The sequence below is a fragment of the Musca vetustissima genome, unplaced genomic scaffold, assembly GCF_032173495.1.
Source record: "Musca vetustissima isolate MV318-11 ecotype Yass unplaced genomic scaffold, APGP_CSIRO_Mvet_v1 utg48367, whole genome shotgun sequence".
In the NCBI taxonomy this organism is placed as follows: domain Eukaryota; kingdom Metazoa; phylum Arthropoda; class Insecta; order Diptera; family Muscidae; genus Musca; species Musca vetustissima.
Genome location: NW_026882453.1, coordinates 339,017 through 401,213, shown reverse-complemented (window position 1 = coordinate 401,213; position 62,197 = coordinate 339,017). Strand labels below are relative to the sequence as shown.

The 62,197-nt window shown below is 35.9% G+C and overlaps 2 protein-coding genes across 2 annotated transcripts; one reads left to right on the top strand and one right to left on the bottom strand.

The window, feature by feature from the left end:
• Positions 1-1,618: 1,618 nt before the first annotated feature.
• LOC133328875 (sodium-coupled monocarboxylate transporter 1-like) lies at positions 1,619-3,449 on the top strand. Its single transcript, XM_061537385.1, has 4 exons — positions 1,619-1,654; positions 2,413-2,793; positions 2,929-3,098; positions 3,167-3,449. Exons 1-4 carry the CDS (start codon positions 1,619-1,621, stop codon positions 3,447-3,449), a joined length of 870 nt encoding a protein of 289 aa, XP_061393369.1.
• A 7,110-nt stretch (positions 3,450-10,559) lies between these two features.
• Positions 10,560-55,549, bottom strand: LOC133328874 (sodium-coupled monocarboxylate transporter 1-like; the record flags this gene model as incomplete). The annotated part of the gene is made up of 9 exons (XM_061537384.1): positions 10,560-10,794; positions 10,858-11,027; positions 11,089-11,469; positions 11,528-11,777; positions 11,856-12,010; positions 12,089-12,156; positions 14,157-14,208; positions 14,274-14,339; positions 55,370-55,549. Coding segments are annotated over 9 exons (1,557 nt in total), but the record flags the coding sequence as incomplete, so codon positions are not given.
• Positions 55,550-62,197: the final 6,648 nt, after the last annotated feature.

The following is a 62,197-nucleotide window of genomic DNA, read 5'->3' as shown; positions in this document are numbered from 1 at the left end:
ATAACCTATCCTGTGACAAGTTTATTTGAAATCGATTAATCCATATATATTTTCGCCCGATTTCAAGTAAATTGGGCATCAAACTCCTCATGTTAGTCAGTTTGACATCAAATTTTGCACAACGTAAAAAATTGAGCCCAACGGATGACCCATTTATATTTGTTTGAAGTCGATTTACATACTTTATGGATAGATCTACGTAGATTCACATTTAGATAAATATCACATATTTTATTTCATCCAATTTCATGCTAATAGTCCTGTTTAATATACCCATAGTGGTGAAGGGTATCATATAGTCGGCCCCGTCCGACTTTACTACTTTCCTTACTGGTTTTATATTAACTATAGGACTTTATTAATATGCTTCGGAATGTCCGATTAGGGCCACACAGGATTATCGTATGTGATCCATTTCTCATATCCAGTCACCATCCGTTTAAGAAATGGGTTTATCTCATTCCGTTTGGCCAAGGCTTCGCAGATGGAAATTCGATCCATCCTATATTTTTATGTTAATTGGTGTGGTACCCAAACACCGAGCTTCTTTTTAAATCCAGCTTTGAGTAAATGGTTTAAAACAGGTTTAAGGCCGATTTTTAGCTCCTGGGCGATGTTATGCCGGTCAATTTCGATTATTTCTTCGATTTTATCGACATTTTCGACTACCGGCCTAATGAATTTCTTTCCTAATATATCATCAAGTTCGGCCAGAACGAACTATGGAGTACATGTCTGTTGGTACTATTGGTGGTCGGTACAGGTGGCATTTATAATCCGATTTGGATGAAATTTGGTACAGCTCGTTTATTTGGCCCAAGGACCAACCCTATTAAAATTGGGAAAAATCGGTTCAGATTTAGATATAGCTCTCATATACATTTTCGTCCGATTTAATGCAAATGTTGTACCAAAGTCCCTGAAAATGATTCGATTTGCACGAATTTTGGTATTTAGTACAAAACTATGTCTAGAATGATGTGTGCTAAGTTTTGCGAAAATCGGTTCCGATTTGGATATAGCTCTCATATACAGTTTCGCCCGATTTTATGTTAATGTAGCACCAAAGATTTACAGATTTACATATACTTCCTATATATATTTTCGTCCGATTTTAAGTAAATGGTGCACTAACGATCCATAGCCGATTGACACAACGTACTGAAGTAAATATAGATTAAGTACTGAAGATAATATAATGAACTTAAATTAATCACAAATTTCCTTGAAATCGGCTCAGATATAGATATAGCATAGCTTCCATATATAATTTCGACCTATTCATGTTAATTGTACCCAAATAATCAATAGGTGTATGATTGAGATAAAATTTTAAAAAGTGCAGAATACCAAATAGCGTGTGTCAAGTTAGCTTTAAATCGATTTACAAAATTTAACATAGGTTGCAGATTGACATGTGTAGGGATTGATGTTAGTCGGTTTACATATAGATAAAAATCACATCAGTGGTAGGCTATGCGGCAAACTACCCCAAGATATTGGGTATAACGTTCGATGGCCTTTTAAAGTCGTATGCGATAAGCTGAGAAGCAGGAACCACAACCGGCAGCACTTGGGGCGCTGACAAAGAAACCTTATTGATCTCTTGAGAAGCAATATGCCGGTCAGTGGTAAGCTATGCAGCAGCAGTGTGGTTTGTGAATATAAGTTATACGCAGCGGAAGTGTATTATTACCAGCCATAATGCCTCCTTGAGAACTGCATGATGAGACGGAGATCTTAGGCGTCCATCGACATTACTATATGTTGTCGATGCAGAAAGTCCAGCGGTTCGCTACTTCAGTGAGGAAAAGTGTAATACTTATTCATCTTTTCTTGTGAAGTTAATGAGAATTATTTTCACACAATAATAAATAATTCCACGCCCTAACGCTGTAAAATGAAAATTGTAGTTAGGTTAAAAATAAAATGGAAACAGAATGGTTTATGGGAAGTGTCAATTGTACGTTATTAGGTTGCAATAAATAAATGTTGTATTGAGGTAGAAATATGATGATCCATACCAGCTACAAGTTAGGGATACGTAGTCGAGCGGAAGAGTAAACTTTTAGACTTTTCGATGTTAGCCTCTGACCAAAAATTCGATTTCGATCTTTCGATTTCATGTTCAAAATCGATCTTTGACTTTTTCAACAGATGTGATAAGAAACTAAACCGATCTTAGAAAGTCGCCTTCGACGATTAGACTTTTCAATATAAGAAATATATTTATCGATTAATTGAAAGTCGATTTACTTATCCCTATTACAAGTTTAAACAAATTAAGTTTTAAGACTGAGTTGGTTTGAATTCTGTACTTTGCAAGAAGTGGTGTAGAACATAATAAAGCCGGATCCACCGACGTAAAAAGTATATTTGTATATTGTATTTAAAAAAATTCTATTCCTACAGCTCGCTCAAGCCAAGGATCAAATCGTCCCGCTGTACGTCATGCAAATTGCTGCCAGTTATCCAGGTTTGGCGGGACTCTTTGTTGCTGGTGTTTTCAGTGCTGCACTGAGTTCTCTTTCCACCGCATTGAATTCGCTTTCCGGTGTGTTATTGAAAGATTTCATTGAACCTTATCGCAAACAACCGTTGACGGAACGTCAAACCGCCTTTGGTTTGAGAGCAGTTGTTGTTGTATTTGGTTTATCATCAATGGCCATGGTAAAAGTGGTACAAAAACTCGGTATGGTAATGCAGTTGTCGACGACTATCGGTTCTATGACCGCTGGGCCGCTGTTTGGCATGTTTACGGTGGGCATGACAATGCCCTTCGTTAAGACGGAGGTAAACAGAGATTTTCAATTTTATTTTTAAAATTTCCAAGGGTAATGTTTTAAAGTTCTTTGAGAAGTTTTGAGAAATCTTGATGTACGTTTTAAATTTTAATAAACATGTTTTTATTTCTTCCTTTTTGCCCAGAGCGTCCTTACTGGTTGCATTTCAGCCTTTGCCCTAATGGGCTATGTTGCTGTACGTTCCCAAATTGATGCCGCCCTGGGCATATTGCGTTTCCCCACTAAACCTTTCTCAGTAGAAGGCTGTACATATAGCTTTGATGCATCCCACATTATGAACTCTACACTGACTGGGTAAATATATATTGACAATATATAACGAAATACATAATAAAAATTATGTGTCCACCTTTCCATTGCAGTATTCCGCCACCAGGAACCGAACCTCATGCCTTCCATCATTTGTCATTTTTATGGTATACCGGTTTGGGCGCCGCAACCACAGTTATTGTCTCTCTGTTGACCACCTTTTATTTCGGCAGACAGGATAGCAGTGAAGTTAATCCAAATTTGATAATTCCCAAGCTGAGGAAATATTTGAAACCCTATAAATATAGCAGTGTTCCTGTGGATATGGACAAGTTGAACGGAGAGGCTAAAGAAATGGAGGCGTTGAATCAGAAGGATGAGTCATGTCACGAATAGTATAACAGTTTTTTTTTAATTTTAATTAGTTTTATCGAAATTTAGTAAAATTTTTTTAAATTAAAATTTTATATATTTGTAAGTTTTGTTGTTTTTTGGCTAAGATAATAAATGTTTAGATGAAAAAAAGGCGATTTGTTGTTTTTATTTTCTGCTCAGACTAGACTTCTTTAAAACAAAGATAGGCGGATTTTTTGGAAATGAAAGCGTCGATTTATTTAAATAATACTTGTAAGGGCTCGCGGAAATATAAGCTTAAATTTTTAAAGATTATTTTTGAAGACCTGAACAATAATCCTGGATTTTTTAAGAATATTTTCCAAGGTACTGTGTTAGAACTTTCAGAGCAATAAGAGTAGGATTCTTAAGAATATTCCTTCAAGGACTATACATGGCGTGGATTTTTAAATATATATAATTTTCAATTATGTTTAATATTGATCCATGTTATGGGGGCTACTCCGACCCCCATAATATGGTAGCCCCAATATGGAAATTTTTGACACGTTTCTCAAATTGGGTTAATTTGGTATTTTGGGTTCTCATAACGGTATCCAATTTTGCATAGTTTTGTCTGCAGGCAGGTCAAGTTCGAAGATGGGCTTTATCGGTCCACGTTTAGGTATAGCCCCAATATAAGGGTACCCTCAATTTTCGGTATTTTGGGGTTCTTGAGCGCGTTTTTCAACCGAATACGCTGAAAATTATAAATATAGGTCCACTTTTTCCGGTAGCCCCCATACCTCCAAATTTTCAGTATTTTGGGGATTTGATAGTATTTTTCCACCGATTTATCTGTAATTTAGTATTTTGAGTTCTTAATAGGTACCAAATTTCTCCACAAAAAATTATGAATATAGGTCAATTTTTTCGGATAGCCCCCATATAAGGGTACCCTCAATTTTCGGTATTTTGGGGTTCTTGAGCGCGTTTTTAACCCGAATTTGCTGCAATTTGCCCCCTTTTTGAGGAAGTCCCCATATAACCCCCTTTTTATACCCTTCACCACACTGTGGTACAGGGTGTTATGTCTTTGTGCATATGTTTGTAACAGGCAAAAGGAAACGAGATAGACACATGGTTCCTTTTGAGAATATGCATAGAATCACTTTCTGAGTCGATTTATGCATGTCCGTCCGATAGCGTGTATCAAATTTTTCCATAAATTTTCCCATTTTACGCAGACGGCTCTAAATCTGCTCGAATGAAATTAAAGCTAGGATAGGTTGGAGAAAGAGGGAACATAGACATGCAATTGCTAGGATACATATGTAGAATATACCCAAAATGGTGAAGGGTATCATATAGTCGGCCCAGTCCGACTTTACTACTTTCCTTACTGGTTTGGAATAACAGTTGTAAAACGGGCTCCATAAAATACATTCATATTCTAATGTAGTGGGAACCAGACTACGATATAAACGTTTTGTCACTTAAGGGTCGACAAACTCCTTACACCATCGTTTTGTGAATCTTAGTAAAAATTTCGTTTTATTAACGCAAGACTCGATATGTAAGTTAAATCGCAATTTCGCATCTAAGTTGACACCAAAATCCACTAAGAAAGCAAATTTTTGTAAGAACTAATAAAATAATGGGCAGAAATTGACCGAGATCTAAATAGGTTCAGGTGTCAATCAAATTGGGGATTGAAACTCATGGGAGTAGAAAATCTCCCTACCCGAATGTATAATTAACTCCATTTTTCAACCGAATTGATTCTAATCTATTTTTTACGTACTCAGGGGATGTCAAATCTTCCTACCAAAAATTATCAATATCACTTTAAATTTTGGTATAACTCCCATACAGCAATTCATGTTTCTATATAGATCCATATTTTGGTATATCCCCCCATATAAGGGTATCCCACCATTCTTGCATTCCGGGATATTGAAGTGCAAACACATTTTTTCCAGAGGACATCCACTTTCAGTATTATTAAGTTTTTAACCACATTTTGTCATCAAAGTGACTATATTTGAAACATTATTTATTCGGAGCATGAACAACTTCATACTACCACATAATGCAATAACATAATCCCATTGATTTAAGGAAATTGTGGTGGAATAATGGTAAGGACTGGTGGTAAGGTCCGATTTTAACGACATTTTTATTTCGTTCAATTTCTTTCTTTGCTAGTATTTAAGAAAACAAAACAAAATTATTTTTCTTCATATTGATAAAAAAAACACCCTCATAATTTTTTATATTTTTTTTATTTTTGTCACCCACTTTTTGATTATAGATATTTGCAAAACTTTTTTGTTGTTGCTTTTTCTAATTTAACAACTTCAATGCAACAACTTCTTTATACAGAGTGTTTTAACTTGTTTAACTTTCAATTCATATTTTTTAATCAACCTACAGTTCACAATTTGTTTCTAGTATTTCACTATTTCCGATCACTTTTCAAATGTCATCGCACAAATTTTCCGTCAGTATAGCGTTTAAAAAAACACCGGCTAATAATTCCAATAACGCAGTCAATACTGACTGACTGCATTCGTGTGCTATGATCACGAATAACGAAAAACATCATTAGAAAATCATGCGGGTATTTGAATATATTATATTTATGATTCTATTATTATAGTGGAAATTTTGAGGTGGCCAGAAAGAAATATGGAGCATAATATAAAAAATATATTAAAATAAAAAATATAAACAAAATTCCCTTGTTTCTTAGATAACGGTAATAGAAAATCGGCACAGCTCAAATGTAGTAAATATTTTTTTTTTTTTTTTTTTGCATTTTATATTGTTTTCAAATAAATGAGAAAATATTAAAGTATTCAAAATTAAAATTGGTGTACCATGCATGCATAAATATAAAACAAAATCTGAATTGTATTTTCGTTTTGGAATGATGACAAACCCTTAATAATTTCAACACCCGCCCCGCTTTGGTATTTATATGTACATATATATTAAAAAAAAAAAACACAAAATCATAAATTTGCTAAAAATAACAAAACATAGCACAACACGCGTTTGTTGTTGTTGTTCTATTTATCATTTCAAAATATTTTTATTACTGTAGTATAAACATATACTTGCTCGGTTTATTCGTTTCATATCTCAAATATTTATATATAATTTACTTTTGAATCCTATAGAAACTAATTTAAATAAAAATTAAGTGTTGCTAATTTTTGGGAAATATTCCCGCCATAAATGCAACAAAATATCTTGCCAAAGTTGTTGCTAATGTATACGCAATACACCATTTCCATAAAATCGCCCGAACATATCGCTCATTTACTGCAATACCGGCATAAATAAAACCAGTAAGGAAAGTAGTAAAGTCGGACTGGGCCGACTATATTATACCCTTCACCACTTTATGTATGTTGAACATATGTATCCTAACAATTTCATGTCAATGTTCCCTCGAAGCGACATACACTTTTCTGCAACCTATGCTAAATTTAGTTTCAATTGGGCAGATACACGTTACTCAGTATATCGCACTGTTAAAAATATAGCCTCAATCAGACAACCATTCGAAATATATATGATACGTTGTGCAAAATTTCGAGTCAATCCGACAAACATTAAGAGTTTGGTGCACCATTTACCTAAAATCGGACGAAAATATATATATATATATATATATATCTAAATCTGAACCGATATTCACGAAACTAAACAAACCTCATACTAGTTTTGTTTAGTTTCGTAGAAATCGAAAGACGCATACGAATTTTGGTGCAACATTTACATTAAATCGGACGATAAGATATATGGGAGCTATATCTAAATCTGAACCGATTTTCTCGGAACTTAATACATATCATTCTAGACTTAATATAGTAGGTCATGCCAAATTTCGTGAAAATCGAAGAATATATAGAGACTTTGGAGCACTATTTACATAAAATCGGACGAAAATATATACGGGAGCTATATCTAAATTTGAACCGATTTTCACGAAACATAGCATATATAATTCTAGACTCAATTCAATGCCCTATATCAAATTACGTGCAAATCGAAAGATATATAGGGACTATGGTGCGCCATTTACACAAAATCGGACGAAAATATATATGGGAGCTATATCTAAATCTGAACCGATTTTCTCGAAACTTGGCACACATCATTCTAGACCTAATTCAGTACTCTATGCAAAATTTCGTGCAAATCGAAAGATTTGTAGGAACTTTGGTGCCCCATTTACCTTAAATCGGACGAAAATATATATGGGAGCTATATATAAATTTGACCAGATTTTCTCGAACCCTGGCACACATCATTCTAGACTCAATTCAGTACTCTATGCCAAATTTCGTGCAAATCGAAATATATATAGGGACTTTGGTACACCATTTACGTTAAATCGGACGAAACTTTATATAGGAGCTATATCTAAATCTGAACCGATTTTCTCGAAATTTGGCACACATCATTCTGGACCTCATTCAGTACGCTATGCCAAATTTCGTGCAAATCGAAAGATATATAGGGACTTTGGTGCCTATATCGGACGAATATATATATATATATATATGGGAGCTATATCTATATGGGAGCTATATCTATATATATGGGAGCTATATCTATATATATGGGAGCTATATCTAAATCTGAGCCGATTTTCATCAATTTCAATTGAGTTCGTCCTTGGGCCAAATAAGTGACTTGTGCCAAATTTCATCCAAATCGGATCATAAATGCGACCTGTACTTTGTTTACATTTTAACATCTACAGACGGACAGACGGACGGACCACAGTGTGGTGAAGGGTATAAAACTCGATTTTGCAGAAAATACGTTTTAAGATTTTAATTGACTCACACTTTACAAGGAAGAAAGGAAATTCTACAGTTTTTAAATAGTTCTTCATCAGATTATAGAGGAGCTATATTCAATTCTCAATCGATTTAAAAAAAAAAAAAAAAAAAAATACACGCACTTCCTTATTGACATCGCAGCTGCATCGATCGGTCAGTGTAAATGATGACTATTAATTGATAGTCGATTCGTCGCCGTTCGCAGCAATTGGGCTTCTGTTACTCAAGAACGTGAACAATGTGGCGGAAGTATTTAGGTGTGAAGCGTTTCAAAATTCAACTGGTGTAAAAATTTATGCAGAACAACCTACCACAACCCAGATTTCTTGATGAATGGGCTCCTTTTATCGAAAAATTGTGTTCAGATACGAAACTCATTTTTTTCAATCTTTGTGACGATAAACCTGGCCTACTAGATCGTGTGATTTAAAATTCTTAAAGTCCGCTTCAATAGACGCATTGAAAGACAGCATTGATTTCTCAGATACCGACCCAAAAGTTTGGAAAGAGAATGCCAAGATTGGACTAAGATGATGAAACATTTCAGGTGCATTTCTTCAAACATAATATTATATCCACTGTACTATCGATTCAGCTTAAAATTTCATGCATTTTTATACCGTTCACGACACTGTGGTACAGGGTATTATGTCTTGGGGCATATGTTTGTAACTGGCAAAAGGAAACGAAATAGACACATGGTTCCTTTTGAGAATATGCATAGAATCACTTTCTGAGTCGATTTATGCATGTCCGTCCGTCTGTCTGTCCACGTTAAATTGTAAACAAAGTACAGGTCGCATTTTTGATTAGAATTGGATGAAATTTGTCACAGAGCATTTATTTGGCCCATGGTCGAACCCTATTGAAATTGGTTCAGATTTAAATATAGCTCCCATATAAATTTTTGTCCGATTTCGTGTAAATGGTGCACCAAAGTACCTATATATCTTTCGATCTCCACGAACTTTGGCAAAGCGTACTAAATTAAGTCAGGAATGATGTGTGTTAAATTTCGTGAAAATCGGCTGAGATTTAAATATAGCTCTCATATATATTTTCGTCTGATTTTAGGTAAATAGTGCACCAAAGTCCCTATATATCTTTCGATTTGCACGACATTTGGCATAGCGTACTGAATTGAGTCTAGAATGATGTGTTGTAAGTTTCGTGAAAATCGGTTCAGATTCAAATATAGCTCCCAAATATATTTTCCACCGATTTTAGGTAGGTAGATAGTGCAAGTCCCTAAATATCCTTCGATTTGTCATATCGTACCGAATTGTGTTTAGAACGATGTGTGGTAAGTTTAGGGTAGGTTCAGATTCCTATATAGCTCTCACATATTTGTCCGATTTTACATCAATGGCTATCCAAGCTCCGAATGTCTGTCCGATTAACACGAAATTTTGAAAAATGTATCAAATTGAGACTTGAATGATATTATTGCGTTTGTTGAAATTGGTGCAGATGTAGCCATAGCTTCCATATGTATTTCGAACGGGTGTCTGATTGAAATAAAATTTTTAACAGTGCGGAAAACCGAATAGCGTGTATCAATTTTGCTATAAAACGTTTTCCATAAATTTGTCCTATGGTACGCAGACGACCCTAAATCTGCCCGAATAAAATTAAATTTATCATAGGTTGCAGAAAGACATGAGTATGTTTCGACGAGGGAACATTGACATGCAATTGTAAGGATACATATGTACAATATACCCAAAGTGGTGAAGGGTATCATATAATCAGCCCAGTCCGACTTTACTACTTTCCTTACTGGTTTAATATAGCTCCATATTAAGGACTCGTTTCATTTTCAGATTTTTTTAGGTTTTATCAGCATTTCCCTCCGAATTTTCGAAATTCATTCTAGTGTTGATATAAACTTTGTATCAAGGTCACGGTATTTGAAGGTTTTTGCCGAATTTTTCACTGAAGTTGCTATAATGTGGCAAACAGGATTCTTTCAGATATTCTTTTCCAAACTGAGTGTCTGGTATTTGGAACATTATTTTTTTCATAGTATGGCCAACCTATATCTACAAAATGCAATAAGATACTCCCCATATTAAAAGGTCCCGACCGATATAAGAAAGTTTTTACTTTTTATGCACAATATACTTTATATCTATTAGACTTACGCTTAGTTCAGAAATCCTATTAGCCAGATATATCGATTGTTTCATGAAAATAAAAAAACCGTATATCTTCGACTGTTTGAGTCCATCTGCTTTATTGCAGTTGCTATTTATTTTTACTTGATAATTACTATACCCAATATACATACATAACTTAATCTATAATACATTCACTTGATATTTTTAAATGGCAAATCTTTTTCCAATTTCACTTCAGCGTAGGCATATTTCTTTGGCAGATATTTAACAATAAATGGCGATACAAGTCTGTGATCCAACTTCGAAACGTCATTCAAGCCAAAGAACAAACAGGCGACATTTGAGGCCACCATAACTAAACAGGCGCCCAAGCCGGTGTACCACAAAAAGGAAATGTGATAAATATTAGTGCCATGGGATGGTAAACTGAAACGGAAAGAGTTTTCATTAAATAATGAAATTAATTCAGTCAATTTAAACAAAACTTACTATTCCGCTGTGGAATTCAAATATTTGGTCATATCAAAATCATAACTGCAACCCTCAACGGAAACTGGTAACTTGGGATGGCGAAAAGATCCTGTGACATTGGCAATTTGGGCATTAACACATATCCAGGCCATGCTTAGGAAGGAGAAAATGCTGCCAGCCAGGACACTCTGTTAAAAAAATGAAACTATAAATTCAAAAATTGTTTTTATATTTTACCCACCCCTTTACCTTCTCATTTAACCATGGCATCAGCATACCCACGGTAAATATACCCAACATCGGCCCGTAGACAATAGATTGCAGTGTTGCGGATAACTGCAATACCATACCCAATTTTTCGACCACATACACCAAACCAATCGAGCTAAGGCCACAAACCACAACCACGGTACGCATAATCAATCCCGTTGTCCTTTCACTTATCGGCTTCTTAGAAAATGGTTTAATAAAATCTTCCAAAACCACAGCAGCCAAGGAATTCAAATAGGTTGACAGTGAACTCAACGCAGCACTAAAGACTCCCGAAACAAAGACACCCGGCATACCAGGAAATTTACCCAAGACATTCATTACTAATACGGGGACCAATTGATCACGGGAATGGCATAGCTGTGAAGATAAATTTGGAATTATGTTTTTTTTATAATATTTTCTAAAAAATACTTACCCCTGTCGAAATCGGATCACAATCATGAAATGTGGCAAAGGCCAACAGGCCCACATAAATACAAAGGCTATACAGTAAAGTCAGACCAATGGAAAAGGTCCACAAAGTTTGCTTGATTTTCTTTAGATTCGGTAGGGACATAAAGCGTTGTATGGTTGGCTGATTAATCGAGGTATTCTGCAGCTTAAAGAATGTGCCACCAATAAAAACTGGTAGTATACCCATGCGAACGGTTGGGTCCAATGTTAATCTGCATATCATATTATTTTTTTATTTATTCGGAATAAATAATATATATATGTATATATATATATAATTTTTTACTTACTCTGGGAAATTTAATCGTCCTCCTTCCATATTCCTTTGCCACAGTACTCCGAGTCCGCCAATATCGATGGTGCCTTTAATGATCAAAACAAACATGGAACCAAACATAACAAAACTCTGAATGACATCGGTCCAGACGACACCACGTATGCCACCCTAGAAGGAAGAAGATTTGAAGTACGACAAAAATATGTATTTTGTATTTTTTTTTCTTTTGGTGGGTACAGTACTTACCACGGTGGTATAAAAGGTACAGATGACAATAACAATCGGTACAATTGTGTGTAATTCAATGCCACTAACTGAAAGAAATTCAAATCAATATTCAGATGACACGTAAACTATAGAGATTACCATTATAGCCATCTACCGTATATTAAATTAAAACCAGTAAGGAAAGTAGTAAAGTCGGACGGGGCCGACTATATGATACCCTTCACCACTACGGGTATATTAAACAGGACTATTAACATGAAATTGGATGAAAAACATATGTGATATTTATCTACATGTGAATCTACCTAGATCTATCTATAAAGTATGTCAATCGACTTCAAACAAGTATAAATAGGTAATCCGTTGGGCTATGTCTGTACTTCTAGAAAATGCAACTAAGTAATTTTATGCTCAATTTTGTACGTTGTGCAAAATTTGATGTCAATCTGACTAACATGAGGAGTTTGATGCCCAATTTACTTGAAATCGGGCGAAAATATATATGGAAGCTCTATCCAAATATTAAGCGATTTCAAACAAACTTGTCACAGGTTAGGTTATACTAATTTCAGAACGTTTTGTTCCTATTGGTTCCTTAGTACGTCAATTACTTAAAATCAATCAATCTGGACCGATTTTCACGAAATTGGCACACATCATTCTAGGCTCAATTAAGTACGGTATGCCAAATTTCATGCAAATGGAAAGATATATAGGGTCTTTGGGGCACCATTTACATGAAATCGGACGAAACTATATACGGGAGCTATATCTAAATCTTGACCTTTTTTCACGAAACTTGCCAAATTTCATGCAAATGGAAAGATATATAGGGTCTTTGGGGCACCATTTACATGAAATCGGACGAAACTGTATACGGGAGCTATATCTAAATCTGGACCGATTTTCTCCAAACTTGGCAGACATCACGCTAGGCTTAATTCAGTACGTTATGCCAAATTTCGTGCAAATCAAAAATATATAGGGACTTTGGGGCACCATTTACATGAAATCGGACGAAACTATATATGGGAGCTATATCTAAATCTGGACCGATTTTCTCCAAACTTGACAGACAACACTCTAGGCTTAATTCAGTACGTTATACCAAATTTTGTGCAAATCGAAAGATATTTAAGGACTTTGGTGCACCATTTACATGAAATCGGACGAAACTATATATGGGAACTATATCTAAATCTGGACCGATTTTTACGAAACTTGGCAGAAATCATTCTAGACCTAAATGATTAGGCTGTACCAAATTTCGTGCAAATCGAAAGATATTTAGGGGCCGTTTACATTAAATCTGTTAATTATATATATGGGAGCTATATCTAAATCTGGACCGATTTTCTCCAAACTTGACAGACAACACTCTAGGCTTAATTCAGTACGTTATACCAAATTTCGTGCAAATCAAAAGATATATAGGGACATTGGGGCACCATTTACATGAAATCGGACGGAACTATATATGGGAACTATATCTAAATCTGGACCGATTTTTACGAAACTTGGCAGAAATCATTCTAGACCTAAATGATTAGGCTGTACCAAATTTCGTGGAAATCGAAAGATATTTAGGGGCCGTTTACATTAAATCTGTTAATTATATATATGGGAGCTATATCTAAATCTGAACCGATTTTTCCCAATTTCAATAGGGTTCGTCCTTGCGCCGAATACGTGACCCATGCCAAATTTCATCCAATTCGGATCATAAATGCGACCTGTACTTTGTTTAAAATTCAGCATGGACAGACAGACGGACGGACATGCATAAATCGACTTAGAAAGTGATTCTATGCATATTCTCAAAAGGAACCATGTGTCTATCTCGTTTCCTTTTGCCCCTTACAAACATACGCACAAAGACATAATACCCTGTACCACAGTGTGGTGAAGGGTATAAAGATGTATAATCTGCAAATGATATACATCGATGATGATCGAAAGCTATCTAATTTTATAATTCTTGTATTCTATGGCAGAGAATTTCTTAGGCAAACGACCTCATCTACCCTACAGTATATGCAATGTCAGAATATAAAAAGTATATGAAATTATATTTTTGTATACATACCTTGACTCAATGTTAAGGCCGGAACATAGACAGCAATTGGTAGCCATAAAAGCTTTAGTATAAAACAAGGATATTTTGTATTCTAAAAATATTGTACAGATTTTCATTTATACTTACAGTTTTAATATTGAATAGTACAGCACCAAATAGACGCATACGACGACTAAATCGTTTATCGAAGTACTGAAAAAATATATCAATAAAATTTGAAATTAATAACTTGTCATAACGGATATGGATAACACAGACAAAGGCCTGGTGTACTGTCTAGTTAATTGGCATCAATTTGGAAAAATATGTTTACAAAAAATTTGGAAAAAATGTTCTTACGAGTGCAACGCATGTCAGAAGAGCTCCAGTACTTCTTCTTCTTCATTCGATTTCCGATATTTGATGATATATCTTCGTTTAAGAAGGAATATTCGTATTTTTAAAATAAACAACCATCTTATTTATCTATATATATATATATATATATAAAATAGAAAAAAAATTGTTTGTTTGTTTGTGTGTATGTTCCCGATAGACGCAAAAACCGCTGAACAGATGTTAATGACATTTACACTGTATGTCATGACATGCCCAGAAAGTAACATATACTAGCTAAACTTCTAAAATTCCGCGTGGATGCAGAGTTATGGCGTCAATAGTAAACATACCTCAAAATTTCGGAACATGTAATATGCGTTTATCTTAAGAACGGTTACAGATACCGTTTTCAAAATTTGTGAGAATAACGTATACAAAAACGGGCTTGGTACGATCAACGGAAAATAAAATTTCTGCTGCATTTTCAAAATCTGCATATTGAAAACAGAAAACATTTCTTTAGTTGACTCAAAAATCGCTGGGCAGATTTTACTGAGACTTTCGCAGAACGTCGTGACATGTCCTGGGAATAACATAGGTTATATAAACCTCTAAGATTCGGCGTGGATGCGGAGTTATAGCATCGAACGTACTCATGCCTCAGAAATTATGAACATGTAATTTGTGTATATCTTAAGAAAGGTTACAGATACCGACTTCAAAATATGTCTGAGTAACGAGGGCGTAAGTACGCATCATCCATATTACAGGATCGCGGACTACCAAGGGAAAATGCACGCCTTATTGCATTTCTATCTATACATACAAATGTACATATATAGAAAATCGAAAGCATATTGTTTGTAGACTTAAGAACAACTGAACAAATTTTACCAAGAGTGCACCAAGCGATGGAAGTAACATAGGTTAGATAAACTTCTAAAAATCCGCGTGGGTGCGGTGTAATATCATCAAAAATAATCATACTTCTGAATGAATATATGTATGTATGTTTGTTAGTAGCATGTAGCTACTTTAAAATTTGGTTCAGAAAGATGGCTGCAATTGTGCATCATCCGAAGATTTTGGAATAGTTTGAAATACATAAAATACAAAATATGTACAAATGTATGTATGTGTATTGAAATAAAAATGATTGACATTAAAATTTTTTCATTTTTGTTTCCTTTTACTACATTTACTATTAAAAAGTACTGGAATGCCTGATATCGAATATTAGGGTTGGTAATATATAAAAACTTGTTATTTACCCTATTAAGTGTACTTATCAGTAGTGACAATAACGACCAGTTAAGTAATTCTACTAACATTGTTCTCTTCATTTTCATGCACATACATACTTATAACGAAATAAAATTTGTGTAAAATTTATAAAATGTATCAATTTTGAATTTTTTTTTCAGTATATGAAAAACATTTTTTTTTAGTCACACATTTCTGTATTGTTAATACGAGCATATAAAAATTCAGGATTCAGGGCAGCGAAGCGCCACGGATCCAGCTAGTTATGGTATAAAACAAAAAAATGTATCTAAATATGTCAATATATAAAATAGAGAGTCCTAAACAGAACCGAATGTTGTTGAAAACCGAGTCCAAATACCGAAAATTGGACGGCTCCGTTAGATGGGAGCTATGAAGAAACGTGGCCCTATATACCTCATTTGTAATACAAAATATATTCAACATACATAAAGACGGACATGGCTATATCGACTTAGAATTCTATCTAATAAGCGGAATGCGGAAGCGGAATGACAAATTTAATATAGGCTTCAGCTTATGGTGGGTATAAACACAATATTAGGCAAATGACTACAACGGTCGCGCTTACAGGACTATATCATCGTTAAGAAATTCTAGCTCGTAAAATTACTGCCCTATACTCTCAATATTCTCACGAATTCCACATTTGAGATACTTAATGGATGTAGGCCTTATTTTCCCCGAGGCCTCACTTTCTTCAAGATATAGCATGCCACTATATTTTCTAGACTACAAAAATTTGCAGAGGGTTTAAGAAACACCTAAATTAGATGTATATAAAAATAATTAAAACAGCTTATTCATTATTAAAAATTTTACAGAAATTTTAATCCAAACAAGTGAAAAAGCGTTAAGTTCGACCGGGCCGAACTTTGGATACCCTCCACCATAGATATACTGACAGGTACTAGAAATGAAAATATAGGGAACATATCAAAAAGTGGACCTATACCGACATTTCTCAAAACGGTTTATGTAAACCATAATACAAATTGCAGAATTTTTTAAGGAAGGAGGGTGTATACACTCTAACAGGGTGAAAATGTGCCTCATCGAAATATTGGTTCTAGACCCAATGTTTTATTGGACCAAATCCATTTCAGAAAATTTATATTTCATCCAAACTTTGCCCATCTTATTATATCTTCCAAACTTAGTTCGAATTCGAAGATGGAGAATATCGGTCCACTCCTTCTGGAACCTCCACACAGGGGCTAGGTGTAAATGCGGCTATAGTTCATTATCGAACCTTACGTTATAATTATTTATCTCGCTATCCTCCGCGGGTGAAATGACCTAGACCTACATCAATACTCTGTGCAAAATGTCTCAATCGGACCAGCATTGTTAGTTTGGTGGACCATTTACTTAAAATCGGAAGAAACTATATATGGGAGCTATATCTAAATCTGAATCGATTTTCACGAAACTTAACACACGTCATTCTAGACTTAATTCATTACGCTGTGCCAAATTTCCTCGGTGCGCCATTTACATAAAATCGGACGAAACTATATATGGGAGCTATATCTATCCATTCAAAATTTACCTAAAATCGACCAAAATTATACATGGGAGCTATATCTAAATCTGAACGGATTTCAACCAAACTTGGCATACATCAACCCATACCTACATCAATACTCTGTTCAAAATTTTGTATCAATCGGACCAATATTGGGAGTTTGGTGCACTACTTACCTAAAATCGGACGAAACTATATATGGGAGCTATATCTAAACCCGAACCGATTTTCTCCAATTTCAATAGGGTTCGTCCTTGGGCCAAATAAGTGGCCATATCGGATCATAAATGCGACCTGTACTTTGTTCACAAAAATACATGGACGAATGGACAGACGGACGGACAGACAGACGGACATGCATAAATCGACTCGCAAAGTGATTCTATGCATATTCTTAAAATGAACCATGTGTCTATCTCGTTTCCTTTTGCCTGTTACAAACATATGTACAAAGACATAACACCCTGCACCACAGTGTAGTGAAGGATATAAAAATCCACGCCTATTTTATGCCTTGAAAAAATATTCTTTTAAAATTCCACGCGTGGATTTATTAAAGAATATTTTAAAGGGCCAACTGAAGGCGTGGATTTATTAAAGAATATTTTAAAGGGCCAACTGAAGGCGTGGATTTATTAAAGAATATTTTAAAGGGCCAACTGAAGGCGTGGATTTATTAAAGAATATTTTAAAGGGCCAACTGAAGGCGTGGATTTATTAAAGAATATTTTAAAGGGCCAACTACCACAGTGTGGTGAAGGGTATAAAAAGGGGGTTATATGGGGACTTCCTCAAAAAGGGGGCAAATTGCAGCAAATTCGGGTTAAAAAACGCGCTCAAGAACCCCAAAATACCGAAAATTGAGGGTACCCTTATATGGGGGCTATCCGAAAAAATTGACCTATATTCACAATTTTTTTGTGGAGAAATTTGGTACCTATTAAGAACTCAAAATACTAAATTACAGATAAATCGGTGGAAAAATACTATCAAATCCCCAAAATACTGAAAATTTGGAGGTATGGGGGCTACCAGAAAAAGTGGACCTATATTTATAATTTTCAGCGTATTCGGTTGAAAAACGCGCTCAAGAACCCCAAAATACCGAAAATTGAGGGGTACCCTTATATTGGGGCTATACCTAAACGTGGACCGATAAAGCCCATCTTCGAACTTGACCTGCCTGCAGACAAAAGACAAAACTATGCAAAATTGGATACCGTTATGAGAACCCAAAATACCAAATTAACCCAATTTGAGAAACGTGTCAAAAATTCCCATATTGGGGCTACCATATTATGGGGGTCAGAGTAGCCCCCATAACATGGATCAATATTAAACATGATTGAAAATTATATATATTTAAAAATCCACGCCATGTATAGTCCTTGAAGGAATATTCTTAAGAATCCTACTCTTATTGCTCTGAAAGTTCTAACACAGTACCTTGGAAAATATTCTTAAAAAATCCAGGATTATTGTTCAGGTCTTCAAAAATAATCTTTAAAAATTTAAGCTTATATTTCCGCGAGCCCTTACAAGTATTATTTAAATAAATCGACGCTTTCATTTCCAAAAAAATCCGCCTATCTTTGTTTTAAAGAAGTCTAGTCTGAGCAGAAAATAAAAACAACAAATCGCCTTTTTTTTCATCTAAACATTTAATTTCTTAGCCGAAAAACAACAAAACTTACAATTGTATAAAATTTAAATTTAAAATATTGTACTAAATTTTCATAAAACGAATTAAAATTTAAAATTTTAAAACTCATCCTTCTGATTCAATGCCTCCATTTCCTTAGCCTCTCCGTTCAACTTGTCCATATCCACAGGAACACTGCTATATTTATAGGGTTTCAAATATTTCCTCAGCTTGGGAATTATCAAATTTGGATTAACTTCACTGCTATCCTGTCTGCCGAAATAAAAGGTGGTCAACAGAGAGACAATAACTGTGGTTGCGGCGCCCAAACCGGTATACCATAAAAATGACAAATGATGGAAGGCATGAGGTTCGGTTCCTGGTGGCGGAATACTGCAATGGAAAGGTGGACACATAATTTTTATTATGTATTTCGTTATATTATTAGTATGTATATATTCACCAGTCAGTTAATGTTATTAACATTTAAAAAGTGCACTCCAATATTCCCAATGATCTCCAAAGGTTTAAACTTGGAAATTTTTAAAAATAAAATTGAAAATCTCAGCTTACCTCCGTTTTCACGAAGGGCATTGTCATGCCCACCGTAAACATACCAAACAGCGGCCCAGCGGTCATTGAACCGATAGTCGTCGACAACTGCATTACCATACCGAGTTTTTGTACCACTTTTACCATGGCCATTGATGATAAACCAAATACAACAACAACTGCTCTCAAACCAAAGGCGGTTTGACGTTCCGTCAACGGTTGTTTGCGATAAGGTTCAATGAAATCTTTCAATAACACGCCGGAAAGCGAATTCAATGCGGTGGAAAGAGAACTCAGTGCAGCACTGAAGACACCAGCGACAAAGAGTCCCGCCAAACCTGGATAACTGGCAGCAATTTGCATGACATACAGCGGGACGATTTGATCTTTGGCTTGGGCGAGCTGTGGGAAGAGAATTTGTTTAAAAGAATATAATTATAAATTTTACATCAGTAGATCCAGTTCTATAATATTTTACACCACTTCCTTGTAATAGGGATAAGTAATTCAACTAATCAATTAATTGTATTGAAAAATCCAAAGGATGAAGTCGACTTTTCTAGATCGACTTCAGATTTTCTTCACAAATACTTGGTTGCAAAGCCCAAATTACCTAAAAATTAGCTATCCCAGAACTTTGTTTCATATGTTGAAAAGATTTTAATTTACCGGTAAAAATCAAAAATCGATTTTGAACATGTTTGACAAAATCGAATGATCCAAAAAGTGGGCATTTCAGTCAAAGGCAAAAATCGACTTTTTGGTCAAAAATCGAAATCGCGCTCGACTACGTATCCTTGTAGCTCGGATAGATCATCATATTTCTACAACAATAAAATATTTACTTCTCTCCGAACATAACATACTACTGCTACTGTTTTCTCTCATCATTTAGAACCCAGCAACAATTTTCATTTCAATGCGTCTAAATATTTATTATTATTGTGTGAAAATAATTCTCATTCACTTTACAACATCAAATTGATAAGTATTTCACTTTTCCTCCCTGAAGTAGCGAGCCGCTGGAGCATCCCATCAAAGGCATAGAAGGCGACAACAGAGTAATCGTCTTAGATTACTCTAAGAAGGCCAAGGTATTAGCCGATCCTATCGATGGCATCCACATATATGATGTTGCCATAGACAATTCCTTCCGCAGTCTTGTCATCACCGCAGTTGTTGTACCAAAAAAGGGCAAATTATTATTGGTTACGAATTGTCTGGTTTTGATTCCTCCATCTCCAAATTCAACCAGTAAGGAAAGTAGTAAAGTCGGAAAGGAAAGTAGTAAGGAAAGTAGTAAAGTAAGGAAAGTGGGTCGACTATATGATACCCTTCACCACTTTGGGTATATTTTACATATGTATCCTAACAGACGACGCGTTTTGTTATAAATCTATATCTGAACCGATTTCAGGGAAACTCAGGGAAACAGGGAAACATGGACAGACAGACGGACGGACGGACATGCATAAATCGAAACTGATTCTATGCATATCCTCAAAAGGAACCATGTGTCTATCTCGTTTCCTTTTGCCTGTTACAAACATATGCACAAAGACATAATACCCTGTACCACAGTGTGGTGAAGGGTATAAAAATGTTGCAACTGAATGGGTTGTGTCTATTTGGAATTTTGTGATAGGTGAGTCGGCTTAGCTAGGTAGTTGAAGAGGGGCAACGTGTCGTGTAGTCTTTGTCCACATTCAGGACATTTATTAGGTATCAAGCCGTCAATTCTTGTCCAATAGGAATTTAGGTGGTTGCTCCATCCTGATATACGTGTTTGTCGAGGCAGCTGCTTCTCCCCTGCTGCTATGGATGGCAGGTGATCTCCGAGTATGGTATTCGCTCTACTGCCTGAGCGATTGTGTAGTACGATAGTGGCGATTGCTAAACACGTATTCTCTTTTTTCTTCAGATATTTTTAGTTATGACCGCTCAGTGTTGCTCTCACACACTATTGATTTATAAGAGGTCAGCATGCCGCGGCACGAGCACGAAAGTGGAAAATTTATTCAACGACACACTGCACCGAAGATGGCATCGACAATTTTCCATGAAGAGCCCTGGGGATCCCATCATTCTTTTCCTGGTGGTACTATTTAACCACTACCTCAACGTGGTACCAATTCGAAAACATGGAGCGGATGATACTCTACACGGAAGCTACAGACTAAGCCTGGGGATACCATCATTCTTTTCCTGACAGTACTATTTAACCACTACCTCAACGTGTTACCAATTCGAAAACATGGAGCGGATTATACTCTACACGGAAGCTACAGATAATTACTGGAATATTTTATTCTGCGACTCATTAACCGCGATATTGAGAAGAGGAGAATCCTTAGAGCCTATCAGTTCGGATTTCGAGCAAAACACTCGCCAACTCATGCACTGGCAGCTTTCTCGACATATGTCACAAAAGATTTCAAACTGATGAAGGGAACCATTGCGGTTGGCTTGAAATTCGCCAAACCAAACACAGTACGACAGCATGATATTCTTCACAAAATGTGATTTTTCAGATTCGATCAACAAATTTGTCGCAATGGTGACAAGTTGTCTCAAGGATCGACGTTTTCGTGAGAGAGTTGAAGATATTTTCTCTGAAATGTAATCGATCAAAGCAGGAGTACAGGTTATATTTCGAATGTGACATACCAGGGCCATCGTAAAGCGGACGCTTCTGAAGCATTGTAGAAAGAAGGCTGAAAGTATACATGAGAACTTAAACTCAATGCACATCATCCTGTACGTGGATTATGTGCTCTAAATAAGACCAAAAGATAACTTTCTCCGGAGGTAAAGTTTCAGATTTGCAAGAAAAATATAGGCTTTCGGCTTTGATCAACTAATTCGTTGATCAATCAAAGCAAGGATGACTTAGGGATCACTGCTGCGCCCGGTAAGAACAGGTACCAGTGCTGGATTGCTGTAAACATACGCAGATGATGTGTCACCGGCACTGCGAGGCCGCTTTGAAAGCATTGTGGAACAAAGGCTGGATGTGTACATGGAAAATCTTCACAACTACTTCAAATAATTGGAACATCAACTCAATGTTGGAAAATGCCCATCTGAGGTGTTCACGGGACAAACCCAAGTCAACTTCGAGGAGCTTCCGGAAATACATCCCTAATACTATGACAGTTGGAAATGAATTCAAAAGTGTATTTGGAATAAGTATATTCGAATCGTCCTACACGATTAATTCGACTTCTTCCACAATGTGGATTATGTGCTATCGAAGGTCAAAAAGATGAACTTCGCCTACCAAAGGTCTTTCAAATGCGAGGATGTTTTTGTTTGAATGTAAAGTTACTGATGTACAAGTACACGACCCATTATCACCTACTTTTTGCTGCATGAACAGCCCAAATGAAAAGGATTAAAATATAGGAGAGGAATGAGGCCAACACTGGATATCAACGAAGTTAACCCAGCAGAAACATATAAAATACCATCGATTTCCAAATATATGTCTGCATGTGGAAAGGAACAATCATTGACTGGAACAAGCTTGTGGAACTATGACTGTGGAGCAATATCAGAATTTCAATGAGGAACGCCACTCTAACCTTAGAAGGAAACGTTTGTTCCCTGTACCTTTGCTGAACTTTCCTGCAACTTCGCCAGTAGTTACCAATCCTTTTTTGTGAGTGTTTCTATCCGTATTTCTGAGAGAATAATTCTCATTCAGTTTAAAGATATCCGGAACTCTACTGAAGTCGTGTAGGATGTATATTTAGAAGATAATCTGTCTTTCTATATATGACAAGAAGGCCTTTGATCCATAGAAGACCTCTAAAATGTCATCTGGCCAGAAGTCTCCTAAGAGATTTTTTGTTTACAGGAGATCTCTAGAAGATATGCTGCCTAGAAGTGTGGGCACATCTATAAAACTTATCTTATCAATTTCGAACGTCACATTCAAATCCTGGAGAGAAGTGAGTTTTTAAAAGCCTGGAAGTGAGTTCAATCTAATGAGTTTTCCTAAGGTAGTAGTAAGGCCTATATTTTACCACTAAAGATCATAATTGTCAACAATGAAAAAATCTGCGTATAAAAATGTAATGTAAGAAAATAAGTGGTGTAAAAAATAAAATATTTTTTTTACAATTACACAAATATTCACCTTTGTCGTTATCGGATCACAATCATAGTAATGGGCATAGGCCAACAGACCCATATAAATACACATGCCCAATATGAACACCAAACCTAAAATGAAGATGATCAAGCATTGTTTTACTTCCTTCATGCCGGGCAGGGATAAAAATCTTTGGACAGCCGGCTGCATAATGCATGTGTGTTGTATCTTCAACATTGTGCCGCCGATAAGGACAGCAAAAATGCCCATGCGTACTGTGGGATCAAAGGTGAGCCTATGAAGAAAAACCAAATGAAAATAAAACACATAAAAAAGAAAAAAATAAATTTGATACTCACTCTGGTGCCACCATACGACCACTGGCTGCATTACGATCATACACCACACCCATACCACCCAAATCGACGGTGCCTTTTATGATGACAAACCCCATGGAACCAATCATAATGAAACTTTGCAAAACATCGGTCCAAATGACACCCTTGATGCCACCCTGGAACATTTTTAAAATAAATTATTTTGTATTTTTTTTTTTCTGAAAATCGGTTTCCAGTTTGTATTACTTACAATACACGTATAGAAGGTACAGATAACACAAACCACCGGTATAATGGTAAAGAGGTCAATACCCGTAACTAAACATGAAAACAGATAACTCGTTATTATTCTAATTTGAATATAATTAAATGTAAAAATTTATAATTACCTTGATTGAAGGTCAATGCAGGCACATAAATTGATATCGGCATCCAAAGAAGCTATATGGAGTCATTTTTTTATAAATAATGAAATTATTGTTTAGAATATAATTTTAAAATCAAATGGTCAAATATAGGTTTACCACAAGGAAAGAATGAAGACTTGGCGACAACAATATCTTATTTTTATTAAAATGCTAAGATTGATAATCAACGCTTAGTCGCCAATCTTTAAACGTCTTCAATTTAAACATAACGGTCAGAAGATCCCCTAGTGATAAGACAAGAAAATAATCTGCACTTACAATATTGAGGACCCCTAGCGTCAACGTTCTACATTAAAAATTATTACTGCGTTGAAAATTAAATAATGCGGCTTCGAGTTGACAGCCAGCCTCTAGCAGGTATAAAAGTGGTGCTTTGACGACAATCAGGGATTGCCAGTTTGTATTTCGAGCAAAACATTCGACAGCCCATGTATTGGCAGCATTTTCTACACCGAAGCCTTCAAACTGAAGGAACAAATCATTGTTATTGGCTTAGACTTTGCCAAAGATTTTGACACCGTTTGTAACTGGGCATTCTTTACAAAATACAATCGCTCGAATTCGATCAACAAACATGTCGCATGGTGGCAATTTTTCTCAATGATCGAGTCTTTCATGTAAGAGTAGAAGATTAGTCATCGGTCATAAAAGAAATGCCGCAGGGATCACTACTGGATCCGTTTCTTTACAACCTCTTCATATGTGCCATACCAGGTCCCAGGGATGGAAAATTCAGTGCAATAGTACTTTTCAGATGTCAGATACTTAATTTGGCGTACTCTGTGAACTCCTGAGATAGGCAAATTGATGACATTCATAGTCGGGGTGATTACTTCAATAATTTCAAGTGCACTTTGGAACTGAAATTCATGTTAGTTTGGGTATATTGACTTTCGAGAAAGAGGTATAAAATTAGTCAATAGCATACATATTCAAATGCAATCGAAAGAAGCAAGAATTGTCATATTATTACCATCAAAAAGATAGACTAAAACGGAATACTTTTTTTATTTTCTTGAAAAAGTACTATTTTATTAAAAAAAAAGTACTCTTTTGGTACCTTTTCACATTTTTCATTTTCCATTCCTGCCAGGTCCACCTGAAAAGAACTGCTGCGAGACCTCTTGGGAAACACTGTGGAAAGAAGATTGAATGTTTCTATGGGCCGGAAACACTTCACAACTATTTCATCCAGCAGGTATAAAGAAGAACTTGGAGATAACCGGGACGAGGAAAAGAAAATTCTTAAAGATTGTCAGTTTGAATTTCGAGCAAAACATTAGACAATCCATGCAATGGCAGCATTCTCTACATATGTCACCGAAGGCTTCAAACTGAAGGAAATAACCATTGCTATTGGCTTGGACTTTGTCAAAACTTTTGACACAGTTTACCAACTCGGTATTCTTTACAAAATGTTGATCGAATCCGAGCGATCAACATTTTGTAAAGATCAACAAACTTGTCGCCTGGTGGCAAGTTTTCTCAAGGATCGTATCTTTCGTGCGAGAGTAGAAGATCAGATGTCTGAACAGCGATCGGTCATGCCTCAGGGATCACTACTGGCACCGTTTCTTTACAACCTGTTCCTATACTAGGGCCGCCTGAAATGCTGATGATGTTTTAATTGCACTGCGAGACCTCTTGGGAAACACTGTGGAAAGAAGATTGAATGTGTACATGGAAACCCTTCACAACTATTTCAACCAGCAGGTATAAAGAAGAACTTGGAGATAATCGAGACGAGGAAAGTAAAATCCTTACAAATTATCAGAACAAAATATTCGACAAACCATGTATTGGCAGCATTCTCACATTCATATGTCACTGAAGGCTTCAAACTGAAGAAAGTAACCATTGCTATTGGCTTGGACTTTTGACATAATCACTCTTTACAAAATGTTGATCGGTCGGATTCGATCAACAATCTTGTCGCATGTTGGCAAGTTTTCTTAAGGAGCGAGTATTTCGTGTGAGAGTAGAAAATCAGATGTCTTAACAGAGATCGGTGAAACAGAAATGCCTCAGGGATCACTACTGGCACCGTTTCTTTACAACCAGTTCCTATGTTCAATACCAGGGCCACCTGAAATTAACAGCTGATGATGTTTTAATTGAACTGCGAGACCTCTTTGGAAACACTGTGGAAAGAAGATTGAATGTGTACATGGAAAACCTTCACAACTACTTTGACCAGCAGTTGTAAAGAAAAACTTAGAGACAATCGGGGCGAGGAAAGGAAAAGGAATTACATTTAACATAGGCTGATGATGTGTTAATTGCATTGTGAGACCTTTTTGGAAACATTGTGGAAAGAAGATTGTACATGGACACACTTCATAACTACTTCAACAAATGAGGACTAAAACTCAATGTTGGAAAATGTGTATCGATGGTTTTCAAGGGCAAACCCAAGTCCACAGAGAAGAGTTTCCGAAAATACAGCCCAACTATAAAAGTTGTAAATGAATTCATAGTCAGACAGGTTGAAGTACCTTAACAAGTCCAAAAAGATTAACTTTACCTACCAAGGACTTTTTCGAATGCGAGGACGGAGGTAACGTTGCTAATATACATGCAAGTGATTCCACCCTTCATCGCCTACTTCTTTACTGCGCGTGCAGACATTGTCAGCCGAATGGGAAGGACCAGAATGTGGAAAAGAAATATATTGGCATCATGCGTAGGAATCAGGCCACCACTGGATATCAATGGTTACCTATCCGGCCCATAGGAACATTTACAATTCAATCGACTTCAACCGGATCAATGTCTGCATGATGAAATATGCCCTTAACTTCCTGGAAAGGAGCCAGCTTATGGAAATTGGGTAGTGGAACAATACTTGTAGTCCAATGAGGAATTCCACTCCATACTTAGATCGAAAACTGTGAGACGGATGAATCCTATTTTATGACGATGTACTACTATGGGAGGTACCACAGATTTGACACCGATATTGAACCTGTATATAGCACACTAATTTTCTAAATAAATGGAATGATTCAGAAATGAAACGACACAATCGGGACTGTCATGTGGAGTTATGCTTGAGTCAAGTATGGTTGAAAAACGAGTCCTGGGCTCTGAAATTGTAGTTTGTGTTTGAGTAGATATGACAAACGAGCCCTCGACTATCTGTGAATGTAGGTGCTGTCTAGTCGGATTGGGTTGTCTGCTTTGCCGTCAACGTTCTGGGACTTTCGGGGTTTTCGATTTTTAAAATTTTTGAGCGCGGTTGTTTAATGGCTTTGGATTATTTTTGTTTTCGCAAAGATTACCTCTGTAAGTTTTTAGAAACCTCAAAGATCTATATATACAAATGTTTACGTTATTCTCATTACTGCCTTACTCGATCTTCCTTTGTGGTAAACCATATAAGGAACTACTAAAAATACAACAAAAACACAATTAGTTAATATCAAAATCAAATTTCCTACTTACCGATATAAGTACAAACATAACCGAACCAAAGAAACGTAGACGACGATCAAAACGCATTTCAAGATACTAAAGAAGAAGAAGAAATAAAAAGAAACCCGATATAATCTTTGAAAAATTGGCCGAAATAAAAACTAACTACTTGTGCGGTGCTACAAAGCGAATGGCAAGTGCAAAATAGTGCATTGGGGGACGAACGAACCGGCGACAAACACCTGGACAATACAAAATAATGAAACAACATTTTTTTCATATCAATTTTTAATAATTTTTTCTAAAATATTTTTATTCAACAACATCTAAAGATTTCTTAACAATAATTCCTTCATCACATAATTTTTTCAAGGGTTCCATTTCCGTGGAAATAACTTCAACCCGGCGAGTAGGTAGGAATCTATGTAATACTGGTGAAATGAGATCGGGATTTATGTCTTCTAATTTATTTGTGCCGAACAACAAACAGGCAATATTGGCCACTACACAGCAAATTATTCCTCCAAATCCAGTATACCACATAAAGGATAGGTGGTATATGTTACGTTCCGAGGGTCTGAAAAATAAGGAAATTATTTTCGTAGATTCCTAAGTAGAGATTTGGAAAGAGGTCTCACGTATAATTCTGTCTTTCCCACAGCGTAGAATTATCATAATCATAGGTGCAACCTTCAACGGAAACTGGCAGTTTGGGATGCCGTACCAAACCTTGCATTTGACCCCATTGGGCATTGAAACAAATCCAGCCCAAGGTGAGGAATGAAACAACCCCACCCATCAGAATGCTCTGTAATAAAAAATATTAAAGTTATAGTTCATTAGAGAATCACTTTCCTCCCTCCAATACTTACCTTACCATTTACCCACGGCATACAGACACCACAAATATAAAATCCCAACAGTGGACCCATTGTTACCGCACCCGTCATAGTGGCCAACGTCAAAACTGTACCCATTTTCTCTACCACAAATACCAAGGCGATGCAACTCAACCCGAAAAAAGCCACAATGAAACGTAGCAAAAATCCTGTTTGCCATTCGCCGAGAGGATTTCTCAATACGGGTTTTATTAAATCTTCCGAGATTACACAGGCCAGAGAGTTTAAGCCAGTTGAAAGAGAACTTAACGCTGCACTAAATACCCCAGCAACGAAAATACCCGGCAAACCGGGTATTATACCCAAAATACGCATCACCAATATTGTGGGCATTTGATCATCGGCACTGGCGAGCTGAAGAATATCAAGAAAAATAATTGAAGAATCTACACGTGATATATAAGACCTCTAAGGTCTTCAATATACGTAGAAGACCTCTAAGGTCTTCAATATACGTAGAAGGCCTTTGAGGTCTTCAATATACATAGAAGGCCTCTGAGGTCTTCTATACACATAGAAGTCCTCTGAGGTCTTCTATACACATAGAAGGCCTCTGAGGTCTTCTATACACATAGAAGGCCTCTGAGGTCTTCTATACACATAGAAGGCCTCTGAGGTCTTCTATACACATAGAAGGCCTCTGAGGTCTTCTATACACATAGAAGGCCTCTGAGGTCTTCTATACACATAGAAGGCCTCTGAGGTCTTCTATACACATAGAAGGCCTCTGAGGTCTTCTATACACATAGAAGGCCTCTGAGGTCTTCTATACACATAGAAGGCCTCTGAGGTCTTCTATACACATAGAAGGCCTCTGAGGTCTTCTATACACATAGAAGGCCTCTGAGGTCTTCTATACACATAGAAGGCCTCTGAGGTCTTCTATACACATAGAAGGCCTCTGAGGTCTTCTATACACATAGAAGGCCTCTGAGGTCTTCTATACACATAGAAGGCCTCTGAGGTCTTCTATACACGTAGAAGGCCTATGAGGTCTTCTGTACACGTAGAAGGCCTATGAGGTTTTCTATACACATAGAAGCCCTCTGGGATCTGCTATACACATAGAAGGCCTCTAAGATCTTCTATACACTTAGAAGGCCTCTGAGATCTTCTATGCACATAGAAGGCCTCTGAGGTCTTCTATACACATAGAAGGCCTCTGAGGTCTTCTATACACATAGAAGGCCTCTGAGGTCTTCTATACACATAGAAGGCCTCTGAGGTCTTCTATACACATAGAAGGCCTCTGAGGTCTTCTATACACATAGAAGGCCTCTGAGGTCTTCTATACACATAGAAGGCCTCTGAGGTCTTCTATACAGGTAGAAGGCCTCTGAGATCTTCTATACACATAGAAGGCCTCTGAGGTCTTCTATACACATAGAAGGCCTCTGAGATCTTCTATACACTTAGAAGGCCTTTGAGATCTTCTATACACATAGAAAGTCTCTGAGGTCTTCTATACACATAGAAGGCCTCTGAGGTCTTCTATACACATAGAAAGCATCTGAGGTATTCTATATACACAGGAGGCCTCTGAGGTGTTCTATACACATAGAAGGCCTCTGAGGTCTTCTATACACATAGAATGCCTCTGAGGTCTTCTATACACATAGAAGGCCTCTGAGGTCTTCTATACACATAGAAGGCATCTGAGGCTTTCTAACATATATAGAGGCCTTTGAGGACTTCCATACGTTGTGGGCCTCTTAGATCTTCTATATATCGATGGCCTCTCAGGTCTACTATACATCAAAAACGTCTCTATGACCTTTGAGGTCATCTTCAATTGTCTTCTCACCTTTGTCACCAATGGATCACAATCATGAAACGAAGCATAGCTCAGCAGACCCATGTAACAGCAGCAGAAGAGTAAAAATATCAGCAGCGCTGTAAAGAGAATCATACACTGTTTGACCTTTCCCATATCGGGCAACGAGAGAAATCTTTGCAGAGACATTTGATTAACATCACTTGACTGGATTTTATGTAAAGTCCCGCCAATAATGACAGCAGTCATCGATAGGCGTACCGTAGGATCCCAGGTGAGGCTAGTACAAAAAATAAGATAACAAAAATTATCATCAGAACATGATAACTCCTATCGATTTAACGATCTGTCTGAGTCCCATGTAGATCTACAATTATTGGTTACTAAAATTGTATAATCTTATATTTCCAAATTACCCTTTTTACTTACTCTGGTATTTTCAAGCGGCCACCTTCCAAATTTCTTTGCAATACTTCGCCCAGACCACCCATATCGATGGTACCCTTAATACAAATAATCAAAATCGTGCCATACATTACAACACTTTGTATGGCATCGGTCCATACGACAGCCTTTAGGCCTCCCACACATGTGTAAAAAGTACAGACTACACACACCACGGGAGTTATGGTATGTACATCAATACCACTAACCTGATTAAAGGTTAGCGCTGGTACATAAATTGCCACCGGGAGATATAAGATCTGAAAGATAGGTGTTTGACTTAGAAGTTCTTTAAAAATTTATCACATCGGTAGACGATATAAGCGGATTAGTTTAACCACAAGACATTTTTATTCAAATGGAGGGAGTATTTTTTTCAGATCCGCTATGTATTTCTACCGATGCGATATATTCAATTCCATTTGTACTTACCATACCCACAGTGAATAGTATTGAACAAAAGTAACGTATTGATTTGCCAAAACGCATTTCAAAATACTAAGAAAATTGAAAGGAAATATTTTTCATATTTTATTTCAAATATCCACATTGTATCAGGATGCTAAGTAATATTCCGGTGTCACATTAAGAGAAGCGAAGTAAATCGAACCAATTTTTTTTGGCCAACACTTGACAGCACTTAGGCTTAGGGAAGACAACTTTGACCTTTAAGGTTGTGTAAAAAGTATTTTCAAAGAATATTTTTTCAAGGATCAAAGGAGGCGAGGAAGACTAAATATTTTTGCAATGATAACCAGTAAGGAAAGTAGTAAAGTCGGACGGGGCCGACTATATGATACCCTTCACCACTATGGGTATTTTAACAGGATATTAAGATGAAATTGGATGAAATAAAATATGAGATATTTATCTAAATGTGAATCTACCTAGATCTATCCATACAGTATGTAAATCGACTTCAAACAAATATAAATAGGTCATCCGCAACTACGCAATTCTATGCTCAATTTTGTAAGTTGTGCAAAATTTTATGTCAATCTGACTAACATGAGGAGTTTGATGCCCAATTTACTTGAAATCGGGCGAAAATATATATGGAAGCTCTATCCAAATATTAAGCGATTTCAAACAAACTTGTCACAGGTTAGATTAACCTAATTTCAGAACGTTACTTAAAATCAATCTATAATAAGAGGGAGCTATATCTAAATCTGGACCGATTTTCACGAAACTAGGCAGACATCACTCTAGACCCAATTCAGTACATTATGCCAAATTTCGTGCAAATCGAAAGATATATAGCGACTTTGGTGCACCATTTACATGAAATCGGACGAAACTATATGTGGGAGCTATATAGAAATCTGTACCGATTTTCTCCAAACTTGGCAGACATCACCCTAGGCTTAATTCAATACGTTATGGCAAATTTCGTGCAAATCAAAAGATATATAGGGACTTTGGGGCACCATTTACATGAAATCTGACGAAACTATATATGGGATCTATATCTAAATCTGTACCGATTTTCACGAAACTTGGCAGGCATCATTCTAGGCTCAATTCAGTACGTTATGCCAAATTTCGTGCAAATCGAAAGATACATAGGGAATTTGGGGCACCACTTACATGAAATCGGACGAAACTATATATGGGAGCTATATCTAAATCTGGACCGATTTTCTCCAAACTTCGCAGACATCACCCTAGGCTTAATTCAATACGTTATGGCAAATTTCGTGCAAATCGAAAGATATATAGGGACATTGGGGGCACCATTTACATGAAACCGTACGAAACTATATATGGGAGCTATATCTAAATCTGGACCGATTTTCACGAAACTTGGCAGGCATCATTCTAAGCTCAATTCAGTACGTTACGCCAAATTTCGTGCAAATCGAAGGATATATAGGGACATTGGGGGCACCATTTACATGAAATCGGACGAAACTATATATGGGAGCTATATCTAAATCTGGACCGATTTTTATGAAACTTGGCAGACGTCATTCTAGGCTCAAATTAGTACGTTATGCCAAATTTCGTGCAAATCGAAGGATATACAGGGACATTGGGGGCACCATTTACATGAAATCGGACGAAACTATATATGGGAGCTATATCTAAATCTGGACCGATTCTCACGAAACTTGACAGGCATCATTCTAGGCTCAATTCAGTACGTTATGCCAAATTTCGTGCAAATCGAAAGATATATAGGGACATTGGGGGCACCATTTACATGAAATCGGACGAAACTATATATGGGAGCTATATCTAAATCTGGACCGATTTTCTTGAAACTTGGCAGACATCATTCTAGACCTAAATGATTAGGCTTTACCAAATTTCGTGCAAATCGAAAGATATATAGGGACCGTTTACATTAAATCGGTTAAATATTTATATGGGAGCTATATCTAAATCTGAACCGATTTTTCCCAATTTCAATAGGGTTCGTCCTTGGGCCGAATAAGTGACCTATGTCAAATTTTATTCAATTCGGATCATAAATGCGTCCTGTACTTTGTTTACAATTTAACATGGACAGACATACGGACGGACATGCATAAATCGACTTAGAAAATGATTCTATGCATATTCTCAAAAGGAACCATGTGTCTAACTCGTTTCCTTTTGCCTGTTACAAACATATGCACAAAGACATAATACCCTGTACCACAGTGTGGTGAAGGGTATAAAAAGGGTCGTTGCCAGAATGAACCGGAAAAATAAGTGCGAACACCAAACTGATGCCTCGGAGGCGGCGAATAGAATTAATTCCCCAGACGAGCTGACAAATGCCAAACCCACAACATAGATAAAGAGCTTCCCGTCGACTGATATAAATAGAAAGCTCAGAATACCCAAAGGTTGCCAGGAGTCGGTATAGGATTGAGGTCTGGTATGCAGTGATCGAGGAAAATAGTCCGATAGGTAAACTAAAAAAAGAAGAGCCCAAAAGGTGGTGATGGATTCGAGCAATAATAAAATCACCTGATGGTAGGAGGGGTCTACCTTATGGGGATTATATAATGCTAGAATATTAGTCCTCAAAGAGCATAGAAGCCTTGAGGAAAATAATAGCAAGTATTGTCTCCATAAGCGAAAAAAATCAAACCCAAACGCAATGGTTTTCGTTAGCGGTTGGTTTGCAAAACAAGATACAGCTGATGAAGAAGTGAGATGAGAACGAGGAAGGTACTGTCCTTGAGGTAGGCTTGGACAGCTCTTCAATGGCAAGTCTAACCAAGCATAAGGTACACTAAGTGTCCAACGCTGTCTACTTCAATATTGGAAAGACCCTTGCCTTGGAGAAGAGGGAAAAGACAGTGAAGAAATCCAGAATAATTTCAATTGTCGGCAAATATAGCTAAGAGTTTTAGACATAACTAAAATGGTTTTTAGGCCAATTGTTCAACTTATTACGCTTCTCTAAATATATTCCGTAATATTACTATACTATTATTGGTATGGTATGTTTATATTTACATGTGATAATTTTTACATATTTATTTACACTTTTTTGGAGTAATTTTGAATTTTGATGCATTTTTTTGCAAACCGTAATTACACACATGCACATAATAAATTTGAAAACCAATACATATGTACAGAATGCAGAATGTTATTATATTTTACAATTTAACAACGTAGATTTAAATAGACCAATTGTCATATGGATTTAGTATAGAAAATCCAAAATTGGTTTTCATAATTTTTCGTAGGATTTTCAGTGTAATATTCATAAGTAAAAAATATTTCTGACCCATACAGATTTAAAAAAAAAAAACAGTAAGGAAAGTAGTAAAGTCGGACGGAGCCGACTATATGATACCCTTCACCACTATGGGTATAGTAAACAGGATTGAAATTGGATGAAATAAAGAATGTGATATTTATCTAACTGTGAATAGACTTCAAACAAAAATCAATAGGTCATCCGTTGGGCTATGTCTGTACTTCTAGAAAACGCAAATACGTAATTCTATGTTAAATTTTTTACGTTGTGAGGAGTTTGATGTCCAATTTACTTAAAATCGGGCGACAATATATATGGAAGTTATATTCAAGGCATAAAAACAAAACTCATAAATTCAGTACGCTATGCCAAATTTCGTGAAAATCGAAGAATATATAGGGACGTTGGTGCACCATTTACATAAAATCGGATGAAACTATATATGGGAGCTATATCTGAATCTAGACCGATTATCACGAAACTTGGCAGACATCATTGTGGGCTCAATTCAGTACGTTATGCCAAATTTCGTGCAAATCGAAAGATATATGTGGACTATGGTGCACCATTTACATTAAATCGGACGAAAATATATATGGGAGCTATATCTAAATCTGGACCGATTTTCACGAAACATGGCAAACATCACTCTAGGGTCAATTCAATACGTTGTGCCACATTTCGTGCAAATCGAAAGATATTTAAGAACTTTGGTGCACCATTTACCTTAAATCTGAACCGATTTTCATGAAACTTTGCACACATCATTCTTGGCCTAATTCAGTACGCTGTGCAAAATTTCGTGCAAATCGAAAGTTATTTAGGGACTTTGGTGCACCATTTACCTTAAATCGGACGAAAATATATATGGGAGCTATATCTCAATCTGGACCTATTTTTCCCAATTTCAATAGGGTTCGTCCTTGGGCCAAATGAATGAGCTGTGCCAAATTTCATCCAATTTGAATAATAAATGCGACCTGTACTTTGTTTACAATTTAACATGGATAGACGGACGGGCAGACGGACATGCGTAAATCGACTTAAAAAGTGATTCTATGCATATTCTCAAAAGGAACCATGGGTCTATCTCGATTCCTTTTGCATGTTACAAACATATACACAAAGACATAGTACCCTGTACCACAGTGTGGTGAAGGGTATAAAAATCATTTAAAAACCAGTAAGCGGATCTGAAAAACCATCAACAGATGCATCCTAACAGACGTCCCATTTTTTAAAGACAATTAGCATGAAATTGGATGAACTAAAATATGTGATCTTTATCTAGATCAATCCATAAACATGGCATTCTGCAACCTATCCTACATTTCTATTTGGTCAGATATAGAGTTTTTTGTTTTAATGGGACCAAATTATGTAAATCAATTCAAAGCAAATATCAATCGGAAACCCGTTAATTATTTGGAGCCCAATTAAAATGAAGTCGGCCACAAACGCAAACGTTTGGTGCACCATTTATATATATATATATATATATATCCAAACCCGAAATTTTGTGGTCTAATTTGGGACTTTGGTGCAGATTTAACTTAAAAAAATTGCAGCTATATCTAAATCCAATTTCGATGAAACATTCCACACGTTAGGTTATACTAATTTTAGTACATGGTGTAAAATTTTGAGTCAATCGTCTTATCTTTGGGTCTTTGGTGCAACATTTACATAAAATCGAATGAAAATATATATGGGAGCTATATCTAAATCTGAACCGATTTTCACGAAACTTAGCACACATCAGCTATTCCAAATTTCGTGCAAATCGAAAGATATATATATAAGGAGCCTATCTAAATCTGAACCGATTTACACGAAACTTCACGTACGTCATTTTTTCGGATAACTCATATATAAGGGTACCCCCAATTTTCGATATTTTGGGGATCTTGAGCGCGTTTTTCAACCGAATTCGCTGAAATTTGGTACATTGGGTTCTTATTTGGTGCCAAATATCTAAACTAAAAATTATAAACATCGGTCCACTTTTTCTGATAGCCCCCATATAAGGGTACTCCCAAAATTTCGATATTTCGAAGTTCTTGTGTGCGTTTTTCCACAGAATGCGCGGACATTTGGTACTTTGAGTTCTTATTGGATAACAAATCTCCCCACCATAAATTATAAATATAGGTCCATTTTTTCCGATAGCCCCCATATAAGGGTACCCCCCAATTTTCGGTATTTTGGGGTTCTTAAGCGCGTTTTTCTACCGAATTTGCTGTAATTTGGTATTTTGTAGTCGTATATGGTAACAAATCTCCCTACCAAAAATTATTAATATTCACCCCATTTTAGGGGTAGTCCCCATATAACCCCCTTTTTTATATGAAAATAGTTTGCTAATTTGTTCCGTGTGTTGAGGTTATCCCCATATAGCTGTATTCCACCATAGAATGGGGGATATTCTGTAGGCGAAATTTTCTGTTCATACTCTGCATAGTATGGATTTCTAAAACGATTGAGTCGATTTAGCCATATGTTGCAATCATTTTCTATTGGAGGATGTCCACATAAAAACTAGAACGTGAGGTTTGAGAATGAACTATATCGACCCGCATTTAGGCCCAGGTCCTATATAAAGCATCCGCGGTATTAATTAGGCATAACCTCTTACATAATGAAAGCACCAAGTAGTTGCTAATTCCTACACAATGTTGTCAATATTGGTCCCGCTTTAGTATGACTTTAATAAATTGGCCCTCTATATTGGAGTATTTTCAGGATTTTATACCCATGGTTCACCCTACTGTGTCAACATTTTGGGGTTTTGAGATTTTAGGTAAAACCACAATTGCAATTGCTGAAATTTCTATTTGGTTTACAACAATCGATTGGTAGAATTGTAGTTATATGTATGTTCCCTATATTTTCATTTCAAAAATTGTTTAGTATTTCTATACTGAAGGGTATCCAAAGTTCGGCCCGGCCGAACTTAACGCTTTTTCACTTGTTTTTAAATTTTATTGAATAAAAGCAAAAATGTCGGAATTTTAGAATAGTTTAGATTTGTTCGAATTGGTCATCTTTGGCCCGAATTGTGGCCTTCAAACGGCCAATGAAACCATCACACGCTGCCCTATTGTTGCTCTGCGGTATTTTGGCCCATTCCCGGCAAAGCGCTTGCTTGAGGTGATCGACACTTTGGCATTTTTGAGTGTCAACCTTGCTTTCCAAAATACTCCCGACACAATAGTCCAACGAATTGGTATCAGGAGATGTTGGTGGCCATTGTACGATGGAAATGAAGCGAGGAACCTCATAACCATTCTTGGGTGGCGTGTCCACCATCGCACTCAGGATGGTCCTGTTGGAATGTCCAAGGTCTGCGGCCAAAATGTTTGCGTGCCCAAGGATTTAATACACCCTCCAGAATATTTTCGCGATAATATTCAGCATTCACTCTGATGATATTCGATTAATACGAGCGAAGAGCTACCATCGGCTGTTATGGTGGCCCATCACCATGGCCGGCGCTTGAGTTTTGGTGGCCAACCGAAGGTACACATTTTCAGCTGACCTCTTTGGCAAGTAAACACGATCATTTTGTTTGTTTACAAACTGCTGGACAACGAATGTTTTCTCATCGAAGAAAACCAAATTCGGCAGTTCACCACTTTCGGCCATGTTCTTTAGCTATTTTCAGTCTATTTTCTTTCTGTTCCATCACTAATAACTTTTTTCTGGAAAATTCTTACCAAAATGCTTTTGTACGCTTGTAAAGAATATAATGTTAACAGCTTTCGGAAGAGTGGCTTAGAAAAGATCGCAGTCTGAAGTTGGTTGCAGCTTTTTTATTTCACCATGTATAGGTGAAATAAAAAAGCTCGTCCATGGGCCAAATAAATGGGCTGTGCCAAATTTCATCCAAATAGGATGATAAATGCGACCTGTACTTTGTTTACAATTTAATATCAATAGACGGACAGACGAACATCCATAATTCGACCCAGAAAGTGATTCTATGCATAATCTCAAAAGGAGGTTTATCTCGTTTTCTTTGCCTGTTACAAACATATGCACAAAGACATAATACCCTGTACCACATTGTGGTGAAGGGTATAAAAACTGAATTACCCCTAAAAAGGGGCGAATATTATGATTTATGGGAGGGAGATTTGTTCCCATATAGATTATAAAATACCAAATTACAGCGAATTCGACTGAAAAACGCGCTCAAAAACCCAAAAATACCGAATATTGGGGGTACCGTTATATAAATTGTTTTTTTAATTATAAGTTTAAACAAGTGAAAAAGCATTAAGTGCGGCCGGGCCGAACTTTGGATACCCTCCACCATAGTTATACTGACAGATACATGCAATGAAAATATAGGGAACATACCAAAAAGTGGGCACATACCGATAATACCGATTTATGTAAACAATTATGTACATTAAATACAAACTTCGGCAATTTTAATGGGAATTTTTCCTAAAATCTGTATGATCCAAAAAGTGGACTGATATTTATAACGCATTGTAGAGTATGAAATCCTCAAACTACTGTAATTTAGATTACAAAGTTATATGAGGCTATGCCTAAAGAGGGACCAATATTGATTACATAGTGTAGGAAATAGTGAATATTTGGGGATATCATCATATGAGGGCTATGCCTAATTAATGACCGGTATATGCCAATTTTGAACCAAATATTTTAATTGTTTATCTCAATTCTTTCCTTCAGGAGGTATCACGATATTGAGGATATGCCTAAATGTCTGCCGATATAGTTCATTATCATCATGTTTGAGTTTCTTTTTTTATCACAATATCTTTAGAAGGCGGAATGCTTACAACAGATGGCTAAATAGTCTTTGTAGGGTAAAAATTGACTATTCCCCGCAACGACTAACCAACCGCAACACACGGAACAAATCAGTAAACTATTGTAATGTAAAAAAAGGGGGTTATATGGGGACTACCCCTAAAAAGCTGTGAATATTAATAATTTTTGGTGGGGAGATTTGTTACCATATACGACTACAAATTACCAAATTTCAGCGAATTCGGTTGGAAAACGCGCTCAAGAACCTCAAAATATCGAAAATTGGGGGTACCCTTATATGGGGCCTACCCGAAAAAATTGACCTATATTTATAATTTTTTGTGAAGAGATTTGCTACCCAATAAGAACTCAAATTACTAATTTACAGTCAATTAGGTGAAAAAATCCGGTCAAAACCCCCCAAAAACTGGAAATTGGGAGGTACCCTTATATGGGGGCTACCAGAAAAAGTGGACCTATATTTATAATTTGTAGAAGGGAAATTTGGTACCCAATAAGAACCCCATGTACCAAATTTCAGCGAATTCGGTTGAAAACCGCGCTCAAGATCCCTAAAATACCGAATATTGGGGGGTACCCTTATATGGGGGCTACCCGAAAAAATTGATCTATTTTTATAATTTTTAGTACAAAGATTTGCTATGCAATAAGAACTCAAAGTACCGAATTTCAGCCAATTCGGTGAAAAAATACGGTCAGAACCCCCCAAAAACTGAATATGGGGAGGTACCCTTATATGGGGGCTACCAGAAAAAGTGGACCTATATATATATATAATTTTTAGTAGGGACATTTGGTACCCAATAAGAACCCAATGTACCAAATTTCAGCGAATTCGGTTGAAAAACGCGCTGAAGAACCTCAAAATACCGAAAATTAGGAGGTACCGTTATATGGGGGCTACCAGAAAAAGTGGACCTACACTAATATTTTTTTGTGGAGGCATTTAGTACCCAATAAGAACCCAATGTACCAAATTTCAGCGAATTCGGTTGAAAAACACGCTTAAGAACTTCAAAATACCGAAAAATGGGAGGTACCCTTATATGGGAGCTATGCCTAAACGTGGACCGATATAGCCCATCATCGAACTTGACCTGCCTGCAGACAAAAGACGACTCTATGCAAAATTTTGGGGCTCTATCTCAATTCGTTTAGACGCTAGAGTGATTACAACAGACAGACGGACAGACGGACATGCTTAGATCGTCATAGAATTTTACGCTGATCAAGAATATATATACTTTATAGGGTCGGAAATGATTATTTCGATGCGTTACAAACGGAAAAACAAAACTAATATACCCTCCATACTATGGTGGAGGGTATAAAAATACAAGTAATTACTTTTTACTACAATTACATTTTATTTTTTTTTACAATATTTCATTACAATAACAACAACAATATATACAAAAATAATAATATATTTATATATATACAACAATAAATATGTAAACACTATAGCGTTCTTATAGAACCACATCGTCCTTTAAGGACTTTTCTAAGTCGCTCTTTAATGGCATATCGTACACCATGACCAGTGTCTCATCCTCGTCCTTATCGAAGACACTCTGATATTCTTTCGTTTTAATAAATTTACGTACAAATGGAGGGAATAGGTTGCGATTCATTGTTGATGGGTCGTTGCGGCCGAATGCGTACGACGACAACTGGGCTACGATAATGGAAATGAAACAGCCAACGGCAGCATAGAAGAAGAAGGACATTTGATAGATATATTGGGCGAATGTTTTCGAACTGCAAAAAGAAAGGAAAACAAATTTCCGTTAGATTGAAAATAAAAACTAATTTTCATACAAAACTTCGACTTGCCTAGTTTCAACAAAGGTGGCGTTGGCCGGTGTCATTCGGGGTTCAAAGTCATATGTACATCCCTCCGTAGAAAATGGTTTTTCGGGATACACCAATTCTCCGGTGGCCAAGGCTATTTGGCATTTAACACATATCCAGGTCATGGTAACAAAGGCCACAATACAACCACTAATGGCGCTCTGAGGGAGGAAAATGAAAACAAATAAAACAATTTACTGAACCTCTTCTAAAATTAGTTATGGTGTGTGGCCATCCTCACCTTTGAATTAATCCACGGCATAAGGAGACCCATTAAAAACAAACTCAACAAAGGACCACCAGTGACGGATGCCAATGTTGTCGACAGCTGGATAACAGCATGACCCAAAAACTGGATTACCAATACCAAGGCCACACTTAGGACACCGAATAGAACAACCGTCAAACGCATTATCCATGCCGTCTGACCCTCACTGAGAGCGGTCTTTTTGAATGGCTTAATATAATCCTCCAAAAAGACAGCAGCCAAAGAATTCAAACCCGTCGATAGCGAACTGAGCGCTGCACTAAATACACCAGCCACAAATAGCCCCGCCATGCCGGGTAAAGTTTTCAATGTTTCCATAACCATCAGCGGGACCATTTGATCTTTGGCCTTAGCCAATTTGGTACTCAACGGATCACAATCATGATAATTGGCAAAAATCAAGAGACCATTATACATGGTCAGAACATTGATGATTATAATACCCAGGGTAAAATAGATACAGGCCACCTTGGCTTCCTTCAGTGAGGGTACGGAAAGGTAACGCTGAACAATTACCTGATTACCACAATTCACTTGGGTATACCAAAGAGTGGTGCCAACCAAAATCGATAACATCGATATACGGGTTGTGGGATCCCAGGTTAATCTGGAAAATTTAAAGTTAGGGATTTTTTACAGGGTTCGGAAGTTGGAAGGAATTTTTCATTTCCAGACTTACTCTGGTATTTCTATTCTGCCAGTGGCCATATTTCGTTCAAACACAACCCCAAGACCTCCCACATCAATGGTACCCTTGACAATAACAAATATAATGGCACCCACCATTATAACCGTTTGTATGACATCGGTCCAGACGACGGCTTTTAGACCACCCTGTAAATGTTTAAAATATTAAAACACACACCGAATGGGTTTCAATAGGCAGCTAACGTTCCAGGGTCAAAATACGTAAGAAGATAGAATGAGAGAGAGAATAATGGAATTTAATCTGAACTTTCTCAAAAACTCAAACTTTGGAAGATCGAACTTCTAACTAGGTATTTACAATTTATTACCTGATCTATGAGGTTCGAAGTAATGTTGCATATCGATTTCAATAAAAAATTAGCATCTGTTTTATATCTCTTCCTCTCTTGAATCCTCTTTTACCCTGGACCTTTTGATATACCATTTCCAAAACTTACCACACATGTATAGAATATGCAGACCATGCACACCACAGGTGTAATGATGTGGATATTGACCCCAGTCACTATGAATAAAATAGAAAATTGCGAATCAGTAATCAACGCCAAGAAAGGAATAGACTGATAAAAAAATAAGCCATCAGAGTCTGGACACAATTCCGTAGGTCAGGATCAATCGAATAATGGAGCTATGTAAAAACATGTAACCTCTCCAAAAACTGGAAATACCAAATTATAGCTAATCGAGTTAACAACTGAGGCAGGAACAGAGACAAACTACTTAAAATTTGGAGGGAACTTTTTATGAAACATTTTTATAGTAAACCCTGATAATCCGGTATGTCAAATTACGAACGCCTTACGACACCAAAAAAATATTATTCTCATTGGAACCCGCACAATTTGACAATTGCTCATTAAAAAATTCTCATGTCGAATTAAGCAAATAAATTTTGAAAAAAATACGATTGTTACGCTACCCTAGACATAAGTAAAATCGACTGAGACAACGAATTGGGTATCGATTCGTATGAACCCGAAAAAAAAACTGCAATCTACCAATGTGTCTTCGAAGTCGATCTATATAGTATTGCACCACACCTGTAGTGCTATTCTTGCTCAGTTCAGTACACTGTGCCAAATTGCGTGCCAATCGATAGATATATAGGAACTTTGGTGCACCATTTCTATTAAATCGGACGAAAATATATATGGGAGCTATATCTAAATCTGAATCGATTTCCACGAAACTTTCCACACATCATTACAGACCCAATTCAGTTCGCTATGCCAAATTTCATGCAAATCGAAGGATATATAGAGACTTTGGTGAACCATTTAAATAAAATCGGACGAAAATATGTAAATTGGAGCTATATCTAAATCTGAATCGATTTTCACTAAACTTAGCACTCATCAGTCTAGACCAAATTCAGTTCGCTATGTCAAATTTCGTGCAAATCGAAAGATATATAGGGACTTTGGTGCACAATTCCTATTAAATCTGACGAAAATATACAGTGGTGGCCACAGAATTAAAACATTTACTGTGGTAAACATTTTTTGGTCAGCCCTCGATTCGTTTGAAGTATTTTTGAAAATTTTTTAATTCAGAACACTTCGATATACTGCACTCAAGAGATTTAGTGTGAAAATGGAAAATTATTTCATGCAATTTTTCCATAAATAACGGTTTTTATGAAAATACATCGACTTTGAAGTGGCCATATAATTAAAACATTGTGTGATTTTTTACTTGACTGCATTTTTTGAAAATATTTTTTTAAAAAAGCTCTATAATTTAGTTAAATTATGTAAACTAAGCACCGTTAAAATCATTTACTGATAAAATTTTTCGAAAAAATCTGTAAAATCTATCAAAAATGCCAAAAATGTGTTCAGTACACCTTACATTCAGAAAATAACCCTTATTATAGAAAATAAAGGTCCGAATGCACCAGAAATTGCTAGAATTAGTAGAAAACAATAAATAATTCTCAAAATAAATAAATATTTGAAATAAAAACTCAAAAAATTGGAATTAACCTAAAAGAACGATTAAATTTCGATAGCCTTTATTGAAGAAGGCCGGAATATTTTTGCAGTATGTGAGGAAATATCGATTGATATTGGCATTTATTATATCAAATCGGTTGTTCGAGTAGTACAGAATATATTTCATCAAAAAAATTATCAGTCACAACAGAACGAACAGAGATCAACACCTATGTTGACGAGAAAACGTTTCTGGTACACAGCATCATGTTTGATGGTTAACTCTTGACCCTTAAAATCTATTGAACATGACAATATTTTTCCAAAATAATATTTTTTGAATAGAATAATGCCCATTTAATCTATTTTAGCCTAAATGAAAGACAAATTTTACAATTTGACAAATATTTAAAGTCTTGAGTTGAGCATCAAAAATGCTGCTGTGTGGCAGAAACTTTTACTCGTCAACCTAGGTGTTGATCTCTGTTCTTTCTGTTGTGACTGGTATATTTTTTGATCAAATATATTGTGTACTACTCGAACAATCGATTTCATATAATAAATGCCAATATCAATCGATATTTCCTCACATACTGCAAAAATATTCCGGCCTTCTTCAATAAAGGCTATCGAAATTTAATCGTTCTTTTAGGTTAATTCCAATTTTTTGAGTTTTTATTTCAAATATTTATTTATTTTGAGAATTATTTATTGTTTTCTACTAATTCTATAAATTTCTGGTGCATTCGGACCTTTATTTTCTATAATAAGGGTTATTTTCTGAATGTAAGGTGTACTGAACACATTTTTGGCATTTTTGATAGATTTTACAGATTTTTTCAAAAATTTTTATCAGTAAATGATTTTATCGGTGCTTAGTTTACATAATTTAACTAAATTAAAGAGCTTTTTTAAAAAATATTTTCAAAAAATGCAGTCTAGTAAAAAATCACACAATGTTTTAATTATATGGCCACTTCAAAGTCGATGTATTTTCATAAAAACCGTTATTTATGGAAAAATTGCATGAAATAATTTTCCATTTTCACACTAAATCTCTTGAGTGCAGTATATCGAAGTGTTCTGAATTAAAAAAATTTCAAAAATACTTCAAACGAATCGAGGGCTGACCAAAAAATGTTTACCACAGTAAATGTTTTAATTCTGTGGCCACCACTGTATATGGAGCTATATCTAAATCTGATTACTAAACTTAGAAAACATCATTCTATGTTCAGTTCAGTTCGCTATGCCAAATTTCGAGCAAATTGAAAGATATAAATGGAGACTTTGGTGCACCATTTAGATAAAATAGGACGAAATGATTCTATGCATATTCTCAAAAGGAACCATGTGTCTATATCCTTTTGCCTGTTACAAAGATATGCACAAAGACATAATACCCTGTACCATAGTGTGATGAAGGGTATAAATATTTTAAAGTCCGATCCATAAGACGTGGATTTTTAAAAATTATTTTTATTCTATTATATTCTATAAGGCGGGGATTTCTTATGCCTGCCGCGAAATATTGATCCTATACCCACATTTAATTATACCGATCATCATATCTCGACTAGCTGTGTCGATCTAGACATGTGTGTCCCTCCGTCTGTCTGTCCACTATAATTTGTAAACACGATACAGGCTACAGTTATCGACCAATCTTCACGAAATTTTTCAAGTAGGATTTTTGTCTGATATTCTGGTCGCTCCAGAGGCCGCCATTATGGCCCAAACATTGCGAATTTTTACATCGGGCCAAAAAATAAGCATGCCTATCGATAAAGATCGGACAATATTTAGCGGGTCAAATGGACCCTGAATTTTGTGTGAAAAAAATGGCAACAGTTGTATTCTATAGCGTATATATTTACCCTGAAAGACATAGTCCCTTAAATTGATACCAATTATATTGTCGTATGTACTCGGATGTGTCAACTTCGATAATTTCTCCGATTTTATCGACATTTTCAACGACCGTCCTATCTGTGCGAGGTGCATCTTTAATATCAAAAATTCCTGAACGGAATATACGAAACCCAAATTGCACATAAATGCCTGTACAGTATCGGAACTATAAGCACCATTCACAATTTTGGCCGCTTGGCTTGCATTTTCGCCTGTGTCAAAGAAAAACGGTAAAATGTATCGAATTTTCTCTTTGTTCACTTTCATTTTTAATACCCTGTAACTCACAACTGAATGCACCAAACAAAAAAAAGCAAATGTCACCCTTCCAACGAGCATAAATCTGAAATTATTTGATCCATACTTTACAAGAAATCTATCAGTACAGAAATCTGCCGAAAAAATAATGTATTTCATTTTAATCAACCTAATATTTAGGGTCAATTGAACCCATACTTTTGTGTGTAAAATACCCAATTTTAATCGTATGGTGTAAACGTTTATTCCGGGAAAACATGATTCTGGCACTGCAATCGATTAAGAGGGTGCAAATATCGCATAGTATCGCCCAGGCACGGAATATAGATCTACAGAAAGTTACAGTTCGGTGATAGTTGTGTAGGATATCATATGGTCGGCCCCGACCCCGTATATTTGATACTGAGATGATGTACCGTTTAGGAATGGAATGACTAAACTAAGGCTGTCGGATTTTTATACCCTTCACCACACGCTATTATGTCTTTGTGCAAATGTTTGTAACAGGCAAAAGGAAACGAAATAGACCCATAGTTCCTTTTGAGAATATGCATAGAATCACTTTCTAAGTCGATTTATGCATGCCCGTCCGTCCGTACTGAATTCAGCTTGAATTACATCTGCCAAGTTTCGTGAAAATCGGTTCAAATGTAGATATAGCTCCCATATATAGTTTCTTCCGATTTCATCTTTCGATTTGCTCGAAATTTGGCATAACGTACAAAATTGAGCCTACAGTGATTTCTGCCAAGTTTCGAGAAAATCGGTCCAGATTTAGATATAGCTCCCATATATAGTTTCATCCGATTTCATGTAAATGATGCACCAAAGTCTTTCGATTTTCACGAAATTTGGTATAGCGTATTGAATTGATGCTTGTGAATTGGTGAAGGGTATCGATGTCAATTATTTCTGCCTCGCTCTCTGTTAGAATAGTGTCCAGACTCTCTGCATTTTCATTTCAATTTCAACTTTAATACAACAACAGCACACACACAGACGCACAGAAATAACATTCTATCCTCCCATCGAAAACACAACAAGTGGTCTCATCAAAAAAAAAAAGAAAATACCTTGATTGAACGCCAATGCTGGGACATAAATCACAATAGGTAACCAAGTTATCTAAACGGATGTAAGTATTAGTGGAATTAGGAAGGCAGTGATGCAACCAGTGATACCAACAGCCAGCCAAACATCATAGAAAATACACACATTTTTCATGGTGTGTATGTGTGGTAATAGCGCGTATGTGTTGTGAATACACAACATCACCATAGTCCGTTTGGTTGTTTGATTGTAATTGTAGTTGTGGTTCAATGATATTGTTGTTACCGAACAGGAAATAAGACGTTAACATCGGCCATAGCATCGGTGAGTTTCATCACAAGTTCAGCAGCATTTTGCAGGACATATCCGTTTTTTGTTGTAGGGTAAACAATAAACCCCGAGAATACACAATACGACGGGACATAATTCCAGTTAGTTGATAGGGTATTGCCGTCCATCGAATGAGTACATTCATTGTTCATTCAAGAATAGTAGAGGGGTTTTTTTGTTGGGTAGATTTTCCGATTCAAAGGACGAAATAGAAAAAATACAGCAGAAAAAAGAGAACAAAGACAATTTTTCAATTTCCAAATGAACTTCCATTGACTAGTTGTTAACATTACTTACCGTGCCCAGTGAGAAGAGTATGGAACCGAACAAGCGAATTCCTTTGCCGAAACGCATTTCAAAATACTGGAAAATAGTTGTTATTCACTTTTTTGGATTTTCACATTTTTTTTAAAGGACAAAAACAATAACAACAAACGCACTAGAGATATTTTTAGATGTCTTTTCAAAGATTTTCCGAATTTTTTTTAGGTTAAAAAGGTTATTGTTGTTTTTGTACTCTATAGTTGAATGCACTTGGTTTTTTTATTTTTATTTTGGTTAAGAACAACAATAACAATAAAATAACGATGATAAGCAACACAAATAACAAGAGGAAGGAGAACATAAAAATAAGAATTGTTTGCTTAGAAATGATAGCAAAGAAATAGAATTTTCAGCCTTTGTTAGAAACGCTTCCAAAAATGTATTTGTATTTTAAGCACATTGAAGAAACTTTTTTATTTGTATGTTTGTTTATATGTACATATGTAAACGAATTATATGTTTTAAAAGAATTTTTTTAAAAACAGTATTATTTACCAGAGTCATAAATTAATGTTAAAATTAACTTATTAAAAGAAGGAAAAAAGAGTTGTTTTAAAAGTCAAATAAAATTAAATTAAACAATGTAAAAATGTTCGGGTCGTTCGTACCGAACTTTTGATAACCTCCACCATAAGAAAGAAAATATTAAAGAAACAGAAAAGCTAAGTCAATTTTCTGGATTTTTTTTTAATAAATGAAGTAATAATCAATGCTTGGGAGCCGGCAAATTTAGCTGAAGGAAAATGCCAAATATTTTCACCAAATCCGAACTAGGGATAAGTAAGTCGACTTTCGATTAATCGACTGTTTTTATACCCTTCACCACACTGTGGTACAGGGTATTATGACTTCGTGCATATGTTTGTAACAGGCAAAAATAATCGAGATAGACACATGGTTCCTTTTGAGAATATGCATAGAATCACTTTCTAAGTCGATTTATGCATGTCCGTCCGTCCGTCCGTCTGTCCGTCTGTCTGTCCATGTTAAATTGTAAACAAAGTACAGGTCGCATTTATGATCCGAATTGGATGAAATTTGGCATAGGTCACTTATTCGGCCCAAGGACGAACCCTATTGAAATTGGGAAAAATCGGCTCAGATTTAGATACAGCTCCCATATATATATTTAACCGATTTAATGTAAACGGCCCCTAAATATCTTTCGATTTGCACGAAATTTGGTACAGCCTAATCATTTAGGTCTAGAATGATGTGTGCTGAGTTTCATGAAAATCGGTTCAGATTTAGATATAGCTCCCATATATATTTTCGTCCGATTTAAGGTAAATGGTTCACCAAGGTCCCTATATATCTTTCGATTTGCTCGAAATTTGGCACAGCGCAATGAATTAGGCCCAGAATGAAGTGTGCTGCGTTTCATGAATATCGGTTCAGATTTAGATATAGCTCCCATATATAGTTTCGTCCGATTTTATGTAAATGGTGCACCAAAGTCCCTACATAACTTTCGATTTGCACGAAATTTGGCACAACGTAATGAATGAAGTATAGAATGATGTGTGTTAAGTTTCCTGAAAATCGGTTCAGATTTAGATATAGCTCCCATATATATTTTCGTCCGATTTAATGTAAATGGTCCACCAAAGTCCCTATATATCTTTTGATTCGCACGAAATTTAGCATATCGTATTCAATTAAATATAGAGTGATGTGTGCTAAGTTTCGTGAAAATCGGTTCAGATTTAGATATAGCTCCCATATATAGTTTCGTCCGATTTTATGTAAATGGTGCACCAAAGTCCCTATATATCTTTCGATTTGCTCGAAATTTGGCACAGCGCAATGAATTAGGCCTAGAATGAAGTGTGCTGAGTTTCATGAAAATCGGTTCAGATTTAGATATAGGTCCCATATATATTTTCGTCCGATTTAATGTAAATGGTCCACCAAAGTCCCTATATATCTTTTGATTCGCACGAAATTTAGCATATCGTATTCAATTAAATATAGAATGATGTGTGCTAAGTTTCGTGAAAATCGGTTCAGATTTAGATATAGCTCCCATATATAGTTTCGTCTGATTTTACGTAAATGGTGCACCAAAGTCCGTATATATCATTCGATTTGCACGAAATTTGGTAGAGCGTTCTGTATAAAGTGCAGAATGATGTGTGCTGAATTTGGTGAGAATTGGTTCAGATTTAGATATAGCTCCCACATATATTTTCGTCCGATTTATGTAAATGGTACTACCAGCGTCTTTCGGTTTGCACGAAATATGGCACAGCGTAATGAATTAGGTCTAGAATGATGTGTGTTAAATGTCCTGAAATCGGTTCAGATTTAGATATAGCTTCTGACCAAATGAAAGAAATTAGTATAGGTTGCAGAATGACATGTTTATGGATCCAATTTCATTTAGCTGGTCCTTTAAAAATGCGACATCTGTTAGGATTCATCTGTTGAATATACCCAAAGTGGTGAAGGGTATCATATAGTCGGCCCCGTCCAACTTTACTACTTTCCTTACTGGTTATTACCTCCACCATGGGAAAACACAAATAAAAATTTAATGAACTAGAAGAGCAACGTCCATATCCTTTGAGGGCGGATACATTGCACATATAATGTTGGCAGAAATTATTACCAAGCATTTGTTGCCCCGGTGTTAGGCGGAATTTCAACCAACCTAATCGAAAACCATTAAGGAAAGTGGTAAAGATGGACGGGATCGACTAAATGATACCCTTTACCGCTTTGTCTATATTCAAGAGAAACTGGGCTAAATTAAATATATGATCTGTGTCTATATGTGAACCGACTTAACCCTACGATCAATAACCGGATACATTTGTACCTTTTTATACCCTCCTCCACAGTATGGGGGGTATATTTAGTTTATAAGTTATTTTTTTCGTTTATAACTCAACGAAATAATCACTTCCGACCCTATAATCTATGCTAATAAAAGAGTAAAGTGACTGACTGATTTAACGATTCATCAACGCCCAGTCGAAATGGCTGAAGCTAGAATCTTGGAATCTTTTTTGGAAATTCGAACTATAAGTATCCGAAAAGTACTCAAAAGTTACTCAATTTGGTACAATTTCGTACCGTGTGAAAGGATTGAGCTAAAAACTTGAAATTTGGAATTCAAATTAAGGTTGAGAAGTAGGGTCGATATGAGAAGAGTTTGTAAAGCGTGTACTCATGTGTACAAAAAAGTACTATATGGTACTATATTTGGTACAAATTTGATTTGAAGGTACAAATTTGATTTGGAGGTACAAATCGAGCTGGAATCCTGAAAATTGAAAGTAACATTACCCTCAGAGTGTAGGATTAGGATATGTACGTAGTTCTGGAAATTTTCTACTTATGTGTACGAAAAGTACTAAATCGTACAATAATCGGTACAGTTTGGATTTGGGTACACCGATAGAGCGGGAACAATAAAATTTGGAGTTAGGATCACTGTAGGGGTGTGGGATTGGGGTGCGTTTACAGTTTAACAAATTAATACATATGGGTACTAAATGGTACTAAATCTGGTACAATTTGAATTTTAGTTGAACCAATAGAGCTAGAATCATGAAATTGTGAGTCAGGATCACTGTTAAGGTTTAAGATTGAGATATGTAAAAGTTTTAAAAAATTTTACTAATGTGTACTAAATTTGGTACAATTTGAATTGTGAATGAACCGATAAAGTTGAAATCCTGAAACTTGGATTTGGGATCACTGAATTTGAATTCTAGGTGAACCAATAGAGCTAGAATCATGAAATTGTGAGTCAGGATCACTGTTAAGGTTAAAGATTGAGATATGTAAAAGTTTTAAAAAATTTTACTAATGTGTACTAAATTTGGTACAATTTGAATTGTGAATGAACCGATAAAGTTAAAATCTTGAAACTTGGATTTGGGATCACTGTGGGGGTGTAGAGTTGGGGTATGTAGGAAGTTTTAAAAATGTGTACTAAGTGTAAATTTTGTACAATTTAAATTGTGGGTGAAGCGATAGAGCTGGAATCCTGAAATTTGGATTTAGGATCACTGTGGGGTTTTTGGTTTTGGGGATCACTGTGGGGGTGTAGGGTTGGGGTATGTAGGAAGTTTTAGACATTTGTACTAAGTGTACATTTGGTACAATTTGATTTGTGGGTGAACTGATAGAGTTTGAATCCTGAAACTTAGATATAGGATCACTGTGGGGGTGTTGGTTTGGGTTAAGTAGGAAGTTTTGGAAATTTGTACTACTGTGTATTAATTTTGGACAATTTGAATTGTGGGTGAACTGATCGAGTTTGAATCCTGAAACTGAGATTTAGGATCACTGTGGGGGTGTTAGTTTGGGTTACGTAGGAAATTTTGGAAATTCGTACTTCTGTGTACTATATTTGGAACAATTTGAATTGTGGGTCAACCGAAAGTTAAAATCTTAAAACTTGGTCTTAGGATAACTGTGGGAGTGTAGGATTGGGATATATAGGAAGTTTTGGAATTGGTACTACAGTGTACAAACTTTGGTAAAATTTAAATTGGTAATATATTTACGGGAGCTATATGTAAATGTGAACCGATTCCAATAGAACTTGGAATACTTTTGACTATCCTAACTTCAGTTCGTGCCAATCGGCCTAAATTTGACTCTTTAAACTTGTTTAAACCATTTGCTAAAAATCTGATGAAAATATATATGGAAGCTATATCTAAACCTGAACCGAGTTCAATTATACTTGGCACACGTTATGCTACCTTAACTTCAGTACTTTGTGCAAAATTGTGTGGTCTAAATTTGACCCTTTGGAGCACCATTTACTAAAAATAGGACGAAAATATATATATGGTAGCTATATCTAAATTTGAACCGATTTTCACCAATAATAAATGCGACCTGCACTTTGTTTACAATTTAAAGTGGGCGCACAGATAGACGGACGGATGGACATGCATAAATCGACTCAGAGAGTGATTCTATGCATATTCTCAAGAGGTACCATGGGTCTATCTCGTTTCCTTTTGCCTGTTACAAACATATGCACAAAGGCATAATACCCTGTACCACAGTGTGATAAAGGGTGTAAATATACAACTATTGTTAAAACTTCGTTTGGATAAAATGTTTTTTTTTTTTACATAGTTATAGTCTCCCAAAAAAAAAAACCTGGTACGGAGTGACCTTAATTAATAATTCAAAACCTTGCTAGGGATTTTCTTCTATCATCATAAGGTATCGGAAGCTGTAATGGGAGCTATCCCAAAACCTGAACCTTTATTTAAAATTTACAATGAAGCTGTTTTTCACACACCAGGGACACAAAATTCTACATTACGATAGTAAAATGTATTTCAGACCACATAAATACCTATAAATGTGAAAATATGGACCTATATTATAGATATGTTTTGCTTCCTCCAATAACCCTGAATGTCAATACCGAAAATGAGCAGAACCTATATATAATGGATTATGTCAGAACATGGACCGGAATTTAAACGTTTCTCCAAAAACAAGGAATGAGCCGTATTTTTCCAGCCACGTTGCTGGGAAAATGTGGATATATCCTTCAAAAAATTAAAAATTAGGCTTAACCTTTTATTAAATGGGACTATGGACCTATATAAAATTATGTTTATCACCTTCCAAAACCCTGGAACTTTCGTTGGTAAAATCTGGCTAAAATGTCCAGTTAACCGAAAATATGGGGGTGTAATTTTTTCACATTGTGAAGGATATACAAATTTCGAAACTTTTTAAACATTTTTCTATTCTTATGGCTTATGTAGGCTTATGAGGTATATTCTATTGTTTTTAGACCCCATGTTTTTTGGACCAAATGCGTTTCAGATCCGGTTCAGAAAATTAGAAACCCAGTTCTTTTTTCGGACGAAACCAACAGTTCTATATAATAAGTAATGTATACTGAATTTATTGAAATACATACGTATAGGGGTTCAGTGACAATAAACGGTTAAAATTGAGAATAGACCATTAAAACTTTAAAATGTTGATTTCTCGTAATTGAGGACCCCACCTAAAATCGTATGAAGCTATATCTTCAAATATAATAGGTTCGGCAGCAATAATATCTTTCATTCCCAATAGTGATTTTCCACCCCCAGACCATTACCTCCATTTTATCGGAAAGTGTAAAAGATCATCTCATAAAAATTAGTCACCCCGTTGACTTATTAATAAAATAAATTTTCTTATTTGAACTCCTCATTCAAAATGATAATGGTAATGATCATTAACAGCACGATCATTAATGAATATTTAATACGAGTAGTATTAATGACAGCTGCAGATAAGAAAATTGATTTGCCTAAGAGTTCATAGTCAAGATTTTTCATAATTGAATACTCGTGCTGGGACGGAAGCTGATAACAGACGGGGGTTTTAATAGGGCAATGAACACATAGAATATTACATGCCACTTTATTAAAATTCAATTTAATTAATGATTCATTTCAAAAAATTGGGTCAATTTTAATTATTGAGACAATATGCCTGGAACATTTAATATGTGGAATTTTTATAATGACTAGATGCTATAACTTGTCAATAAATCAGGTTATTTTCAGTCCATAAAGTCTCTCTGGCCTTCCCTCGCAAATAAAAAATTTTTATTTATAAATCGTTACTGCCCCTAAGCTTGACTATAGAAACTATTTGAGCCCAAGATTCAACTTATCTCTAAACGCCAGTTGATTCTCAAATATATAAAACAACCCGGTCCTCGGTTTGTCCTAAGGACTCCCAGCTCGTCTATAAAAAGGCTCTCTTCAGGTCATCTATAAAGACTCCCTTCAGCTCGTCTCTAAAGATTCTCTTCAGATCGTCTATAAAACTCCCCACAAATAAAGACTCCCATCAAATTTTGACTGGTATAAAAACTTATACGAATTTCCACATTTAAAGAAAATCATAAGTCTAGAAATATTTTGATATTATTATTAGAAGCTTAGTAAATCAAAGTATTCCAATTTTGTTTTTAATTGTAAGGACCTCCATAGGGCCGTACAATTTTCCTTAACCCTAAGTGTGTTAATAATTTTGAAATATAATCAAACATTTATCTTAAAAAAAGAAGCATATTTATAGCATTGCAATAATAAGCCATTGAAAAAAAATACATATAAACAGATTGTAAATAATATTATATAAACAAAAATATATTATATAAACAAAAATATAAAAAAAAAATAAAAATTAAAATAAGTAAAAAAACATTCAAAGCAACTGAGCATGCGTGCAATTATTAATAACAAAAATAAGAAAGGGGAGAGGTGTTAATTACGACAATGCCAATTAGTTTAGTAGCCAATTCGGTTGTTAGTTAACAAATTACTGATATTTGCGTTAAAAGGTTTTATTTGGACTTACCTCATAGGTGGATGTCAATTGAAGATTACAAAATACTGGCAAGAAGACATACCATGATATGACACCCGACAATGCCAGTGTAATAAGAATGAAGGCATATTGTGTACCATAGACATAGATTTCGGTGGATGTACCCAATAGGGATATGCCCGAAACGAAACTGAAAAGAACAAATAACCAAATAAAATTGAATAAAAAATCAAGTAAAATAAAAAAAAAACAAGGAAAAATATTACATTTAGAACTATATATTTATATATTGGTGTACATTTTTTTACTCCATTTGATGTGGAATTTTTAGAAATATTTTTTAAAGAAAAAAACTACTGACGGATTTTTATACCCTCCATCATAGTATGGAGGGTATATTAATTTTGTATATCCGTTTGTAACTCATCGAAAAAATCATTTCCGAACCTTTAAGGTATATATATTCATTTAGGCATCTCCTCAATATAATGATGCCTCCTTAAAGAAAGAATTGAGATAAACAATTAAAATATTGGGTTCAATATTGGCATATACCGGTCATTAATTAGGCATAGCCCTTATATAATGATATCCCCTAATATTCACTATTTCCTACACTATGTAATCAATATTGGTCCCCCTTTAGGCATAGCCTCATAGGGGCTATGCCTAAAGGGTTAAATTCGGCACGGCCGAACTTAACACTTTTTCACTTGTTTAAAAATATTTTTGAGGACCATAGAGTTGTGGATATTTTAAGAATATTTTGTAAGGGCCGTATGGTGGCTCGTTTTGTTAAAATAATCAATAGGCATGGGTTTTTTTTAAATATTTTTCTTAGACTTCAATAGACGTGGATTTTTTTATAGCTTTGTAATATTGATTTAACCCTTTGAGCCACGATTTTTTCCGTAATCATAGAACAATTTTCTGTTCACAGATATAATGCAACTATCCCAGATAAGATATGGACATAATTTGGCATCGCAACATCCTTGCATTCGGGAGATACAGTACATTCTTTGTGAAAAATAAACATTGGAGGGCAGAAATATAGCGGTGACTGCTTTAAAATTTTCCAAGATGTTCCGGTTATGGTCAAGAACAACGCCTATAATTTTAAGTGATGATCTCATAAAAAAAATTGGGGTAAAGTGTTTTTTTCGAGTCGATCTGTAGGCCACAGGCCTAACATCACAACATAACCCACGGTAAAGGGAATCCTGGCAAGTAATTAGAATGGCTGTACTGAATATTGGGTATATTCGGAAAATATATCAGTGTAAGGAAGATGTTCTGTTGATTCCTAATCGATCAAGAGGGTGCAAATATCACGAAATATTGCCCTGGCTCGAAATAAACATCCGCAGAAAGTAAGAGTTCCGTTGTAGTTTTGTAGGGTATCATATGGTCGGCCCCCGACTAGTTTAAAAATATTTTTTGAAGAACTATTAAAATCCTAAATTTTTTAAAAATATTTTTCAAACTACTTCATAGGTGTGGATTTTTTTATACCCTTCACCACACTGTGGTACAGGGTATTATGTCTTTGTGCATATGTTTGTAACAGGCAAAAATAATCGAGATAGACCCATGGTTCCTTTTGAGAATATGCATAGAATCACTTTCTAAGTCGATTTTTGCATGTCCGTCCGTCCGTCTGTCTGTCTGTCAGTCTGTCCATGTTAAATTGTAAACAAAGTACAGGTCGCATTTATGATCCGAATTGGATGAAATTTGGCACAGGTCACTTATTCGGCCCAAGGACGAACCCTATTGAAATTGGGAAAAATCGGTTCAGATTTAGATATAGCTCCCATATATATATTTAACCGATTTAATGTAAACGGTCCCTATATATCTTTCGATTTGCACGAAATTTGGTACAGGCTAATCATTTAGGCCTATAATGATGTCTGCCAAGTTTCGTGAAAATCGGCCCAGATTTAGATATAACTCCCATATATAGTTTCGTCCGATTTCATGTAAATGGTGCCCTAAAGTCCCTATATATCTTTCGATTTGCACGAAATTTGGTATAACGTACTGAATTGAGCCTAGAATGATGTCTGCCAAGTTTCGTGAAAATCGGCCCAGATTTAGATATAGCTCCCATATATAGTTTCGTCCGATTTCATGTAAATGGTGCCCCAAAGTCCCTATATACCTTTCGATTTGCACGAAATTTGGCATAACGTACTGAATTGGGTCTAAAATGATGTCTGGCAAGTTTCGTGAAAATCGGTACAGATTTAGATATAGGTCCCATATATAGTTCCTTCGATTTCATGTAAATGGTGCACCACATATATCTTGCGATTTGCACGAAATTTGGCATAACGTACTGAATTGAGTCTAGAATGATGTTTGCCAAGTTTCGTGAAAATAGGTCAAGATTTACATATACCTCCCATATATAGTTTCGTCCGATTTCATGTAAATGGTGCACCAAAGTCCCTATATATCCTTCGATTTGCACGAAAGTTGGCATAACGTACTGAATTGAGCCTAGAGTGATGTCTGCCAAGTTTCGAGAAAATCAGTCCAGATTTCTATATAGGTCCCACATATAGTTTCGTCAGATTCCATGTAAATGGTGCACCATAGTCCCTATATATCTTTCGTTTTGCACAAAATTTGGCATAACGTACTGAATTGCGTTGTTTCGTGAAAATCGGTCCAGATTTAGATATAGCTCCCTTTTATTATAGATTGATTTTAAGTAATTGACACAACAAGGAACCAATAGGAACAAAACGTTCTGAAATTAGTATAACCTATCATGTGACAAGTTTGTTTGAAATCGCTTAATATTTGGATAGAGCTTCCATATATATTTTCGCCCGATTTCAAGTAAATTGGGCATCAAACTTCCCATGTTAGTCAGTTTGACATCAAATTTTGCACAACGTACAAAATTGAGCATAGAATTATGTAGTTGCGTTTTCTAGAAGTACAGACATAGCCCAACGGATGACCCATTTATATTTGTTTGAAGTCGATTTACATACTTTATGGATAGATCTACGTAGATTCACATTTAGATAAATATCACATATTTTATTTCATCCAATTTCATGCTAATAGTCCTGTTTAATATACCCATAGTGGTGAAGGGTATCATATAGTCGGCCCCGTCCGACTTTACTACTTTCCTTACTGGTTTTAAATATTTTCGTCCGATTTAATGTAAATGGTGCACCAAAGTCCCTATATGTCTTTCAATTTGCACGAAATGCGGCACAGCGTAACGACTTAGGTCTAGAATGATGTGTGTTACGTTTCCTGAAAATCGGTTCAGATATATATACATATATATATATAGCTCCCATATATATTTTTGTCCGATTTAATGTAAATGGTCCACCAAAGTCCCTAAATATCTTTCGATTTGCACGCAATTTGGGATAGCGAACTGAATTAAGCCTAGAATGACGTGTACTAAGTTTCGAGAAAATCGGTTCAGATTTAGATATATCTCCCATATATATGTTCGTCCGATTTAAGGTAATTGGTGCATCAAAGTCCGTAAATATCTTTCGATTTGGACGAAATTTGGCACAGCGTACTGAATTAGGTCTAGAATGATGTGTGTTAAATTTCCTGAAAATCGGTTCAAATTTAGATATAGCTCCGATATATATGTTCGTCCGATTTAATATAAATGTTGCACCAATGTCCCTAAATATCCTTCAATTTGCACTAAATTTGGCATAGCGTACTGAATAGAGTCTAAAATGATGAGTGGTAAGTTTCGGGGAGATCGGTTCTGATTTAGATATAGTTCCCGCATATGCATATGTATTCGTCCGATTTTACATAAATGGTGCACCAAACTCCTAATTTTTGTCCGATTAAAACGCATAATATTTCAAATTAAGACTTGAATGACGTTATTGCGTTGAAATTGGTACAAATGCAGCCATAGCTTCCATATGTATTTCGAACGGGTGCTGATTGAAATTTGTCGCATTGTACGCAGACGACTCTAAATCTCCCCCAATGAAATCAAGGGTACCCCCCATTCTCGGGGTCCATTTTTGTTTTTTTTTTTTTTTTTTTTTTGATTTAATTCGATTCGAGATATAGCCGATTTATTGTGTCAGCATCAAGTGACGGCTAAAGGGCTTCTCAAACTCCAAACGCGTTTTTCTCTTTTGCGAATGGCGGGCACGGTAACTCAAAAACTAACAACCCAATCGATTTCAAATTTTTACACGTTTCTCTGTGAGTGTATAGCTATCGTATGAACTAGGATAAAGCCAATCGGCGAAGATCTTGCATATTTTTATACCCTTCACCACACTGGGGTACATGGTATTATCTCTTTGTGCATATGTTTGTAACAGGCAAAAGGAATCGAGATAGACCCATGGTTCCTTTTGAGAATATGCATAGAATCACTTTCTGAGTCGATTTATGCACGTCTGTCCGTCCGTCTGTTGATGTTAAATTGTAAACAAAGTACAGGTCGCATTTATAATCCGATTTTGCTGAAATTTGGTACAGCTCATTTATTTGGCCCAAGGACGAACCCTATTGAAATTGGGAAAAATCGGTTCAGATTTAGATATAGCTCCCGATTTGCACGAATTTTGGCATAGCGTACTGAATTGAGCCTCGAAAGATGTGTGCCAAGTTTCGTGAAAATCGGTTCAGATCTAGATATAGCTTCCATATAAAATTTCGCCCGATTTTTGGTAAATGGTGCACCAAAGTCCCAGAAAATCTTTCGAGTTGCACGAATTTTGGCATAGCGTATTGAATTAAGTCTAGAATGACGTGTGCTAAGTATTGTGAAAATCGGTTCAAATCGTCTCACTCCGACTTTACTACTTTCCTTACTGGTTTAACTTAGTTTTTGGTCAAAATTCGGCGATTTTTCAAAAATATGTTTTCGAAGGTCCGCCATTTTGTTAATTTTAGAGCGAAGTCAATAATCCTAGTTCATACGAGAGCCAGACATGTACTCTTTCTAACACCGTTGGAATTTTGGGATTCCGATGATCCAGTGAGGAGTTATCATGCCCGCCATCAAAAATAAGCACTTTTCTTTAATTACAAAAAACAACAACAAAGCAATAACAAAAAATTTTTGTAAATTATTTTTCTTCTTTTTTAAATCTTCAAATATATATGTGCAAAGTTACAAACCTTAACAAGCATTGGTATTGATTTACCAGCCCATTGAAAATCTTGAAAAATTAAAATCGAAAATGGGTGGGGTTCCCTTAAATTTATCATAGGTTGCAGAAAGACATGAGTATGTTCCTTCGAGGTAACATTGACATGCAATTGTAAGGATACATATGTACAACATGCCCAAAGTGGTGAAGGGTATCATATAGTCGGCACAGTCCGACTTTACTGCTTTCCTTACTGATTAAAATAGTTTTTGTTTTAATATACTAAATTTTTTAAAAATATTTTTGGAGAACTTTAAAGCACCTCCTCAACCTACATCCTTAATTTTAACGTTTTCTTAGTATCACACACAATTAAGGACCTTCATTGTTTGCACCTGAAAGAATGAAACTAATTTAAAACTACAATATTTATTCATTCAAATTGTCGGTTTATTTTCGTCGGGCTATAAATGACAAATTGTCTCATCGGTGTCGAGGCCGACAACAAAAGTTAATTTCCTCTACCATTGGTGGATATTTCGACAAAAGTTATTAGGCGACTCCGTGGACAGAAAATTGAAACAACATTGCCACCGACACGTTGAAATTAATTCTTGGGAAATTTCTTGGAAAGACTTGAACAACAAAATTTTCTTTTGAAAAATTCATCATCTTAAAGAAAAGAGAAAAGTTATTGTTGTCGTCGTTGTTGTTGCTGTTGTTATCATTATTTGCCTTTAAGTCAAATTGTGAACATCCTTTGTCGCACAACTTGTTTACGGATAGTCTGTCCCGGTTCGATGATGATGATGATGCTGCTGCTGATGATGGTGACTTGTTGCAAATTGAGGCCAATGTCAATGTAAAAACATTTCACACTTTCCTTCCCATGAAAATGCCAGAGGATATTAATGCTGGATGACAGCTGGATGGTTAGACTTAGGCGACTGGGTAGGATCGGATGTGGAGCATGGTTGGTTGTTGTTGTGATGTTTTCATGACGATGATGGACGGATGGCATTAATAAATTTTACGGTTAGCCTTTATGCCAGTGCTAATCACCAAAAATGCGGTAGACCAGACAGACCAAACGAACGAACAAACGAAAGATAAGGCGTTTGGGATTCGCCCTTTCATAACAAAAAGAGAGCAGCAAGATAGAGCGAGCGACCGAGCGAGAAAACGAATTCATTAGTGAAATAATTTTCGCATGACCCTCTAATGGAATTCTTTTGGGTGTGTCTGTGTGTGTTCTTAACACCGCTTAAATCCCTGGCTTTTGAAATTCCTAATCCCTGCGAAATTCTTGGTAATTGTCAAAGCAGAAAATGTTCAGCTTAAATTTTACCCTAGAATAGCCGGGAATGGAAAACTTTTCAAATATGTTGCTGTTATTATCCCGTGTTTACCTTCTTGCCATTTTTAGCCAAGCAGCCAGCCATCAGAACCGAGCCGAGGCGGCAGACAACTTTGACAGATTTCTTGCAAATGATATTGACTTTGTTACCGTAGTTGTTTCTGCTAAAGGGGGGAAGTGTTTCAGACATGATGTTGTTTTTCGTAGAGTATAATTAGAAAACTGATACAAAAGAAAGGAAAAAACAACTCTTTAGAATTAAACATCGTGAAAATGTTTTGTTGATGTTGAAATTTTCTTGTTAAGCTTTAAGTGTTTTTCAAGTCTGATGAAAAATTAATGGTGGTATTTTGAAGGGGATTTTCAATGGTAAAA

Excerpts from the sequence above, each read along its gene's own strand:
- LOC133328875 (XM_061537385.1), top strand. The coding sequence starts at position 1,619 with ATGCCGGTCAGTGGTAAGCTATGCAGCAGCAGTGTG. Across the intron at positions 2,794-2,928 it reads TGCCCTTCGTTAAGACGGAG|AGCGTCCTTACTGGTTGCAT; the intron begins GTAAACAGAGAT and ends CTTTTTGCCCAG. Across the intron at positions 3,099-3,166 it reads ATGAACTCTACACTGACTGG|TATTCCGCCACCAGGAACCG; the intron begins GTAAATATATAT and ends TTTCCATTGCAG.